The sequence below is a fragment of the Microtus pennsylvanicus genome, chromosome 3 (genome assembly GCF_037038515.1).
Source record: "Microtus pennsylvanicus isolate mMicPen1 chromosome 3, mMicPen1.hap1, whole genome shotgun sequence".
Taxonomy (NCBI): Eukaryota; Metazoa; Chordata; class Mammalia; order Rodentia; family Cricetidae; genus Microtus; species Microtus pennsylvanicus.
In genome coordinates, this window is record NC_134581.1 from 100115532 (window position 1) to 100170015 (window position 54484).

The 54484-nt window shown below is 38.0% G+C and overlaps 1 protein-coding gene and 1 pseudogene across 1 annotated transcript; both read left to right on the top strand.

Annotated features, from left to right (window-relative positions):
• The first annotated feature begins 4244 nt into the window (after positions 1–4244).
• LOC142846355 (ETS domain-containing protein Elk-1-like) lies at positions 4245–41458 on the top strand. Its single transcript, XM_075966761.1, has 5 exons — positions 4245–4483; positions 17002–17034; positions 18674–18710; positions 25041–25167; positions 39999–41458. Exons 1-4 carry the CDS (start codon positions 4274–4276, stop codon positions 25142–25144), a joined length of 384 nt encoding a protein of 127 aa, XP_075822876.1. The 5' UTR covers positions 4245–4273; the 3' UTR covers positions 25145–25167; positions 39999–41458.
• On the top strand, positions 40089–41458 carry LOC142846832 (olfactory receptor 7D4-like; annotated as a pseudogene).
• Positions 41459–54484: the final 13026 nt, after the last annotated feature.

Below are 54484 nucleotides of genomic sequence, written 5' to 3' on the forward strand. Positions count from 1 at the left end.
GAGGTCCTGAGTTCAATTCCCAGCAACCACATGGTGACTCCCAACCATCTGTAATGAGATCTGGTGCCCTCTTCTGGCCTGCAAACGTACACACAGACAGAATATTGTATACATAATAAATAAACAAATAAATAAATATTTAAAAAAAAGAAAGAAGAGGTAGTGAAGTTGCCTGTCTTCGCCACTAGGAGTCACAGTGGACTCTGGGCCTCTGAACTAAGTCCGTCTTGGGTATATTTTAGTCTTTTAAAACTCTGAGGAGGGGACTCTGGTCCACTGTTCTTTGGCACTGTAATTTGGATAGCTGCCTAACACTGTGCCTGCTAAATGAACCTTGAACTAGTTCAGACATATGAGACAATCATACTGTAATTTCATTCAGATTAAAGAATAAAGCTATAGATATAAATCATAAGTTCTTCAAAACCTTAGAAGGTTTATTCTTAACCTAACAATCCCAGCCAGGTGGACAGATGGTTAATGGAGACCCATCAGGGACTAGACAGTTCAGGGTTAGCTCCAGTTTGCTTACGGAAAGAGCAGTAATGGGGTGACAGGAAACATCCTTCCTCTTCAGGGCATGCCTAAAAGGAGTAATCATTTCAAGTAATATTTTGATTTGTTTTGTTCTTCCTTTTATGGAAAATAGATTTTTTTTTCTCAAATAATATACATTCTGTTTATGGTTTCCCCTCCTTCTTACTCCCACTAATTCCTTCCCACTTCCCCTCCCATCCAGATCCACCCTCTTTCTGTATCTCATAAGAAAACAAACAGAACTAGCGTGGTGGTACACACCTTTAATCCCAACACTCAGAGGCAGAGGCGGTACACCTCTGTGAGTTCAAGGCCAGCCTAGCCTACAGAGAAAACTCCAGGGCATTGAAGATAATAAACAGAGAATCCCTGTCTCAAAAAAATAAAAACAAAATGAAAACAAACAGGAAGCCGGGCATTGGTGGCATATGCCTTTAATACTAGCACTCAGGAGGCAGAGGTCAGCGTGGTCTACAGAGGAAGTTCAAGGACAGCTAGGGCTACACAGAAAAACCCTATCTCCAAAAAAAAAAAAAGAAAAGAAAAGAAACAGGCTTCTAAGGGTTGATAATTATAACAAAACAAAAACTAACACATTGCAACTGGGCAAAACAAACAGAAAGAAATAGCCCAAGAGAAGACCCAAGAAACAGGGACTCATTTGTTTAAATACTAAGGAATCCCATAAAAACATTGAACTGGAAGGTGTAGTATATACTCAAAGGACCTGATGTACACCTGGTGCAGGTTAAATGCTCAGATCCTTTGAAGCTGGTCATGGTGACCCATCCCTGTAAGTTCAGTCACAGGGAGGTGGAAACAGGAAAATCAGGAGTTCAAGATCATCCTCCGTATGGCAAGTTTTAGGCTAGCATAGACTGTATGAGACCTTGTCTCTAAACATAAACAAACACTTAGATCCCTGGAATATACTTGGTTCAAATGCAGGAACTGTCTTTCACCTACAGCAGTGTAGCATAGTGAAGTCACTTGGACATCTCTTACCTCAGTATATAAATTAGGTGTGATATTACAATAAGAATATGTCCTTAAACAAAAGGAAAAATGCCTACTTTCCAGAGTCGGGATGAGAAATAAGTGACTCAGTGCCTATAAAAATAACAGCCCATGCCTTTATCCAAAACCCCAGAGAGCAGATGTATTTCAGAATTGTGAATTTTTCAGTTTGGAAAGGTAGCAGCGTGCACATGTGATACGTTACATCATATCTTCAGCAGCTCTGTCACCAGCTGCTTTTAGATCCCTGCAGCAGAATGCATGAACATTCACACTAAGCAGGATCAATAAAAACCAGAATGGGCCTTGCTTTCTTTCAAATCATGTTTTGTTGCCAAAAGCATTACAACAGTTCTTGGAGCTTTTTGGATTTAGAGATAGCAGGAAAAGGACTTTTGAACAAATTAGGAAATTCTTTTTTTTTTTTTTTTTTGAGACAGGGTTTCTCTGTGGTTTTGGAGCCTGTTCTGGAACTAGCTCTTGTAGACCAGGCTGGTCTCGAACTCACAGAGATCCGCCTACCTCTGCCTCCTGAGTGCTGGGGTTAAAGGCGTGTGCCACCACCGCCCAGCTAGAAAATTCTTAAAGCTTTTACCCCAAGTAGGTTATATTTAATTCACACAATGATAATGGTGCACAGTGTCTGTTTTATAGATGGGTATGTCACTGTCCGTATTTCACAAATGAAAAAAAAAATTGAGGTACAGAGAGGTTAATGAATCTGGCCAGGATCACACAGCTAATAACTGGCAGAACAAGGATTCAAAACATAGAAGTCTAGCATTGGACTGAGGCTGATTGTCCAGTAGACCAGCCTTTCTGATTAGAGCAGTGCCTAACATAATAGTTTACATGTTTGTTTAAAGAAAGACATGGGTTTATAGTGAAGCTCTGTGATAAAAACGTGTTTAACATGCATGAGGCCCTGGAGTTGGTCTCTAGCACTTCAGAAAGAAGAAGCAGCCATGTATTCTTGATATGTATAATCTCAGCACTCAGGAGATGGAGGCAATAGTGTCAAGAGTTTAAACCGAGGCTAGAGAGATGGCTCAGAGGTTAAGAGCACTGGCTGCTCTTCCAGAGGTCCTGAGTTCAATTCCCAGCAACCACATGGTGGCTCATGACCATCTGTAATGAGATCCAGTGGTGTCTTCTGGCCTACATGCACATAGAACACTGTATATGTAGTAAATAAATAAATCTTTTTTTTTTTAAGTCTAAACCATTGAGGGACAGAAAAGTGTAGGTATTCAGTTTGAGAAGGCTTCATAAACCTAACTTGAACTTTGAGTGGTTTTTTTTTTTTTGGAAGATGACTATGCAATACAGGAAAGGAGCCCCATATGCAGTGAACAGTGTTTACAAGGGCCTAGCAAAAGGCACACCCTCAAAAAGTTAATGGGGTAGAAGACTGTAAGAGTCAAGTCAAGGACATTTCACTAGTTTTCTAGTACTGCTATATAAATTATCTCCAACTTGGGCTGGAGAGATGGCTCAGTGGTTAGGAGCATTGTCTGCTCTTCCAAAGGTCCTGAGTTCAATTCCCGGCAACCACATGGTGGCTCACAACCATCTGTAAAGAGGTCTGGTGCCCTCTTCTGGCCTGCAGACATGCACACAGACAGAATATTATATACATAATAAATAAATAAATATAAAAAAAATTATCTCCAACTTATGCACATCTCTAATCCCAGTACTCAGCAAGCTGAGACAGAAGTTCAAGACCAGCCTGAGCTACTTTTAATAAGACACTGTCTTTTTAAAATAACTACACATTTATCATGTGATAGTTCTGTAGCTCAGAAATCCAACACTGTTCTCACCAGGCTAACATTATTATTGTCTTGGCGGGACTTTAGTCCTTTTTTAGAGAATTGTTGCCTGTTCATTCAGGTTGTCCTTTGAGTTGTGATATTGAAATTTCCTTACTGGCTGTAGGTGGAGAGTCATTCCCGATTCGTGAACCTGCCCAACTTCTTTGTCTTGGAGCCTTCTCCAGATTCAGGGATGGCAGGAAAAATCCCTGCATGTTTGAAATCTACTGCCTCTCCTGCCATTCTGCCTCTAATGTTTCAGCCTTATTTTTCTGCTCTTAAAAGAGCTCATACAGTGAAGTTGATCTCAAATAAAACCAGAATGCTTGCTGTGTCTTAAGGTCTGTAATCTTAATTTCATTCAAAATTCCGTTTTGCTATGTAGCATAACACAGTCAGACTCTAACTAGGATATGGAACTCTTTGGGACTCAGGTTGTATTATCCTGTCTTCCCTCTAGCTCCTAATGATACATATTTGTCATGGTTGAGCTGATGGCTCAGTGGTAAAGAGTGCTGGCTGTTCTCTCAGAGAACCAGAGCTCAATTCCTAGAACCCATGTTGGGCAGCTCATAAATGGCTGTAACTCTAGCTCCAGGGGATCCATTGCCCTCTTCTGGTCTCCCTTGGCACCCATACACATGTTCACATACACACAGACATACATAAATATATATATATATATATATATATGTATATATATATACATAAATATTTCTTTTAACTCGCTTTCGTCCCACGTGAAATGCAAGAGGCATCCAAAGCTGTATAAGGGAGTTTAGGAGACGGTTTAGGGAATAGTTGTGGGATTTGGCAACAGAGGTGGAGACAAGGTAACAAGAAAGAAATCCCATTTGCTGTCCTCCTGGTACCTCTGGAAGGGTGTGAGCACTTCCCTAGTGATGGACCCATCTGTGACGCTGTGGCAGTTTCTGCTGCAGCTTTTGAGAGAACAAGGTAATGGCCACATCATCTCTTGGACCTCACGGGATGTTGGTGAATTTAAGTTAGTGGATGCAGAGGAGGTGGCCCGTCTATGGGGGCTGCGCAAGAACAAGACCAACATGAATTACGACAAGCTCAGCCAGGCATTGCGGTACTACTATGACAAGGTATGGCCTCAGAAACCAAGACTGGAAACCCTTGAAACCAGAAAACTATTTTCTGATTTTTTTTCCCTTTTGAGGCAGGGTCTCCCAGTGTAGTATAGATTTGTCTGAAACTTACTGCATAGCCTAAGCTGGCCTCAAATTCACTGTCCTCCTGCCTCCTACCCCCCAATTCCTGGAATTATACTTCTGGCCTAGAAATTTCATTTTCTGTCCCAGTTACTGTAGCTATAACTTTGAAAACAATATTAAAACTTATCAAATTCTGACCTATCCTCTAGTTTCCCGCAGGCTTTGAGATAATTGTGTTTTCTGGAACCCTCAGACTAATTGTGGGTTCCCCTGGTTACTTTATATATAATCTTCTCTCACTATAAAACAATCCATATTCTTTTTTTTATGTATTTTTTTATTGATAAAAGGAGAATAAAGAAAAGAAAGAAAAAAAAAACAAATTTCCACCTCCTCCCAGCCTCCCATTTCCCTCCCCCTCCTCCCATTCTTCTCCCCCTCCTCCCACCCCTCTCCCGTTCCCCCCACTTTTCTCCCCCTCCCTCTCCAGTCCAAAGAGCAGTCAGGGTTCCCTGCCCTGTGGTAAGTCCTAGGTCCTCCCCCCTCCGTCCATATCTAGGAAGGTGAACATCCAAACTGGCTAGGCTCCCACCAAGCCAGCACATTGCGTTGGATCAAAACCGCGTGCCATTGTCCTTGGCGTCTCATCAGACCTCATTGTTCGTCATGTTCAGAGAGTCCAGTTTTATCCCATGCTTTTTTTGGTAACAGTCCAGCTGGCCTTGGTGAGCTCCCAGTAGATCAGCTCCACTGTCTCAGTGGGTGGGTGCACCCCTCGTGGTCCCGACTTCTTTGCTCATGTTCTCCCTCCTTCTGCTCCTCCTTGGGACCTTGGGAGCTCTATCCAGTGTTCCAGTGTGGGTCTCTGTCTCTATCTCCATCCGTCGCCAGATGAAAGTTCTAGGATGATATGCATGATATTCGTCAGTATTGCTCTAGGATAGGGTCATTTCAGGTTCCCTATCCTCAGCTGCCCAAGGAACTAACTGGGGGCCTCAGCTTGGGCACCTGGGATCCCCTCTAGGGTCAAGTCTCCTGCCCATCCTAAAGTGGGTCCTTTAACTAAGAAATGGGGTTCCGTGCTCCCCTATCCAACCTTCCTTTATCCCAATCCTCCTGTTTCCCCAAGTCCCCCCTCCTTTCCTTCTACCTTTTCTCTCCCCATCTCCCCTTACCCCCATCGCACCCCACCCCCAACATCCCACTTTTCTCCCCGGCAATTTTGTATACTTCCCTTATCCAAGAGGATAACTATATGTTTTTCCTTGGGTTCACCTTCTTACTTAGCTTCTTTAGATTCGCCTATTGTAGACTCCGTGGTCCCTATTTATGGCTAGAAACCAATTATGAGTGAGTACATCCCATGTTCATCTTTTTGGGTCTGGGATACCTCACTCAGGATAGTGTTTTCTATTTCCATCCATTTGCATGCAAAATTCGAGAAGTCATTGTTTTTTACCGCAGCGTAGTACTCTAATGTGTATATATTCCATACTTTCTTCATCCATTCTTCCATTGAAGGGCATCTAGGTTGTTTCCAGGTTCTGGCTATTACAAATAATACTGCTATGAACATAGTTGAACAAATGCTTTTGACATATGATAGAGCATCTCTTGGGTAAATTCCCAAGAGTGGTATTGCTGGGTCGAGGGGTAGGTTGATCCCGAATTTCCTGAGAAACCGAAACACTGACTTCCACAGTGGTTGCACAAGATTGCATTCCCACCAGCAATGGATGAGTGTACCCCTTCCTCCACAGCCTCTCCAGCAAAGGCTATCCTTGGTGTTTTTGACTTTAGCCATTCTGACAGGTGTAAGATGATATCTCAAAGTTGTTTTGATTTGCATTTCCCTGATCGCTAAGGAGGTTGAACATGACCTTAAGTGTCTTTTGGCTATTTGAACTTCTTCTGTTGAGAATTCTCTGTTCAGTTCAGTGCCCCATTTTTTAATTGGGTTAATTAGCCTTTTAAAGTCTAGTTTCTTGAGTTCTCTATATATTTTGGAGATCAGACCTTTGTCTGTTGTGGGGTTGGTGAAGATCTTCTCCCAGTCAGTAGGTTGCCTTTGTGTCTTAGTGACAGTGTCCTTTGCTTTACAGAAGCTTCTCAGTTTTAGTAGGTCCCATTTATTCAATGTTGCCCTTAATGTCTGTGCTTCTGGGGTTATACCTAAGAAGCGATCACCTGTGCCCATCTGTTGTAGGGTATTTCCCACTTTCTCTTCTATCAGGTTCAGTGTTATCGGGCTGATATTGAGGTCTTTAATCCATTTGGACTTGAGTTTTGTGCACGGTGATAGATATGGGTCTATTTTCATTCTTCTACAGGTTGACATCCAGTTTTGCCAGCACCATTTGTTGAAGATGCTTTCTTTCTTCCATTGTATACGTTTAGCTCCTTTATCGAATATGAGGTGTTCATAGGTTTGTGGGATTAAATCCGGGTCTTCTATACGATTCCATTGGTCGACTTCTCTGTTTTTATGCCAGTACCACCCTGTTTTCATTACTGTAGCTCTGTAATAGAGTTTGAAGTCAGGGATGGTAATGCCTCCAGACAATCCTTTATTGTATAGGATTGTTTTGGCTATCCTGGGTTTTTTGTTTTTCCATATAAAGTTGATTATTGTCCTCTCCAGATCTGTGAAGAATTTTGATGGGATCTTGATGGGGATTGCATTGAATCTATAAATTGCCTTTGGTAGAATTGCCATTTTTACTATGTTGATCCTCCCAATCCAAGAGCAAGGGATGTCCATCCATTTTTTGGTATCCTCCTCAATTTCTTTCTTCAATGCCTTAAAGTTCTTATCAAATAGATCTTTCACTTCCTTGGTTAGATTTACCCCAAGATATTTTATGCTGTTTGTGGCTATCGTGAATGGAGAAGCTTCTCTGATTTCCCTCTCTGCTTCCATATCCTTTGTGTATAAGAGGGCGACTGATTTTTTGGAGTTGATCTTGTATCCTGCCACATTACTAAAGCTGTTTATCAGCTGTAAAAGTTCTTTGGTGGAGTTTTGGGGGTCGCTTATGTACACTATCATATCATCTGCGAATAACGAAAGTTTCACTTCTTCCTTTCCAATTCAAATCCCCTTGATCCCATTATGTTGTCTTATTGCTATTGCTAGAACTTCCAGCACTATATTGAAGAGGTATGGTGAAAGTGGACAGCCTTGTCGTGTTCCTGAGTTAAGCGGATGGCTTTGAGTTTCTCTCCGTTTAATTTGATGTTAGCTGTCGGTTTGCTGTATATAGCTTTTATTATATTTAGGTATGACCCTTGTATCCCTAATATCTCCAAGACTTTTAACATAAATGGATGTTGAATTTTGTCAAATGCTTTTTCAGCATCTAATGAAATGATCATATGGTTTTTTTCTTTCAGTTTGTTTATATGCTGGATTACATTGATAGATTTTCGTATGTTGAACCAGCCCTGCATCTCAGGAATGAAGCCCACTTGATCATAATGTATAATTTTTCGGATGTGTTCTTGGATTCGGTTTGCCAGTATTTTGTTGAGGATTTTTGCGTCGATATTCATGAGTGAGATCGGCCTGTAATTCTCTTTCCTGGTTGAGTCTTTGTGTGGTTTTGGTATCAGAATAACTGTAGCTTCATAAAAGGAATTTGGTAGTGACCCTTCTGTTTCTATATTGTGGAATACATTGAGGAGAATAGGAATTAGGTCTTCTTGGAAGTTCTGGTAGAATTCCGCATTGAACCCATCTGGCCCTGGGCTTTTTTTGGTAGGGAGGTTTTTGATAACAGCTTCTAATTCTTCGTGACTTACAGGTCTGTTTAGATTGTTCACCTGGTCCTGGTTTAATTTTGGTAAATGGTATTTATCTAAAAAAGTGTCCATTTCTTTTACATTTTCCAGTTTAGTGGCATACAGGCTTTTGTAGTAAGATCTAATGACTCTCTGAATTTCCTCTGTGTTTGTGGTTATGTCCCCCTTTTCATTCCTGATCTTATTAATTTGCGTGTTCTCTCTCTGCCGTTTGATTAGTTTGGATAGGGGTTTATCAATCTTGTTGATTTTCTCCAGGAACCAGCTTTTTGTTTCATTGATTCTTTGGACTGTTTTCTGTGTTTCTATTTTGTTGATTTCAGCCCTCAGTTTGATTATTTCCAATCTTCTACTCCTCCTAGGTGAGTCTGCTTCTTTTTTTTCTAGAGCTTTCAGGTGGGCTGTTAAGTCTTCAATATGTGCTTTCTCTGTTTTCTTTAAGTGGGCACTTAGTGCGATGAACTTTCCTCTTAGCACTGCTTTCATAGTGTCCCATAAGTTTGAGTATGTTGTTTCTTTATTTTCATTGAATTCAAGGAAGACTTTAATTTCTTTCTTTATTTCTTCCTTAATCCAGGTATGGTTCAGTAGTTGACTGTTCAGTTTCCATGAGTTTGTAGGCTTTCTGGGGGTAGCATTGTTGTTGAATTCTAACTTTAATCCATGGTGATCTGATAAGACGCAGGTGGTTACTAATATTTTTTTGTAACTGTGTAAGTTAGCTTTGCTACCGAGTATGTGGTCAATTTTCGAGAAGGTTCCATGCGCTGCAGAGAAGAAGGTATATTCTTTCCTGTTCGGGTGGAATAATCTATAGATGTCTGTTAAGTCCATTTGCTTCATTACCTCCATTAATTCTTTAATTTCTCTGTTAGGTTTCTGTTTGATTGACCTGTCCATTGGTGAGAGAGGAGTGTTGAAGTCTCCTACTATTAGTGTGTGTGGTTTGATGGCTGCCTTGAGTTTTAGTAATGTTTCTTTTACATACGTGGGTGCTTTTATATTAGGGGCGTAGATATTCAGAATTGAGACTTCATCCTGATGAATTGTTCCTGTTATGAGTATAAAATGTCCCTCTCCATCTCTTCTGATTGATTTAAGTTTGAAGTCCACTTTGTTAGAAATTAGTATGGCCACACCTGCTTGTTTCTTAGGTCCATTTGCTTGATAGGCCTTTTCCCAGCCCTTTACTCTGAGTAGGTGCCTGTCTTTGTGGTTGAGGTGTGTTTCTTGTAGACAGCAGAATGTTGGATCCTGTTTTCGAATCCAATCCCTTAGTCTGTGCCTTTTTATAGGTGAGTTGAGCCCATTGACATTAAGTGATATTAATGACCAGTGGTTGTTAACTCCGGTCACTTTTTTAGTAGTAGGGTTTGTGTGTTTCCCTTCTTTGAGATGCGCTGGTGAAAGGTCTCTAGATGACTGAGTTATTGTGGGCATTGTTGGACTCCTTGGTTAGTGATTTTCCTTCTATAATTTTCTGTAAGGCTGGATTTGTGGCTACGTATTGTTTAAATTTGTTTTTATCCTGGAAAATTTTGTTTTCTCCATTTATAGTGAACGAAAGCTTGGCTGGATATAGTAGTCTGGGCTTGCATCCATGATCTCTTAGTTTTTGCAGTACATCTATCCAGGACCTTCTGGCTTTCATGGTTTCCATAGAGAAGTCAGGTGTAAGTCTGATAGGTTTACCTTTATAAGTAACTTGGCCTTTTTCCTTTGCAGCTCTTAATATTCTTTCTTTATTCTGTATATTTTGTGTTTTGATTATTATATGGCGAGGGGATGTTTTCTTTTGATCCAGCCTATTTGGTGTTCTGTATTCTTCTTGAACCTTCATAGGTACCTCTTTCTTCAGGTTGGGAAAGTTTTCTTCTATAATTTTATTAAGTATATTTTCTGTACCGTTGAGCTGCACTTCTTCTCCTTCTTCTATTCCAATTATTCTTAGGTTTGGTCTTTTTATTGTGTCCCAAATTTCCTGAATGTTTTGTGATGAGAATTTGTTGGTTTTGCTGTTTTCTTTGATCAGTGTGTTTATTTTCTCTATGGTATCTTCAGTGTCTGATATTCTCTCTTCTATCTCTTGTAATCTGTTGTTAGTACCTGTCTCTGTCGTTCCTGTTCGTTTACCCAGATTTTCCATCTCCATTCTTCCCTCGGTTTGTGCTTTCTTCAATGCTTCCATTTCATTCTTCATGTCTTGAACCGCTTCCCTAACCTGTTTGATTGCTTTTTCTTGTTTCTCTCGGTTTTCTTGCGTGTCTTTGAGCGATTTATTCATTTCCTCTACCTTTTTGTTTGTAATCTCTAATTGTTTATGGCAGTTTTTCACCTCCTGTTTAAGGTCCTCTATTATTTTCATATAGTTAACTTTTGAGTCGATTTCTTCTATTTCTTCAGGAGTAGGGTGTACAATTCTTCTTATTTCGGGATCCCTGGTTTCTGGTGGTGTCATGTTGCCTTTCAGGTTGTTGGAGGAATTCTTGTATTGGCGCCTTCCCATCTCTTCCTTCAAATGGAGCCAGGAGAGGCCTGGTCTCTTGGTCCAGTCTTTGCTGTGATTGACTCTCTGGGTATATCTCTTCAGTGTAGAAGTAGGAACCGTTCCCGCCCCTGGATAGCACACACTCACCCGTCCTGATGGGGTTCCTCAGCAACTAAACAGGGCCGCCAGTAGCCCAATGATCCAGGGCCAACAGGATGAATGGAGCAAGGGGGGGATGGTATCCAGGAGCGCGCAGGAAGCCTGGCGCCAGAGCTGAAGGTGCCCGGCTCCCTTACAGGGGACCCTGAGGTCTGCCCGGTAGGCAGGCACTCACCGCTCTGGGTGGGTCGCCTTAGTTTAGGAGCTTAAAACTGTACTTGAGCACTGGTCCTAGCATACAACAGGGCAGGGTTGGGGAGGGGTGCAGGGGGGGCTGGATCGTGGGAAAGAGAGACAGCCCTGCAGAAGGAGCTGGGGGAGGGGGTTTGTGCTCTCTTCCGGGACAGTCCGCCCCTGGATAGCACACACTCACCCGTCCTGATGAGATTCCTCAGCAACTAAGCAGGGCCGCCAGTAGCCCAATGATCCAGGGCCAACAGGATGAATGGAGCAAGGGGGGGATGGTATCCAGGAGCGCGCAGGAAGCCTGGCGCCAGAGCTGAAGGTGCCCGGCTCCCTTACAGGGGACCCTGAGGTCTGCCCGGTAGGCAGGCACTCACCGCTCTGGGTGGGTCGCCTTAGTTTAGGAGCTTAAAACTGTACTTGAGCACTGGTCCTAGCATACAGCAGGGCAGGGTTGGGGAGGGGTGCAGGGGGGGCTGGATCGTGGGAAAGAGAGACAGCCCTGCAGAAGGAGCTGGGGGAGGGGGTTTGTGCTCTCTTCCGGGACAGTCCGCCCCTGGATAGCACACACTCACCCGTCCTGATGAGATTCCTCAGCAACTAAGCAGGGCCGCCTGTAGCCCAATGATCCAGGGCCAACAGGATGAATAGAGCAAGGGGGGGATGGTATCCAGGAGCGCGCAGGAAGCCTGGCGCCAGAGCTGAAGGTGCCCGGCTCCCTTACAGGGGACCCTGAGGTCTGCCCGGTAGGCAGGCACTCACCGCTCTGGGTGGGTCGCCTTAGTTTAGGAGCTTAAAACTGTACTTGAGCACTGGTCCTAGCATACAGCAGGGCAGGGTTGGGGAGGGGTGCAGGGGGGGCTCACAATCCATATTCTTATCCCTAGACTCAAAATCATCCTGACGTTATAATACTAACATTCCTTACTTCACTTTCTAGAAACCCCAATATCTTTAATCAATTGTTTTATTTTCTCCTATTCCTTTATTTTGTTTTTATTTTTGAAGCAGGTCTCTTGGTGTTACTGAGGATGGCCTCAAACTCTCATTCCTCTTGTCTTAGTCTCCAGAGTGCTAGGCTTCCAGGTCTTTGCCTTCAACTAAATGCTCCAGAATAACGTGTAGTGCCAGCTCCAAGCCCACTCCTCTTAGATTCCTAGACCAGCACCACAGTGTCTATATCACTGCTGCAGTTCAAGTTTTACATTTTCTCATCTTACATTCTCAGACTCCCAGATCTGCATAATATTTCCTCTCTTCCATATTTATACTAATAATTTCCTATTTCTTCAGTATAAACCTTCAAAACAATATTAATAATTATCCCTTTTCATTCATCTTCTGAAAAATATAAGGATACTCTGAAATACTTGACCAGCATTAAGACTTCCACCAAAATACCTAGCGTCCCCAGATTCCTCCAAAAAAAAAAATAGTAATTCTCACCTGTGCTATGTGTCCTTGAAAGTTTATGGCATATATTCCAGTTTCATACATTACCCTTTCGGTTCAAACCTCTAAAGCAGTGTTAATGACTACCTCATTCTGATCCTCTCTGAGACCACCAGGACATCCCTGGAACCCTCCAAACCATATGTATCTTTCTTAGGGTTTCTATTGCTGTGACAAAAACCTCTGACCAAAGAGCAAGCTGGGGAGGACAGGGTTTTTATTATTATTATTATTACTAATTTATTTTTTAAAAGGCCAATCCAAATTCCCACTCCCTCCCCTCCTCCCATTCCCTACACCCCTCCTACCCCATCCCTACCCCCTAATCCTCAGAGAGGGTAAGGCACTTTGTTTTGTGGAAGGTCCAAGGCCCTCCCTACTACATCTAGGCTGAGCAAGGTATCCATCCAAAGAGAATAGGATTCCCAAAAAGCCAGTACATACAGTAGAGACAAATCCCAGTACCCTCAGTCTGCACCACCCATGCAACTGTCAACCACATTCAGAGGGACTACTTTTTTCCTATGCTTGTTCCTTCCCAGTCCAGCTAGAGCTGGTGAGCTCCCATTTGTAACATGGAGGGTCCTGTTTGTTTGGGTTTCTGTCCTGCCTGGTAATCCACAACTGTTTAGCCCCAAAGAAAATCACACGTAGGTCTCCATAAATTATAAGCTGATTGGCCCATTAGCTCTAGCCTCTCACTGGCTAACTCTCACATCTTGATTAACCCATTTTTTTGATCTATGTTAGCCATGTGGCTCAGTACCTTTTTTCAGTGGGCAGAACACATCCTGCTGCTTCGGTGGTCTGGGCAGGAGTGGGAGGAATCAACTTCCTCCTTCCCAGAATTCTCCTGTTCTCATTACATCATTTCTACTTGCTGTCTGGTTTTCCTGCCTATACTTTCTGCCTGGCCAATCAGTGTTTATTTTAAACATGATTGACAGATTACAGATAATTCCCCCGCACCACTTCCCCCTCTTTTTTTTTTTTTAAAAAAAGGAAAGTATCCATAGTCCATTTTTTGGGAATGTGGGCGTAGTATTCCAGGCTACTTCCAGCTGGTTGGGGGTGCTGATAATCTTATGGGGACCTAAAGAAAATTTAGAGTTATGATCAAGTCCTGACTGAAGTATCCTGTGAGTCTTGATCATCTCAGGCAGCAGTCTTGAACCTGTTCTGGATGAAGAACTCAGGCATCTGGGCCATCTATTTATGCCAGAGATTTTTCAGGTGGTCTTCCTTGATCAAATTGGATTTTTCTTAACTCTGAATAAATCCACAGCCTTTCATTTTCTGTGGAAACAAAAGCAAAATCTCTTCTCCAAAGTAACATAACTTTGACTTCAATTTTGAAGTCAAGGTATTTTCAAAATACCTATCTTAAATTAATTCTGCAGCATTTATAAACAAATATCTTTTAGCAGCTGTTGCTCCTTCCTCAGCATTCAAACAATTTAAAGAGAGCATAATAGCATACAGTATCAAGATTCTCTGTGTATTTTCCATCTTTACATGGCTTTATTTTAACCTCTATTGCTTTTATTTTTACTTTTACTTTTTGAGACAGGTTCTCTGTATATCTTTGTCCTGGAATAACTCTGTAGACCAGGCTGTCCTTGAACTTACAGAGATCTGTCTGTCTCTGCCTCCCAGGCAAATCCTACCAGCGTGCGCCACCACAACCGGCTACTCTCTTTCTTTCTTTCTTTCTTTCTTTCTTTCTTTCTTTCTTTCTTTCTTTCTTTCTTTCCAGAACTTTAACCTTTAGCCTGTATATATTTTTTAACACACTATAAACCATTTAGAGGTTTTCTTCCTCTTTGGATCTCTCTTTACTGTATATCTCTCTTTTTCTGATCACATGGGTCTTTAATTTGCTAAGAAATATGGAGAAGTTTTTTGCCACAACTCTATGGCATTCCAAGGTCCTTGCCAGAAAGCAAGCTGCAACAGTGTGTGCATAAACAACACTCAAAAGCTCCTATGACATTTCAAGATCCTTGCCAGGAAGCAAACTGCAACAGTGTGTCCATACCTCCATAGTCGGGATGGCCTGCTTGAAAGAGTCAGAGTTTTCCCTGGCAGGACAGCCCAGAAAGCCAGCATTTTAAAACAGTGCAGCTTTTTTTCCTGCTACAGCTAAAAACCAAAATGCTTTATTCTAGTCTTTCCTAAGCTTTCTCAGCCTTTCTGTGGATGCAATTATCCATGTGGGCACCATTTGTAACATGAGGGCCGGGCTTGCTTGTTGGGGTTTTCTGTCCCACCTGGTTCCCCACTGCCAGCAAGCCCCAAAGAAAATCACACAGAGATCTCTATAAGTTATAAATCTTATTGGCCCATTTGCTTAGGCTACTTATTAGTTCTGGTAGCTTATATTAACCCATTATTCTGGTCTATTTTTGCCATATGGCTCAGTAACTTTTTCAGCTGGCAAATCACATCCTGCTTCCTCAGTGGTCTGGACAGGAGTGGGAGGAATCAACTTCCTCCTTCCCAGAATTCTCCTGTTCTCATTGCATCATTTCTACTTGCTGTCTAGTTTTCCTGCCTGTACTTTCTGCCTGGCCAATCAGAATTTATTTAAAACATGATTGACAGATTACAGACAATTCTCCCACAGACTACACTGAACCTGATAGAAAAGAAAGTGAGATGTAGACTGCAACATATGAGCACAGGAGACCACTTCCTAATATAACCCCAGTAGCACAGACACTGAGAGCAACAATAAATAAATGGGAACTCCTGAAACTGAGAAGCTTCTGTAAATCAAAGGACACAGTCAATTAGACCAAAAGGCAGCCTACTGAATAGGAAAAGATGTTCACCAACCCCACATCAGACAAAGGACTGATCTCCAAAATATATAAAGAATTCAAGAAATTAAACATTAAAATCCTAAATAGCCCAATTAAAAATGGTGTACTGAAATAAGCAGAGAATTCTCAACAGAAGAATTTCAAATGGACAAAAGATATTTAAGAAAATGTTCAACTTCCTTAGCTATCAGGGAAATGCAAATCAAAACAACCCTGAGATACCATCTTACTCTTGTTAGAATGGCTAAATTTAAAAACACTAATGATAGTTTATGGTGGAGAGGATGTGGAGTAAGGGGAACTCTCCATTGCTGGTGGTATTGCAAACTTGTACAACCACTTTGCAAATCAGTATGTTGGTTTCTCAGAAAATTGGGAATGAACCTACCTCAGGTTCATTCCACTCTTGTGAATATACTGAAAAGATGCTCAATCATGCTACAAAAGCATTTGTTCAACTATGTTCATAGCAACATTATTTGTAATAGCCAGAATCTAGAAACAACCTAGATGCCCCTCAACTGAAGAATTACTCAGTGGTAAAAAACAATGAGAGCTTGAATTTTTCATGCAAATGGATGGAATTAGAAAACAGTATCCTGAGTGAGACCCCCAAAATGAATATGGTATATATTCTCTCATAAGTGGATACTAGGGTGGGAAGGTGTGTGACGGGTTGGGAGGAGGGAAGGGGAGGGAGTGGGAATTTGGATTGGTATATTTTTAAAAATTCTTATAAATTAAAAAAGTAAGTTAATACAAAAAGAAACTTCGAATTGTATAAATTCCTTTTCCAATAAAGCTTACCTGTCCTAGGTATTTTGATAAAATACTACAAAATGGACTAACTCCAGGGCAATATGCCTTTAGTAATATTTCTTCATTCTGGTAAACTCTTACAACCCTTTCTCTGATGGCCTCTGTGAGAATCACTTGTTTCTACATATATCATCTTCAAACCTTCTAAGAAAAAAATATATATTAAAGAGGTTTACTTTGATATAACTATTCCAAGAACACAGTAAAAAGATCCCTATTGCTACAACTACACATGAAGAAGAAAGTAAAATTTCCATCTATTTCCTTTGGAGAAAATAATCCTTCTAATAAAGGACACCATGAAGAAGTTATATATAGTTTTATCTTCTAAAACTGCAGAAAGTTTATACCCTTGAATTTTCATTGTGAGTACACAAGCTAAAAGAGCTAAAACCTGGCAAGCAGAAGTGACTCAACAGTTAGAAAGCCCTTCCAGCTCCTCTAGAGGACTGAAGATTTGTTCTCAGTACTCACATCAGGGGGCTCACAAAAGCTTTTAACTCCTACACAGGGGAAACTACACCATTTTCTGGTCTCTGGGTATCTGCACACAACTGGCTTGTGCACAAAAATAAAAACATATATTCAAAAATTTCAAAATTAAGAAAAAACCAGATTATAGTTCTGTCAAATGTTGTTAGTGAAATAAAATTTTGATATTCTACATGTTTCAGATAGTTTCTTCATTTTTCCATTTTCTGATTTTGTGTCTTATGATTTAGTTTCTGAGAAAATTATCAGCTGAATATTCTCAGGTAAGTGTATTTTCAAATATACCTGAATGTATAAACATTTAACATTGTCTTCTGACTTAGGTAAACATTTATTGTTTTTATTGCCTGCACAAAATATTTTTTATACTTGATTCTAAGGTAATATTAATTGATAAAATACAAACGATGAAATAAATTTTTATCTTTTTATTTGATACACAAAAATTTTATTATGCAATATTTCAAAATATATATTATTGTAATTTGCATGTATCCAGTATCTACTACCTTCCCTCATTCTTTTTTCCCAAAGCTTCTGCTGACCCATTTCCACACAATCTTGTCCTATCTTCATTTAAATTTAGTGTTACATATAGAAGAATTAATGGCATTTTGCTTTTATTATTTCCGATTACCATTTATCTTACAACCCTGTCTCAGCATCCCAAGTAAGGTCCTCGTATCATAGATAGGCATATTGTGCCACACTTAGTTACAATTATTTTTTCTTTTTTACAAATAATTATTTTACAGTGGTAACTCTATATATTTTTCATTTTCCCCTCCTTCGCTTCCTCCCTTCTTCCCTCCCTCCCTCCCTCCCTCTCTCTCTCTCTTTCTTTTTTCCTCTTCTTTTCTTTTTTTAAAATTTATTTATTTATTTTACAATATTCTGTCTGTGTGTATGTCTGCAGGCCAGAAGAGGGCACCAGACTTCATTACAGATAGTTGTGAGCCACCATGTGGTTGCTGGGAATTGAACTTAGGACCTTTGGAAGAGCAGGCAATGCTCTTAACCACTGAGCCATCTCTCCAGCCCCTCCTCTTCTTTTCTTTGGTAAATTCTGATGGTAGATCCCAAATTCTTGCACATGCTAAACATGAATATGGATTATGTAGTTACATCTATTCCTTACCTTGCGTCATATTCTTTAAATTCTACAGGGTCTCAAGGGAAGATCTAAGATTAAATTCACCTTTTTGGTTTGCTATAATCTAGTAAAATATTCTATTTCTTAGATATATATCTAATCCAAACTTTCATCATAGGTTTGTTATATTTTTGGATCAAATTGAACCCACTTATGTACATTTGAAGACCATAGGACCACACTGGAAGCAAAGCTTTGTCTGGAACTATAGTTTGACCTTCTTAAGATATCTTAAGATATTTTCTATTCATTCATTTTTATGGTGATTGCATTTTCTCTAAAATCATCTACCTTTAGTTGGCCTTCTTATAACATCCTAAGATCTTTTCAATTCAAATTTTTTCTTAGGACAATTGTATTTCCTTTAAAGTAAGTTATCTTAATTTTAAAATTGAATGTTTCTTTCTCCTAACATGTCAAAACATGATTTAATTCCTCAGTGAAACTTAGTAATATGTTCAGTCAATATGGAAAAATTATTTCAAGTTTCCAAGATATTTAATTTTGATAAAAATTCAAGTGAGAATGAACAGAAAATATCTCACATGAGTAATTCAATTATAAAACAGGTGTATTGATTAGATCTAGTGAACACTAACAGGTCATGACACCCCAAAATACTTTCAATTCACTTGAGATAAACACAATTTGAAGTAAAGATTGTTGAAATAAAATTTTTCATAAAAGAAGTTATCTTTATTTGTATATTTGTATAAATTTGTATGATGTCCATTTTTATTCCTACCCAGAATATAGGAAAAGTTCCACTGATGAACAAAATTTCAGGTATTCTTCATTGATAAGATATTACATATTGCAAACTTTTAAATATTAACACCTAGCTCTCATGGATTCTTTTTTTCTGTTTGCCTTCCCTCATTTTCTAGCCCATAGAATCTTAAATATTTTAAAGTTCTGAAATTGACCCCTTAAGACTTTTTATTCTACTTAGGTGTTAAGCTGCTCTACAACCCTAATGCTTTTATATTGTTTTGTTCATATTTATATCTTGTAATTATTATCATTGTGTCTGTCTGGGTATGTTCATGAAGGAATATGACTCTACCACATAGGAAAGTGATGGAAAAAAATCATGACCTTCAGGTCGGCCTCAGTGTTATAGTGAGAACTTTGTCAAACAAACATACAAAGGCAAATGAATAATAAAATATACTCCTATAAGGACAAGAATAAAATTGTCTTGGTTAAGGGTGCAATGCAATTCTACCATTGAAGACTTGCTTGGAAGGCATGCAGCATGAGATTTTATCATAAATCCATCAAAGAACAATATAAAAATAATAACAGTAGAATAAAAAGTTTGTTAAGAATCCAGATCCAACTGAAGCTTCAAATGATGATATTTTTGCTGAGTGAAATGATACTTTCCATTCTTAATATTTGACTCAATTTAATTTCTCTTGTCATCTGTTTAGTCACAGGCTCATTATCATGATTTTCAGATATAACCATGATACTCATGGTTATGACAACTGTAGTCAACTCAGAAGACTAAACTGAATTGTTATAATATGCCTAATGTCACACTAGTAACACATGACACATGAGATTCAAAATTATACTTTGTTTAATTAATTTGATTGAAATTCAATTGTTAGCTAACTTAAATTATTTGATTAAATTAGTTGAATTAATTAAAATTTAAGGTCTAAACAAAGAACTTAGTCATTTTCTCAAATTCATGGTTTAAATTGATGTTTGACATGTATTCTTAAATTTTCAAGTATACTAGAACATTTTTAGTTTGGTGGTGGTTGTTTGTGAAAATATGTGTAGATCAGAGGTAAATTTTGCTTACTCTGTATCTTACTCTGTATCTTACTCTGTATCTTACCTCTCACTGGTCCTGAATATTACTTAGGCTACATTGTCTGGCTAGTCATGACCTAAGATCTGCCTTTATCTATCTACCAAGTTCTGAGGTTACAAATACTCCTAACAATACCAGATTTTTGATATGGAAACTGATAATTGAATTCTGGACCTCATGCATGTGCAAAAAAATGTTCATTCCTCTGAGTCATATCTTCACATCACTCTAACAGTTTTCTGTTCCCTCAGTTATGGAACCCAATGCTGTGATTTTACAGTTCCCCTAAAGTTGAAGTGTTTTATTTTGGGGGGGGGGGTTAAGAATAAATGACACAATAAACAATGGAGGTAAAATTAAGAAGTGTGGACATTATTGCCAGGATATGGTGATGCACACCTTTAATCCCAGCACTGGGGAGGCAGAGGCAGGTGGATCTCTTTGAGTTCAAGGCCAACCTGGTCTACAAAAGCTAGTTCCAGGACAGACTCCAAAGCTAAAGAGAAACCCTGTCTTGAAAAAAAAGCGTGGACAAGATTTGGTATGAGTTCTTCTGTATTAGGACTCTTTGGTAGCCTCCCACATTAGAGCCATCCTTATTATAGCTCAGAAGTCAAGGGCACCTATAGCCCTTATGTGGTACATAAGTGACATAGAGGAAAAAATAGTGGCTATAGGATTTGCCTGAGAATACAGGGAGTAGAAATTTTGGATTGCACTGATAAAATAGACAACTCATAGATATACAAGGCATGAAGACTGACAATTTATATTGAACTTGCTATCACCATCTTGTACTTCAAGTAATGGTAAAAGTTGTATAAAACAGCCTTGAAAACATACATACAAGTAATATATTTTCTAAAAAGTAATATATAGGAATATGTATATATGTATACATATAAGCAGGCAATAACAGCAAAAATTGACATCATTAATTTGAGGAATAATGTAGAGGGTTTTATGTGACAGGGTTTGGAAGTAATAAAAGCACGGGAGAAATATAAGTAAATGAAAGTCTCAAAAATTACAAAATTGCAAAAAGTATATAAATATATACTTCTAATCTCAAATTAACATGATGACAATGCATATATGCTTCATAGGGAAATATTGAACACATATAAAGGCACAGGCTCAATGAAAATACATAGATCTACATTTGAAAGCCCTGGGTAAAAATTTCTCTATTCATTCATTTTTGCCTTTTCTTTTCCAATAATGTCTGTCTATGTAGTTCAGTTTGGCCTTGAATTTGTTCTATATCTGAGGATTCTAGACTGACCTCAAACTCAAAATCATCTCAGCTTGCTAAAAGGCTGGAATGGCATGTGTGCCACAATACTCTACTCACTGGTTCTTGATATCTGGTTCCTATGATCATTTTCATCCTTATATTCATGACCAACTTCATGATATTTTTAATCAGTAGCAGAAATTTTATAGAGGCATCTATTTCATATTCTGGTTAAAGAGATTCTTCCAAACTTTAGAGTCCAGAAGGGTAGAAAAGAAAATAGTATATAAGAATTCTCATATTAACTAATAAACTTATTAATAAGCGGCTTTATTAATAAATAAACGTTATAGTACTTTCAGATAGAACTTTGCTTATTAATGCATTTACTTCTTTGATTACTCTACATATCTTTCTGATACCAACAATCAAAATGTTTTTGTTGTATATTGCATAGAATACCACTTACTAGGTTGTATTGTATTTCCACATGAGAATGACCAGCAGTGACTTATACACTGTTGCAGTCTTCCTGGATGTGTGATGAAGGTCCAGATTCTGTGTTAGGGCTGGTAGAAAGACAGTCAATCATAACACTTCCCATGCATCAGATGAATTTGGGAGGAGGAGGGAGCATATGTATGTATAAGGTATTCCAGATCAGATATGTTAAAATCTGGATCTGGGACACAGTGTATATTTATGAGTCTCATAAGGCTCAATGCACAGAGCCAATAATTAAGCGAAGTGTACCTTCCATGCTATCCAAATCTCTAAGGATCTATTAATATTAATATAGAAAAGAAAGGGCAAAAATGAATATACCAGGAAAGGTATAACTCTTATTAGCTCAGGAAGAGGCTCAATTTTACTCTTCTGATCTCCAAGTTGTAGGAGAACTTACAAAATTAAAACACATGGTTTTAATTAAATGATGCAGTATGAGATTTGATTTTTTATTGAATGATTAATATAATTTTCAGATAATTAAGTTTTTCATATAAAGAATCTGATACAATTTCCATTTTCTCAGTTGATATATCTGAGAAGAAATTGGTTTGATAAATTCCATAATTGTGTATTAGTTTTCAATTTTATGTTATGAAGTTCTGTGTTTTTTTCATTATTTTGTATGACATTTCAGGTTCCTTTCTTTCAAATCATGTATGTTTATATTTTAGGCAGTGATTTATTTTTTCTATTCTTTTTGTGATTATAACGTAATTATATATTTTCTCACTTTTATGTCCTCCCTCCAAATGCTTTCCTGTACCCCTTTTTGTGTTGACAAATTCATAGCCTCTTTTTACATTAATATTTACTATGTTAAAGATGTAAATACACATATATTTCTAAATATAATCTACTAATGGAAGCCTGAATAATCTGCATAAATATTTCATGGTGTCTTGGATATGTCAGAATTCAAAATTTAGATCAAGGCTATACCCATCACAATCATTGCCTAGAAGAATTACAAACTAATTTGCATGACTATTATATAGATTTGTTTTCAGTACTAGAAGGAAAACTGCAACCCAAGGAAGTTGGTTACATCCACAAAACCACAGACAATAGATGATCTCATAGCAGCAAATCCCAAAGTATGGAAAAACACACAAAATAACATCACCACCAATGAAAACTAAAATAACAGGAGACAGCAATCACCAGTTATTCATATCTCTTAATATAAATGGACTCAACTCACATATAAAGAGGCACAGACTAACAGATTGGGTACAAAACCAGAATTCATTCTTCTGCTGCTTACAAGAAACATACCTCAACCTCAAAGACAGACATCACCTCAGAATAAAAGGTCGGGAAAAAATTTTCCAATCAAATGAACCTAAGAAACAAGCTGGTATAGCTATACTAATATCTAACAAAATAGACTTCAAACTAAACTCAATCAAAGAGACAAAGAAGGACATTTTATATTAGTCACAAGAAAAATCCACTAAGAGTAAATCTCAATATTGAACATCTATGTCCCAAATACAGGGGCACCCTCATATGTAAAAGAAACACTTGAAAAGCCTAAATCACACATTAATCCCCACACAATGATAGTGGGAGATTTCAACACTCCACTTTCACCACTGGACAGGTCTGTCAGTCAAAAAACTAATAAAGAAATAAAGGAATTTGTAGACTGAGGTTTCTGTCCTGCCTAGTTCCCGCAGTCATTAAGTCCCCAAAAAATCACACTGAGGTCTACGTTAGTTATAAACTGACTGGCCTAGTAGTTCAGACTTCTTATTAACTCTTAAAACTTACATTATCCCATTATTCTTATCTATGTTAGCCACGTGGCTTGGTACCTTATTTACCAAGGCAGTCATATCTTGCTTCTGTGTCTGGATCACGACTGCAGACTGTGTCTCCTTCTTCCCAGCATTCTTGTTGCCTACCTCTACTTCCTGCCTGGATGCCCCATCTATACTTCTTGCCTGGTTACTGGCCAATCAGCATTTATTTAAAATATAAGTGATGGTACAGGCCATTGATCCACATCAAGAATTAACAGATTTTATGACTCAAATGGACTTAACAGACATCTATAGAACATTTCATCCAAACATAAAAGAATGTACATTCTTCTAAGCACTAAAAGAACTGTCCAAAAATTGACCACATACTAGGTAACAAAGAGGACCTCAACAGATATAAAAATATTGGAATAACCCCATATATCTTATCAAATCACCATGGCTTAAAATTAAAATTCAACAGCAATGCTAATTCCAGAAGGCCCACAAATACCTGGAAACTCTGAGATTACATCTTATACCTGTAAGAATGGCCAAGATAAAAAGCACTGATGACAACTTATACTGGAGAGGATGTGGGGTAAGGGGAACACGCCTTCATTGCTGATGGGATTGCAATTGGTACAGACCCTTTGGATATCAGTATGGCTATTTCTTAGAAAATTAGGAAACAACCTACCTCAAGATCCAGAAATACCACTTTTGGGTATATGTCAAAAGGATGTTCAATTGTACCACAAGGACATGTGCTCAACTATGTCACAGCCAGAATCTGGAAACAACCTATATGCCCCTTGACTGAAGAATGGGTAATTAAAATGTGGTACATTTACATAATGGAGTACTACACAGCAGAAAAAAATAATGACATCTTGAAATTTACAGGCAAATGGATGGATCTAGAAAACATAATATTGAGTGAGGTAACCAAGAACCAGATAGACAAATATCATATGTACTGACTCATAAGTGTCCTTTAGACACAAGGCAAAGAAAACTGGCCTACAATTCAAAATCCCAGAGAGCCTAGGCAACAATGAGGACCATAAGAAAGACATACTTGGATCTACATGGAAAGTAGATAAAGACAACATCTCCTGAGTAAATTGTGAGCATGGGGACCATGGGAGAGGGTTGAAGGGAGGGTAGAGAAAGATAGGTGACCAGAGAAAGTGCATAACTCAATAAAATCAATAATAAAAAGCAAAGATTCATTTTCTTAAGATTTAAATAATTCTTTTGGTTTCCTGAGATGGAGATGGTTGGCAAGAAAATGCTGAGTGTTTCATTCTAACATTGCTTGACAAGACACTAATATTTACTGGAAGTCAGTCATTACATTAAAGTCATACTTAGTGAGATTGGAATATACCAGTTTATGAAAAATTAGGCAAGAACCATTGGAATGTCTTTGAAACTTACCACCATACACTATGTAATATCTCAGGTATAAATCAGAAACATTGCCAATTAAAAATTTTGATAGGTATGTTCTTTGTGTCTTAAGGCATTCTATAATCATTTTCAACATCATATTCTCAGCCAATTTATTTAGAGAAGAATTGGGCCATGGAATAATTTATTCTGTTTTGAGTCTTCTTGGGCTCTTTCATGTTAGCTTCTAATTTCTCTTCCACTATGTCCTTCAGCAATGTCAAGAAAACAAAACTATTGTCTACTCAGCCCTAGCATATTCTGAATGCTATTAAAACCATGACTCATCTTACTTCCATTATATTTACTTTGTATTTTTCCCCTTTCTTCCTCATCAGGGTCTCATTATGTAGAAAGAGCTGGTTTCAACTTGAGATCCTTCTGCCTCAGTCTCATGGGTACTGAAATTTCAGATGTGAGCCACCTTACCTGGTGTCTTTAATAATCTTCATGTTGACCTCTTCAGTAAGTTTTTATTGAAATGTCTTTAGTATATACAGTGTGATAATAGTCAATAGAAATTATCTTTTATTGCATATTTAAACTCTTTTCTTTTGAGTTGCTCTTAAATATAATTCAATGTGTGAACAATTGATAGGTTTTCATTTACTGACATGAAGATAATCAGATATCAATTAGTTTCAACATGGGAAAAATGGATGATAACTATCTGGGTGCAGAAAATTGTAGAGAGAGAATTTTGAGGGATACCAACTGGCAGGAATGTATACACACTGAAAAAGGAAAGATGAAAATTGAGACATTTTAATCATTATGCAATAGGAACACATGATACTGAAACTCAATTTTGCTGAGAACTGGGATCAGATACTATATGGCTGCTAAATTTAATCTGGAGAAAATGTAGGAGAGAAAAAAATTAGGTGTGCCAGTGACTTGTCTTGTGTTTTTAACATTTTCTTATATTATTGTATGGGAAAACATTCCCATAACTATCCTCTATCCACTCAAGAGAAACAAAAGATTCAGTATCTTCTACTGTGTGCTTTTTAAATGTCAGATTTGGGCAATTTCTACTTTTTCACCCTCCCTGGTTCCCTTTTGTTTTGCTTTTTAAAACAACGAAGAGCTCATTTTGTTAGTTCTGGAGGCATTTAATTTTTCAGATACTATTAAAGGGACATGGGACCATCTTACTGGAGATTCAATTTTTTAAAAAGATTTATTTATTATGTATACAACATTCCTTCCATGTATGCTTGCATACCAGAAGAGGGCACCAGATCTCATTATAGATGGCCGTGAGCCACCATGTGGTTGCTGGGAATTGAACTCAGGACCTCTGGAAGAGCAGTCAGTACTCTTAACCTCTGAGCCATCTCTTCAGCCCCCTGGAGATTCAATTTGACAGCAAAAATAAAGCTATACATTTTTTTCTTCCAGTTTATAAAACAAAATATAAAGACTATATGCCCTGTTCTAAATACATGAAAAACTCTCTGAAAAATAACTATATACACTCAGGAAATAATGAAAGGCTGTTCACTGATAACACACATTGGTCTTCAGTTAATCCCATGAATTGTAGACATTATTAATTTACACATGTAGGCATTAATTCACATACGTAAGGAATCTGAGAGAAGCAAAATGGTGAAAAAGCAAGTGGGCATTATATGGCAGACAACAGGGTAGGAGTTGCAGGTGATGCAGAATGCTCCTGTTGACTAGATACCCTTAAATGAGGTAGTGACAATTGGGTGCATATTAAGGGAGGTCCTAGTATACAAAAACCCACCTTATGAGATTCCTGTGGAATGCTGACTTTGGGCTTCTGTTTACTTGGTCAGAGTCCTTCTGTTTAGGACATTGTCTCCAGCACTGCTATTTTGGGGGTTCCACGTTTGACCTAAAAATATTTACCCAGGATTATGCATCCCACAGCACCAGAGATTTAAGAAAGGTAAATTAGAACAGGAAGAATAATCCAAATGACCTATTTAGCAATAAAAATCCCAAGATGCAGATGCTTGTTCACCAAGATTGACCAGCTGCTGGATTCCATTCCCAGCCATTAGGCCTCAATTCTATGGCAAATTTCACAAAATACCACAGTATGACAACTATCCATTAGGCTCATTTCTCTACTAGGGAACATGCCTCTAAAGAATAATTCAAGAGTGCAACACGGGGTGACAACCACCATTAAGTCCTGGGCTTCCCTAAGGCCTGCCATAAAGGTTTCTTCTTAAGCAAAGTGTAATTCTGTCAGGTGGGCATGATGACCTCAGATAATAACTACTGAAAATTGAACAGCATTAGTTAACTAAAATAATTCTAAAAATATGCAACATATTTGTTGTATACTTTACCACATGTTGTAACTGGCTCAATGGAGTTGCAGTCTCTTTTCTCTGTTTCCATGGTTCAAAGTATAACCTGGGTCCATGACCTTAAAGAGATTTAAGGATAACAGTGTTTGTGGAATGCGAGAGCCTAAGGTAGATCTCTTAAGCACAGTAATTTAAGTTTAAAACATAATTTAGGATGTCTAATTATTCAAAGCCTCCCAACACTGGAAGCTTAGAGGATGAACCGAGCTGGAGCTTTTGAATTTCATGACTGAGGAACTCTTTTCACAGATATGCATTCCTGATTGAAACATAATCCAGAAGTTAACCATCACAGAGTATGAGTACCTTATAAGGTAGTTCATATGTGCTACTTTCATATTGAGAGCACCAGATAAATGAAAATGAGAGCATGATCACTACTAGGTTTGATTGAGGGAAAGATTTTATTGTAGATATGAGCCACGGGCATCTGGAAGGGTTCAGACTGAACCAGACCATGATAGGCTTTGTACCATATACATTACACACATCTGATCCCATATGGGTCTTCCAGGTTCTCTGGCACAAGATAATGCAGAAATTTATTGATTATTGATTGGAAATGTGTTGAAGGCCTCAAAATTTCATAAGAAACATGTCAATAGCAAAGGTTTAGAGAAAGAGTTTTCTATTACATGGCAACTAGCTAAGGAGATTATAAAGAGATTTTCTACTTGCTCTTTCTATAACCAAACACCACTACCTGCAGAGATTAACCCAAAGGAATTAAATCTGGCAGATGGAAGTGTTCCACTTTGCAGATTTTGGAAAATTAAAATATGTACACCACATCATTGACACTTATTCAGGTTTTTAATGGGTAACTGCTTTGAGCTCAGAAAAGGCTGATTCAGTAATCACACATTTATTAAAAGTTAATGGCCATTATGGGTATACCTGCATGAATAAAGACAGATAATGGTTTAGCATATGTCTCTAAGGAAATGAAACAGTTTTTTTGCTTATCATAATATAAAACATATTATAGGTATAACAAACAATCCTACAGGTCAGGAAGTTATAGAAAGTTCAAATCAAACTATAAAGAATATGTTAAACAAACATAAAGGGATGGAAAATACCCCAGAAATAGATTACATAATGCTTCATTGACCTTGAATTTTCTTAATGCTAATGAGAAAGGGACAACATCAACAGAGAGACATTTGATAATAGAAAAGTCTTATGAATTAAATTAGCCTGTGTATATCAAGAATGTGTTGACCTTACAATGCAAGTCAGGAGACTTGCTATGTTTGAGAAGGGATTTTGCTCTTGTTTCAACAAGAGAAAAAAAGCTATAGATACAATCAAAATTAATAAAAATTCAGTTTGAAAAAGAAATCTTGTAAGAAAGAGAAATGATGACTCATCCACAGAGTGACAACCAATCAGGTATTAAGGAAACTTCATAAGTGTTGGGAGCAGGGTTCTGTTAATGTCTTTGCAGGAAAATACTCATCTTAAAAAAAAATCAAGAGACTGCAGACATCTGGATGCCTAAAGAGGAAAAGATGATTGTCTAGATAGGGTCACTAAGCAAAGAGAATTATCATCTGAGGGTAAGAATCTCTGAATATTAAATAGAAAAATAGTCATGACTCACTTAAAAATCAAAGCTGTGTTTGGAGTTGGGCAATGCCTCTGTCCATCTCTAAATCCAATATTGTTAAAATAAAAATTCAGAGTTTCTGTCTCATGTCAGGAGCCATGGTATGGGACAGAAAGAAGAAAGAGATTTAGAAAAATATTTTACTCTTTTTCATACCTATTTTTGTTTCTATTGTGCCTTTCATTGAATATATGTCTGTATAAATAATGTTTAAGTTTTCCATAATGAACAATGAATTTTCCTGCAGTAATCTCTGAAGTTTCCAGGTAGAAGATGGAGCTCCATAACAACTCCACATAGCTGATATGACGTCATGATGCTGATAGCACCACTATAACACCTGTTTTGGGTACCAGCTGCTCAAAATGGTTCCAACTTGGTTAGTTGAAATGGTGCACTTTTTACAATGTTCTGGCCAGAAGTCCAAATAAGAACCTCAGAAAAACTCTACCAAATACTCAGAGACTATTTGCAATTATACTAGACAATAATCTTGAAACTTAACCATCATTTTACTTTCACAAGATCTCATAGAAAGAACATCACCCCAGGACAGCTGGAAGTAATTCTAGAAGACAATGGCCCCTCTACCAACAAAGTTTGTCCCCAGGGTTAGGGGCATCATTTAAGAGTTAATTATAACTGTTATAGGGTTTGGCCTTGGGGGGAAATTAAGTAAGCTCAGGAATCTCTGAAAAAAAGGAGGGGAATTGGATAGGATAATAGATAAGTGTGGACTTACACTAATAATAATAGTAATTGAATGAATATTTGTGAGCTATTATTTATAGGCAATTTACATTAGTATAGATTCTTCTATTTTATACAAACTTAAATTGTATTAAATATTTTCATCTACAATATTTGTATACCTAGGCAAAGTTATTTTGTTATATTATATGCATGCGTGCTTCTACCTCTGCTTAAGACATTTTTTATATTGATACAAGATTAGGATATATTTGTCATATTGCAATATATATTTTTACCTCTGATCAAGATACTTATACATTGTTTACATCTTGAAGTCATTGTCCTCATTCGTTGCACAGTCATTTAAAGATTGTTTAATATTCTAATATGAAGTCTTAGTCTTTAAGTTATATAGGTATTAAGAATTATAGGTTAATAGTCATCCATGTTTGTCATACTTATAGTTAATCAGGTTCTTTAGATACACAGAAATTGTATTATGCATAGATAGGTAATTTTCAACCACTTAAAAGAGCTGTAGAATATTGCATTTAAATAACTAGGGGTCTGTTGACATGAGACACAATTGCTTCGGGTAGCACCAATCTATTTCCTGAGAAAATGTTGAGCACCAAAGACACTTCACTTGGAGCTTTTTTTTTTTCTTGGCAAAATTGGCCTTTGGGTAAGGAACTGTCCATGCATTGATCACCAAAAAAATGTACAGTGTTTGGAAAGGACAAGTAGGATACAAGAAAAAAGACTGTCAAATCTTGTCAAGACAGGGTAAGATGGTTTTGAAATTTTTCCTGAATCTGAAAATGGTCTGTCAGTTACTCTAGGCCTTAGCCAAAGTTGGTTGCTCCAACTTTGGAAATGAGATTTGGGGTGATTGCCCAGTAGCCAGTTGTCTCTGTCATTTGTTGCACATTTGGGAAGTTGCTTGATTGCACTTCCTTCTTACTCAAGTAATATCATTTCTCTTCGTGGGTCTTCGATGGGGTTGAAGACCAGATAGTTGTAGTTACTTTCCTCTCATGACTTGGCCAAGTTAATTATAATACAAGACTTAAACTCCTTAGACTAGGATAATTATTGAAACATTTAGCACATGTTTCCTGCTTGATACTATTTGTGCTGGTTGTAATTCTAATTTTTATACCTAATATTTGTTTTTATTGTATATAATTTTGTATTAGGCTGAGAACTCTCTTATTTAAACTACAGGCAGTAGTCTTTAAGTTACTTGGGCATGGCCTCTTATACTATAAATGCTGATGTAAATGTATGGTCACCCTCTCTTCTGACTGTGGGATTCGGTTGCTGTTTCTCATTCTAGCAGAGGACTGATCTGTGAGTCTTCCCTTAAATAAATAACCCTTTATTATACTCAATTCTGAGCTTGTGTGAGATTTCTTTTAAGCATCCTTCTTCAACAGCACACAGAGGGTAATCGCATATTATTTCACAGATAAATGTATGGAACTAGAAAAAAAATATCCTGATTGTGGTAACTCAGATCAAGAACAGCAAATGTGATATGTAATTATTTATTTGTAGATGTTACCAGTTAAGTAATTAATAAGAAAGCTACACGTCATATACCCAAAGAGATTACTTATAGAGTAACAGACTAGATGAAAATGATTGAATATGTAGTTATGGATGAATGGTGTTGGGGGCTGGAATGGAAGGATCAAATCAGGAGAGGCATTAAAGAGAATAATGAGGAAGATAATGTGACAAGGGGACTCTAAAATTAGGGGCCATTTGAGGGGTAGTTTGGTAACCTAATACAGTACAAGCTCCCTAAAATGTGTGTGTGTGTGTGTGTGTGTGTGTGTGTGTGTGTGTGTGTGTATATGGACAATATAAATCAAATCACAAGATAATGGAGGAGAAAGAATCCCAACTATTCATCTTTTATTTCCAAATGAATTTTCCAGTACTGGAAATGGGTTTTATCTAGGTGAATTTTTAGCCAAATTGGCCTCATGGGATCAACCAAGCTATCCAGGCTTTTGTTAAAGCTAAAAGTTCCTCTCAACAAATTAACAGCAAGGCCTATTGCTGAAGACAACACCCACATAACTCATTAAACAGGGATAAGTCAAGCTGATACCTACCTGGAATCTTTACCCATATGGGCTGATGTTCTTAGTAGTGGAAACTACTCTGTAGGTTATTAAGGAGAAAGTAAATACTAACTCAATAACAAATTCTTTGATGTACAATGGTGTCCTCATTGTCATGAAAATCCCTAAACTAATAAAACATTTTAAATGCTACATTATGTAGGTCTTTGAAAGGTTTGAAGACCATCTATCTATGTAAAATATATCTCTATATGATCAGACAGCATACCTATCTTATCTAAAATTTTGATTGTTATAAATGACTAACCACTAACCTATATTTTCTGATTATCCTATATAGTTCATAATAATAGCTTTCAAAACTAGAAGTTTACCTTAAATTTTCAAATGAACTTTATAGGTACAATAACTTAAACAAAAGTAGAAGCATATATACAATGTTTTGTTGTAATAGGAAGGAGTGGGCTGTTTGTTGTCCCAGATGCCCCGCTAGCTTACACTGAAATAATCACATAGAAACTGTATTCATTTAAATACTGGCTGGCCCATTAGTTCTAGCCTTTTATTGGCTAACTCTCACATCTTGATTTAACCCATTTCTAATAATCTTTATGTCACCATGAGGTCATATATATATATATATATATATATATATATATATATATATATACAGTGTAACAAAATTGATTTTGAATTTGTACTCCTATACCAAAATCCATGCCTGTGCAAAATATCTGAAATTAATAGTTGTCTTTTTATCCTATATTCCCCTAAATATAACAAACATTTATGGCCCACAAAATAATCAACTACTACCCACACAGCCTTTTCTCTTGGGAATGTGGATGGTATGTTCTCTAGATTGCTTCCTCCTGAATGTAGGCAAAGTATTTTTAGAGTCTCAAAAAGATAATTTGAGATAATGGCCAAATCCTTGGAAGACTGGTTATAACCTTTTTGATAGATAACACACATGTCAAGTTTCAGGAGATCTCCGTGATCAAACCATATCCAAATTAACTTGGAACTAATCAATAGTCTCTTGTTTCCTGTGATGACAAAAGCAAAACCTCTTCTCCAAAGAATTTTTTATTTCCATGTGACAAATACATTTTAACTTTTTAAAAGGTAAAGGATTCTTAAAATATCTAGACTGATTTATTTTGACAGTCCCTCTTTCAATTCCAGGTCTCTTAACAGATGTCCTTTGCTTTTTCACAATCAAAAAATTCAAAACCAATACAATACAGTACAGGATCCAGACTTCTTGTGTGTTTTCCATTTTTACATTATCTTTTCCTTTTATGTTACTTTTACTGTCACTTTAAAGAATTTACTATTTTTAATCTATTTCTATGACTGCCTATACTGATTTTCTTTCTTTCTTAAGCCTATGCACATTGTAAAACACACAGAATCCTGTTTAGAGGTTTTTTTCCCATCTGGACCTCTTTTAGTACTTATCTTTACCCCCCCCCCCCTTTGACTGTTAATCTATACCTGGATCCTCTGTGTATCATATACGCAGGCTCCACTCACTCTTGGGTCCACTTGTGGAGACCAAGCCCAAAGCTTGTGCCCTGGTTGGAGGTATGTGACCAAGAACTGCACTAAATCTTCCTAGCTGTGGACACCAGTACTTGCATTGCCTCAAGTGGTTTTGACTTAGGTTGCCATTTCTAGTTTCTATTTAGCACTTCAGACTGAACATTAGCACCTTTAAAGAGGTGTGGCTTTTTATTTTTTCAGTTTTCTTAGGTTCTAGATGAATATTTGAGCTCCATGCATTGGGCACCAAAATATTATGTGCTGTTTTATTCTTTTGACTTTCTGAGGATCTGTCACCCAATTCCCAAATAAATCACATACAGAGGTTTATTTTTAGTTATAGACATGCAGCTTTAGCTCAGCTTGCTTTTTATCTGCTTTCCTTAACTTAAATCATCTTGACTACCTTTTGCCTCTGGACTTTTATATTTGTCTATTTCTGTATACCTTTCTTTATTTTCTTTCTCTATAGCTTGCTATATGTATCTGGGTGGCTGGCCCCTGTTGTCATCCTCTCCCTGTTCTCTTTCTCTTTTTACTCTTCCTTGTTTTTCCTTCTATTTATAGTCTCTGCCTGGCAGCCCTGATTATCCTTCCGCCTGCCTTGCTATTGGCCAGTCAGCTCTTTATTAGGATCATTAGGTGTTTTAGGCAAAAATTCATGTCTTCACAGTTAATCAAATACAGCATGAACAAAAGATGCACACCTGAAAATAATATTTCTGGACAAATGTGTGGGATACTCATAATAACATAAACAAAATTGTGCATTCCTTCTCTTGTGTTTTTTAGAGAACTCTTTAGGATCTGGACACAGACCAAAGCTTGATCCAAAAGGGTCTTTTAAACAAAATCCAAAAGGGGGTTTGAAAACAAAAGCAAAACCTCTTCTCCAAAGAATTGTTTATTTCCATTTGGCATTGTGTTGTAGCTAGCATTGTAGAGAATCCATAGATGATATGGATGAAATATTTTTAATCTAGAGGGCACAGACAAAAAGCAAATTAATTTATAAAGAGAAGGCCTAATTTAACAGGACTGTGCCTCTGGAGAAGATGAATATTCTATGTGTCTCAGTCTACTCCCATAGGGGAAACTGGGAAGAATAAATCACTTCCTTCACCCCCAAGAAGGAAACTATAGAAACACATTATCAAAACAGCAATTTATTTAATGAGAGGTGAGATAAGTAACTCTCCAAGTAATAACTCTGTAACTTTTACCCCAGATAATAACCCTTGCCAGTTATCAGTTTCAGAAAGGACCTATTTTGAATCTGCACTGCTGGGCATATAATAATAATATCCATTGTTGGAAAGGAATGATAGTAAAACTCCAGTTTTCAGAATTTCCATAGGGGTATCAGAACTTTGAAAGGAAGGTGATGAGGTGGAGGTAAGAAGGTCATCAGATCTTACACATGTGTAGTTTCGGTGGATAGTTAGAAGTACTGAGGTAGATTGAGAGCAAGGCTCTCCCAGATCCATTTTGTCCTACTGCCCTGTTTCCATCTTTAGATCTCATTTTCTTTCATTTCCTTCTTTGCCTCCCCAGTGCTGGGATTAAAGGTGTTTGCCACCACACCTTGAATTCAGAGGTCTGTCTGTCTGTCTCTGCCTCCCAAGCTTTGGGATTAAAGGCGTGTGCCACCACACCTTAAACTCAGAGAGGTCTGTCTGCCTCTGCTTCCCAGGCATTGGGATTAAAGTTGTATACTACCACACCCAACTACTCTCTTTTTTTTTATTTTAAGGACGTTAACCTTTAGCCCGTGTAGGCCCATATTTCGGTACGGCATAAAGGCCATTAGCCCGGTCTGAGCTGATCACGTAGCTCTGCAGACAAACTGTCTCTACCTTAACAACACCCAGAATGTGCTGCTCCTAGCTTCTTTTGTTAGAAATGTAGATCTCCTGAGGAGAGGTGTTGACTGAAACTGGTAAGGATGTTTGGTGCTTCCCTTCCTTTGTAATTTGGAGGATGTCTTATAGAGATGCTAATTCATGGCCAACTTGACTGATGCAGAGGTGACTTGGGCCTAGGCACCCAGTTGCCTAGGTAATGCCCTAAAGTGTCCCGTCCACCCCCCCCCTCAATTGATGTGGATATATAAAATGTTTGGAGAATAAAAGAGATCTGGCCTTTCCAAGATGATTGTGTAAGTTGTGTCTGATTATTCCTCGCGACTCTGTTCCAGCTGAGTTAGGAAATCTGTGTTGGATCCACACGGGCTCTGCCAAGCCTGCATATATTTTTAACACACTGTAAACCATTTAGAGGTTTTCTTCATCTTTGCATCTCTCTTTACTGTATATCTCTCTTTTTCTTACCACATGAGTCTTCAATTTACCAAGCAATATGGGTAGGATTAAAGCAGTGGCTTTGATGGCTGGATCCAGCCCATTCCTTAGCTTTCTGCGATTCCTGCCTAATGGCAGATGTACCAGCTGTAGTCATGTTTATTGCCACAACTCTACGGCATTTCAAGCTGCAACAGTGTGTCCACAAACAACACACAAATGCTCTCTCTGTAGTTGGACCTCCTGCCTCAAAGAGTCAGAATTAACACTGGCAGGATGGCCCAGAAAGCCAGCATTTTAAAACAGCATGGCTTTTTTCCTGCTACAGCTGAAAACCAAAAAGCATGCGGTCAGCTTTTTTTTCAACACCATCTAAGTGTTTTGTGGCAGGAACTCTTAAAGAGCTGCAGGGTTTTGCAGCTAAAGCTGAGTCAGGAAGCCTCTCTTAAATGAGAGTGCTTGTTTGCCTCTAGCAAGCAGAGCAGACTACAGAAATTGCTGCTACTAAGAAAACATGCTTTACTCTATCTATCCTTTCCCAAGCTTTCTCAGGCTTTCTGTGGATGCAGTTATCCACATGGGTGCCATTCTGTAACATGAGGGTTGGGCTGCTTGTTGGGGTTTCTGTCCCACCCAGTCCCCCAGCCATTTAGTCCCAGAGAAAATCACACAGAAAGTCTATATTAATGATAAACTGATTGGCCCATTAGCTCGGCCTTTGTATTATCTCTTATAACTTATGTTAGCCCATTATTCTAGTCTATGTTAGCCACATGGCTAGGTACCTTTCTCAGCGGGGCAGGTCACATCTTGCTTCTTCCATGATCTGTGCAGGACTGGTGAATGGGCTTCCTCTTTCCCAGAATTCTCCTGTTCTCATCACCCCGCATCTACTTCCTGTCTGGTTGACCCACCTATACTTCCTGCCTGGCCAATCAGCATTTATTTAAAACATGATTGACAGAATAGAAACAATTCTTCCATACCACCATCTAAAATTCACATCTTTGTTTCTGAACTACTTTACAAACTATCCCCAGTAAGGATACTACTGCATGCATAGCCCCAAATCTTTAAAGGAACAATGGAAATCAAATGGCCATTCTTGTTTATTGTGAGCAACAGTGTAGAATCTAGCACAAAATATAGAGAAAGTATGTGGAGATAGCTCAATGATGGAGCTCTTGTCCTGGGTTTCATCTCCAGCACTGTAATATCAAACAAGAAAGGTGAAAGGACAGAATTTTTCCAGATAATGGAGGACTCCAGGAGAAGACATTAGGTAAGTACTGATTATGAAATTGCTTAGGATATTACTAGGATTGTAAGATATTGAGTAGAATTTTTTAAAAATATTTATTTATTTATTATGTATACAATATTCTGTCTGTATGCCTGAAGGCCAGAAGAGGGTGCCAGACCTCTTTACAGATGGTTGTGAGCCACCATGTGGTTGCTGGGAATTGAACTCAGGACCTTTGGAAGAGCAGGCAATGCTCTTAACAACTGAGCCATCTCTCCAGCCCGAGTAGATTTTTTTTTAAATCACTTTATAAAGTACTTTTATGTGTGGCTTTTTTTTTACTTTTTTGTTTACTAATTTTAGTTTTCTTCTATTATCCCCTCTCTTCCTTCATTTCACTATCTCCACTACCACTTAAGCCTTTTCACTTTCTGTATTTCTCTGTTCTGTTTTCATATTAAATGCATTTTATTAACCTCACTACTCCACTCCCTTAAGAACCCTTTATTTATCCTCTTATGGGTTCCTTTCTAGTTTCCTGGCCTCTATGCAAATGCAACCATACAATAGACAGAGAGAGAGAGAGAGAGAGAGAGAGAAAGAGAGAGAGAGGATTCACATAATAGAACATAAAGGACATGCACTATGTACTTTTTGGGATTTGGTTATTGGTTATGTAACAATATTTTTCACATTCCGGCTGTTTTTTAATATTTTCATGGTTAATAAAATTCCATCATGCAAATGTACCACATTTTCTTTATCCTTTCATCAGCTGATTAATGCTGAGTTTGTCTCTATTTATTGGATATTAAGAATACAGTGGCAATAAGCACTGATGTACAAAAATCTCTGTGGTAGAATACAGGGACCTTTGGGTATATGTAAGAACAGTGGAGCTGAGCTATACTGTACTTCTTCTGAACTGGTTTCCACAGTGACTCCTTGAGATTACATTACCAGTGAAGAAGGGTTTTGCTCATCTCATATCCTTGTCAACATTTGTTTTCTTGTTGATAGCCATTTTCACTGGGGAAGAGATGGAATCTCAAAACAATCTTAATTTGCATGTTAATAAAACTGATATAGTATCCTTCACCTTGAACAGCTACTTTTCCTAACACAGTTAAGATTGCTAAAATGGATCACATATCTTGACCAGAACTACTGAACACAAGTCAAAGACTATATTTGTGTCACTCAAATCTCCAGAAAGACAGGAAGGACCTGTGTACTTTTTCCTTTTTGAAACAGTGTCTATGAGTCTCAGATGGCCTCAGCCTTGCTATTCCCCCATCTTAGCTTCCCAAGTGCTGCTTTACAATTGTGTGGTATGTGCATTTGTCTTTTTCTATGCATAGTCTTATTGTATTTCTGGCATGCACTGGTAAGTCCAATAATTGTGAGTTAAGAAAACGATGAGGATATGGAAATGGCACTATACACATCAACATATATCCAAAGACTTTCTCAATCAAGAGAATTTATCTCCAAGGAGGTAGAAACTAAGACCATGCACTTTAGAAAGGGCATTCCAACTCAAAGGAAGAAATCTTATGTAATGCATGGATAAAATAGAAGACAGAATATTAAAGTTAATAAATTCCATTATGAGCCAGAACATTGTATCTAAACACAAATTTAAATGCAGTAAATTGAGATAAAGCTATAGTAAGCTGTCATTACCTTTATGTCCAACTAAAAATATTAATGATAAATGGTGTCTCCCTTTTTGGCTAAGAGATTGTTCATGTTACTTTTTAATTTCTATGGAGGTAAAGATTGAACTCAACATCATACACATGCTGAGTACCCACTACCACTGACCTCTATATTCAGCCCAACTGAATGGTTTGGTGAACAGCCTCTAGTTCAACTTGGAGTTTTCTTCTGAACTATCTATCATTCAGTGAACAGACATTTATAGAATAAGTATTCTTATAGTTATTCCTCTGTATCTACAGACAATGTAATTCCCTTAGGATGACTTTAAATCTGTGGCTGTCAAAACTCTTCTATGAAGTGGTATAGCTTTTGTGTAGAACCTCCATACTCTCTTCTGTATTAAATTACTTTTAGATAATATATATTATAGTAATATAATATAAACATTATTATAGCTTTACTGTGATTTTGAGAAACTATAAGAAGAAATATATATCATACATGAAGAGATTATTATATATTAATATATATATATATGGCTTTTTCCTTTTCTTTTTGTTTTTGTTGTAGATATAATTTTTCCACACAGCCCAGACTGCCTCAAGTTTAAGATCCTTCTGCTTCATTCACCTGAGTACTGCAATTAGAGAAATGTATTTCCATACCTTGCCTGTTTTCCTTATCTTTTTCTAAATGTTTTTATTTTTGTTTTATTTTGTATCTCTCTTCAAGTTGTTGAAGATGAAAACTAAGCCATCTGCATACTAGGGAACTGAGATACTTTTGATGTGTGACCTATTGAATACATGAAGTGCAGGACTTATTGTCCAATATTGTCTGAAGTATAGGAAATATGTAATGAAAATGAAATTGAAAAATCACTTCAATATAGCGAATATAAAAGCAATTAGAAAAGTTTTTTCAATATAAGGAAATTGAAGAAAATGTAAATATGCAGGGAAAATATAAGTGTATGATTGAGTTTTTGAATTGATATTTGGGATTAAGACATATGATAAAGCTAGAAGGCTAGAGAGGATTGAGAAAGCTAATGTAGCCATAGTGAGATTTCCTTTAAAAATTTTCAAACTATCCTTTGTATCAAAGAGAGCAGGATAGTCTGAGAAAATGTCTTTGAATTCTACAAGCTATCAATGCTTATCTAAACATTTCCCTGGGTCTGTAAAATGAAATTATGACAAGGCACAGGGGAGATGTCCATAAAAACAGATTCCTTTTTTAGAAATTTTGAGAGGATATCAATTACTATCAGCTGGGAAAGATGCAATGGAAAAGGCATGATGTGGGATTTCCCTTTGTATGCTAGGAATGTGTTTTACTACCATTTGTTAATAAAAGAAGCTGCTTCAGCCTATAGCATGGCAGAATATAGTCAGGATGGAAGAGATATAGAGAGTAGGCAGAGTCAAAGAGAGATGCCATGTAGCTGCTGAAGGAAACAGACATCCAGGAACCTTAACGGTAAGCCAAGAGCCTCGCGGTAAAATATAAATTAATAGAAATGGGTTAATTTAAGAGTTAGTTCACAAAAAGCCTAAGTTAATAGGCCAAGAAGTATTGCAATTAATATAGTTTCTGTGTAATTATTTTGGGTCTGGGCAGTCGTGAAATGAACAAGCAGTCTCCGCCCCAAAGACACTGTAGGCAGTGGTGGTGGAAACAGCAGATTTGGGCAGTAAACCATATAAAATATTTGGAATAAAATACAATTCTCCATGAATGATTTTGAAACTCATTATTGTAACTATGCTTGCTTTTTTCCAGGGAGAAACTGTAAATTATCTGAAACCAGAGAACTTAACAGCCACTTCAAATTTCATCGTTTTGTGACTTTCAAAAGAAGATGATTTCTAACCACTTCTATTTGGACTGTTTCTGTTAATTTGCTTGGTCTGCATCATAGGAAACCTGTTTATCATCCTGGCCATTGGCTCTGACTTCTACCTCTGGACTCCAATGTATTTCTTCCTTTGTAACCTATCACAGACATTTGTTTCATCTCCACCATAGTTCTCAAGATGTTAGTGAACATTGTCCATCACCTATGAAGTCTGCCTCACCCAGATGTATTTTTTCATGTTTTTTTTTCTGGATTGGATAGTTTGTTACTGACAGTAATGTTCTAAGACCGGTGTGTGGCCATATGTCACCCCTTGTGCTACATAAACCCTCTCCTTTGTGGTTTTCTGCTTCTGCTATCTTGGCTAATCTGTCTGACCTATTCATTGTTACAAACATTAATGTCTTTGAGGGTGTGTTTCTGCAAGAAAACAGAAATTCATCACTACTTCTGTGAACCTGCTCAGATTCTCAAGCTTGCTTGCTCAGATACCCATGCCAATGATGTCTTGCTCTACCATGTAACAGGTTTGCTAGGTATTCTTTTCTCTTACTCTAAATCATCAACTCCATAGTGTGCCTTTTATCTAAAGGGGGGAAATATAAAGCCTTTTTTACTTGTGGGTCCCATCTTTCAGTAGTCTCATTGTTCTATGGTACAGGCCTTGGTGTCTACCTCACTTCTCAAACATCCTATACCTCCAGAGAGTGTTCGGTTACCTCAGTGATGTATTCTGTGGTATTTCTCATGTTGAACCCCTTTATCTACAGCCTGAGGAATAGGGACCTGAGTCAGGCTTTTAGAAGACATTTTTATAGCATTGGAGAGAGATCCCAGTATGATAATAGAATAATGGATACATTAATCTAGGGTATAATAAGTAGTGTATTCCTTAAAAAGTTACATTCTTCTGAAGTCTTAAGATACAAAAAAGAAATACTACTCATGAAATGAGTCCACAGCCAAAGATAATCATGGAAACAACTAAAATTAATCATGGGTCACCAGTAACTATACTTACTATGCAAACATTTTCAAGGATATATATTTGTTAGGATGGGAGAATCAAGTAGAAAACACAGCAAGTAAGAGAAATGAGATGTATACATACCCATCATTGACTCAGTGTCTCTAAGTCATTGTTGTCTTCTGCACAATGCTTGCTGGGCACTGTTTTTCTTAGGCCTCTGTCTGGAAAATAATTTTACTAAGAATGTCTCAAAATAACTTCTATTTTTTCCTACAAAATGTAATTACTGAGCCTTGCTATGGTTAATATTATTATTAGTCATGATGGTGTAGCTCAGTGGCAGAACTCTTGTTTACTGTGCAAGAAACATGGGCTTGATATCCAATTTCTCAAAATAAAAGAGCAAATGGCAGTATAATTTTGTTTTAATCAAAATTCTGGGGCTAGGATATAGTTAGTGGTAGATCCAGTGCAAGCCTCTCTCTCTCTCTCTCTCTCTCTCTCTCTCTCTCTCTCTCTCTCTCTCTCTCTCTCTCTCTGTCTGTCTGTCTTACACACACACACACACACACACAATTCACAAATTCTCACTTCTCACATATACGATATATTATATACATATATATCAACATATTATAATAGGTATGAAAGTACAGAGTGCCTACTAATGAGAAAGTGGAACAGAAAAATCAGGAATTCAAAGTCAGCCTGAAGTTCACAGTGGTGAATAAAGCATAGAAAATAATTTGCTCAATATTGTTCTTGCTTAGGTATACTTTCTCAAATCTTCACATTTAGTTCCTTTTCACAAACATGAAATAAAAGTTGAGTTGCACTTATGAACTTACAACAGCTATGATTACCTACAAAAGATCAAGCCAGTCAACATTCCAGCATAGATGGGGGAGGGATTTGTGAGGCCACACTTCAAAGTGAAGAGTTATTGTGAGTTTATGGCAAATAGTGGTGGGGGCAGTGTTCATCTTTCCTTGGTGGTTTGGGAATTGGTAGGTCATTTATTCCTAGATTGCCCACACCCACAGCATGTATGTAGCACTAAGTGAAGACAATTGGGTTAAAAAAAAAACCCTGAATATGTGTGGGAGACATGTAGAGGAGGATTTGGTAATGGGAATGAGAGAAGTTGAGAGTGGTCTAATCAGGATATAATTTATAAATGTATGGAACTGTCAACTAAATATCTTAGAAAACATAAAAGTAGCTCCATACAAGAATTCTATATCAAAGAACTGATAGGACAAAGCATCTTTTATATATCTTTAAATTTATAGGGAAATGCTCTGGAACTTAGATGCTGTGGTAGCTGGAATGTAATTGCTGCCCTCCCCCGTAAGCTCATAGGGCATTATTAGGATGTGGCTTTGTTGGAGCATGTGTGGTCTGGTTGGAGGAAGTGTGTCACCATGGGATGGGATTTAAGGTCTCACGTGCTCAAGATACCACCCAGTGTTACAGACCGCTTCCTGTTGCCTTCTGATCAAGATGTAGCCAGCACCATGTCTGCCTCCATGGTCCCTGACATGATGATAATGGACTGAACTTCTGAACTGTAATAGGCCACCTCAATTAAATGTTTTCCTTTATAAGATTTGTCGTGGTCATGGTGTCTCTTTGCAACAATAGAAACCTTAAGACAGATCCCAAAACTGAAGCCTACCCGGAGTTGGCTTGAGGAATGCTGAGCCACCCACTTGGTGAGAAGTGGGTATAGACTTGGGCAAATTCAAAAGTTTTACTTGTAATTTTATCATTTATTAGATAAATTCCTGTCTCTCAGCAATAATTATTGGATTGAATAGAGAATCAGCATTATGTGTCTGATACATATATCCTTGATAAGTGGCAGGTGTTTTTGTGAACATTTTGTTTATTTAACCTTCTATTCATGTCAATAAGAGTCAGGTCAAATGACAGACCCTGTATTCTTGAAAGCTGTGCCCAGACACATTATCAAAGAAGCACCCAAGAGTAAGACAGAAACTGAGTGACCCTTAGGAAAAAAGGTTTATTCAGTAAAATAAAATCTCACCCTTCATACACAGATCTCTTGGCATTGGCAAGTGTCTGAAATTAGGTGTAAAAAGATGTTCACCCTCATGTGCACAGACTGTTCACCTTGATCTCTTCTGTTCTAGAAATTATTGCTCTACTACAGTATTTATGAATGAGGACACTACAGGTATTTGAGGTCTGGTAACTGTCATCCTCCCCCCCCGTGGCACAGCCTTCCCTGAGTATTCTCTGATATTTAGGTATTTAACATAGTTTATAGTCCCAATTCATTTTATGACATTAACAGGTGCTCTTTTCTCATTAAATCATGGCTACTCACCCAAAATGCCTCTAGCGTAGTCTCAGAGCACAATCTCTTTTGGTAGGAACTACTGATCTATCATGAATCAGAAGTTAGAAAATGGTACAAGCAATAAAAATAAAGTCAAGGGGTGTCCAAACAACTAAACCCCAAACAAGATACACTAAGATACTGGCCTCTAATCATGAATTCTTGCCTGGAGAAGAACTGAGATTTAGAAGCAATACCAAAGTTTTTTTTTTTAATTTTTTATTGAGAAAAAGAAAAAAAAAGTTTCTGCCACCTCCCAGCATCCCATTTCCCTCCCCCTCCTCCCAACCTTCTCTCCTCCCCCTACTCCGATCACCCTCCCTCTCCAGTCCAAAGAGCAGTCAGGGTTCCCTGCCCTGTGGAAAGTCCAGGGTCCTCCCCACTCCGTCCATGTCTAGGAAGGTGAACATCCAAACTGGCTAGGCTCCCACAAAGCCAGAACATGAAGTAGGATCAAAACCCAGTGCCATTGTCCTTGGCTTCTCATCAGCCCTCATTGTTCGCCATGTTCAGATGTCCGGTTTTATCCCATGCTTTTTCAGTCACAGTCCAGCTGGCCTTGGTGAGCTCCCAGTAGATCAGCTCCACTGTCTCAATGGGTGGGTGCACCTCTCGTGGTCCTGACTTCCTTGCTCATGTTCTCCCTCCTTCTTCTCCTCATTGGGACCTTGGGAGCTCAGACCAGTGTTCCAGTGTGGGTCTCTGTCTCTATCTCCATCCATCACCAGATGAAGGTTCTATGGTGATATGCAAGATATTCGTCAGTATTGCTATAGGATAGGGTCATTTCAGGTTCCCTATCAACAGCTGCCCAAGAAACTAACTGGGGACATCACCTTGGGCTCCTGGGAGCCACTCTAGGTTCAAAGCTCTTACAAACCCTAAGGTGGCTCCCTTAACTAAGGCATGTGCTTCCCTGCTACCCTATCCAACCTTCCTTTATCCCAATCATCAGTTTCCCCAAGTTCCCCCCATCCTCCCCTTCTCACTTTTCTCTCCCCATCTGCCCTTACCCCCATCCCACCCCACCCCCAAGATCCCAATTTTTTTCCCCGGATATTTTGTGTATTTCCCATAGCCAGGAGGATAACTATATGTTTTTCTTTGGGTTCACCTTCTTACTTAGCTTCTTTAGGATCACATATTATAGACTCCATGACCTTTATTTATGGCTAGAAACCAATTATGAGTGAGTACATCCCATGTTCATCTTTTTGGGTCTGGGTTACCTCACTCAGGATAGTGTTTTCTATTTCCATCCATTTGCATGCAAAATTCAAGAAGTCATTGTTTTTTACCTCAGCATAGTACTCTAATGTATATATATATTCCACACTTTCTTTATCAGTTCTTCCATTGAAAGACATCTAGGTTGTTTCCAGGTTCTGGCTATTCCAAATAATGCTCTATGAACATAGTTGAACAAATGCTTTTGTCATATGATCGGGCATCTCTTGGGTATATTCCCAAGAGTGGTATTGCTGGGTCCAGGGGTAGGTTGATCCCGAATTTCCTGAGAAACCACCACACTGATTTCCAAAGTGGTTGCACAAGTTTGCATTCCCACCAGCAATGGATGAGGGTACCTCTTCCTGCACAACCTCTCCAGTAAAGGCTATCATTGGTGTTTTTGATTTTAGTCATTCTGACAGGTGTAAGATGATATCTCAAAGTTGTTTTGATTTGCATTTCCCTGATTGCTAAGGAGGTTGAGCATGACCTTAAGTGTCTTTTGGCCATTTGAACTTCTTCTGTTGAGAATTCTCTGTTCAGTTCAGTGCCCCATTTTTTAATTGGGTTAATTAGCATTTTAAAGTCTAGTTTCTTGAGTTCTCTATATATTTTGGAGAACAGACCTTTGTCTGTTGCGGGGTTGGTGAAGATCTTCTCCCAGTCAGTAGGTTGCCTTTTTGTCTTAGTGACAGTGTCCTTTGCTTTACAGAAGCTTTTCAGCCTCAGAAGGTCCCATTTATTCAATGTTGCCCTTAATGTCTGTGTTGCTGGGGTTATACATAGGAAGCGATCTCCTGTGCCCATCTGATGTAGGGTACTTCCAACTTTCTCTTCTATCTGGTTCAGTGTGTTCGGACTCATATTGAGGTCTTTGATCCATTTGGACTTGAGTTTTGTGCATGGTGATATATGTGGATCTATTTTCATTCTTCTACAGATTGACATCCAGTTTTGGCAGCACCATTTGTTGAAGATACTTTCTTTCTTCTATTGTATACTTTTGGCTCCTTTATCGAAAATGAGGTGTTCATAGGTTTGTGGGTTAAAAGCCGGGTCTTCTATACGATTCCATTGGTCGACTTCTCTGTTTTAATGCCAGTACCACACTGTTTTCATTACTGTAGCTCTGTAATAGAGTTTGAAGTCAGGGATGGTAATGCCTCCAGAAGATCCTTTATTGTATAGGATTGTTTTGGCTATCCTGAGTTTTTTGTTTTTCCATATAAAGTTGATTATTGTCCTCTCAAGATCTGTGAAGAATTTTGATGGGACCTTGATGGGGAGTGCATTGAATCTATAAATTGCCTTTGGTAGAATTGCCATTTTTACTATGTTGATCCTCCCAATCCAAGAGCAGGGGAGGTCCTTCCATTTTCTGGTATCCTCTTCAATTTCTTTCTTCAATGCCTTAAAGTTCTTGTCAAATAGTTCTTTCACTTCCTTGGTTAGGGTTACCCCAAGATATTTTATGCTGTTTGTGGCTATCGTGAAAGGTGAAGCGTTTCTGATTTCCCTCTCTACTTTCATATCCTTTGTGTATAAAAGGGCGACTGATTTTTTTGGAGTTGATCTTGTATCCTAAAGGTGTTTACCAGCTGTAAAAGTTCTTTGGTGGAGTTTTTGGGGTCGCTTATGTACACTATCATATCATCTTCAAATAACGAAAGTTTAACTTTATCTTTTCCAATTCGAATCCTCTTGATTTCCTTATGTTGTCTTATTGCTATTGCTAGTACTTCAAGCACTATATTGAAGAGGTATGGAGAGAGTGGACAGCCTTGCCGCGTTCCTGATTTTAGTGGGATGGCTGTGAGTTTCTCTCCATTTAATTTGATGTTAGCTGTTGGCTTGCTGTAAATAGCTTTTATTATATTTAGGTATAACCCGTGTATCCCTAATCTCTCCAAGACTTTTATCATAAAGGGATGTTGAATTTTGTCAAATGCTTTTTCTGCATCCAATGAAATGATCATATTTTTTTTTTTAGTTTGTGTATATGATGGATTACATTGATAGATTTTCATATGTTAAACCAGCCCTGCATCTCTGGGATGAAGCCTACTTGATCATAATGGATAATTTTTCTAATGTGTTCTTTGATTCGGTTTGCCAGTATTTTGTTGAATATTTTTGCATCAATGTTCATGAGTGAGATTGGCTTGTAATTCTCTATCTTGGTTGAGTCTTTGTGTGGTTTTGGTATCAGAGTAAGTGTAGATGCATAAAACGAATTTGGTAATGACTCTTCTGTTTCTATATTGTGAAATACATTAAGGAGTATAGGTATTAGGTCTTCTTGGAAGTTCTGGTAGAATTCCACATTGAAACCATCTGGTCCTGGGCTTTTTTTGGTAGGGAGGTTTTTGATAATAGCTTCTAATTCTTCGCGACTAACAGGTCTATTTAGATTGTTCACCTGGTCCTGTTTTAACTTTGGTATACAGTATTTATCTAAAAAAGTTTTCCATTTCTTTTACATTTTCCAGTTTTGTGGCATACAGGCTTTTGTAGTAAGATCTAATGATTCTCTGAATTTCCTCTGTGTCTGTGGTTATGTCCCCCTTTTCATTTCTGATCTTATTAATTTGCATATTCTCTGCCGTTTGCTTAGTTTGATTAGGGGTTTATCAATCTTGTTGATTTTCTCCAGGAACCAGCTTTTTGTTTCATTGATTCTTTGGATTGTTTTCTGTTTCTATTTTGTTGATTTCAGCCCTCAGTTTGATTATTCCCAGTCTTCTACTCCTCCTAGGTGAGTCTGCTTCTTTTTTTTTCTAGAGCTTTCAGGTGGTCTGTTAAGTCTCCAATATGTGCTTTCTCTGTTTTCTTTAAGTGGGCACTTAGTGTTATGAACTTTTCTCTTAGGACTGATTTCATAGTGTCCCATACGTTTGAGTATGTTGTTTCTTTATTTTCATTGAATTCCAGGAAGACTTTAATTTCTTTCTTTATTTCTTCCTTAATTCAGGTATGGTTCAGTAGTTGACTGTTCAGTTTCCATGAGTATGTAGGCATTCTGGGGGTAGCATTTTTGTTGAATTCTAACTTTAATCAATGGTGATCTGATAAGACACAGGTGGTTATTAATATTTTTTTATAACTGTGGAAGTTTGCTTTGTTACCAAGTATGTGGTCAATTTTTGAGAAGGTTCCATGATTTGCAGAGAAGAAGATATATTCTTTCCTATTTGGGTGGAATATTCTATAGATGTCTGTTAAGTCCAATTGATTCATTACCTCCATTAATTCTCTAATTTCTCTGTTAGGTTTCTGTCTGATTGACCTGTCCATGGTGAGAGAGGAGTGTTGAAGTCTCCTACTATTCGTGTGTGCGGTTTGATGGCTCCCTTGAGTTTTAATAATGTTTCTTTTACGTACGTGGGTACTTTTATATTAGGGGCATAGATATTCAGGATTGAGACTTCATCCTGATGAATTGTTCCTGTTATGAGTATAAAATGTCCCTCTCCATCTCTTCTGATTGATTTAAGTTTGAAGTCAACTTTGTTAGAAATTAGTATGGCCACACCTGCTTCTTAGGTCCATTTGCTTGATAAACTTTTTCCCATCCCTTTACTCTGAGTAGGTGCCTTTCTTTGTGGTTAAGGTGTGTTTCTTGTAAACAGCAGAATGTTGGATCCCGTTTTTGTATCCAATCTCTAAGCCTGTGCCTTTTTATAGGTGAGTTGAGTCCATTGACATTAAGTGATATTAATGACCAGTGGTTGTTAACTCTGGTCATTTTTTTAGTAGTAGAGTTTGTGTGTTTCCCTTCTTTGAGTTGTGCTGGTGAAGTGTTCTAGATGTTTGAGTTATTGTGGTCATTGTTGGACTCCTTGGTTAGTGATTTTTCTTCTGTTACTTTGTGTAAGGCTAGATTTGTGGCTACGTATTGTTTAAATTTGTTTTTATCCTGGAAAATTTTGTTTTCTCCTTTTATAGTGAATGAAAGCTTTGCTGGGTATAGTAGTCTGGCCTTGCATCCATGTTCTCTTAGTTTCTGCAGTACATCTATCCAGCACCTTCTGGCTTTCATTGTTTCCATAGAGAAGTCAGGTGTAAGTCTGATAGGTTTACCTTTATAAGTAACTTGGCCTTTTTCCTTTGCGGCTCTTAATATTCTTTCTTTATTCTGTATGCTTTGTGTTTTGATTATTATATGGCGAGGGGATTTTATTTTTTGATCCAGCCTATTCGGTGTTCTGTATGCTTCTTGAACCTTCATAGGTATATCTTTCTTTAGGTTGGGAAAGTTTTCTTCTATAATTTTATTAAATATATTTTCTGGACCTTTGAGGTGCACTTCTCCTTCTTCTACTCCTATAATTCTTAGGTTTGGTCTTTTTATTGTGTCCCATATTTCCTGAATGTTTTGTGATGAGAGTTTGTTACACTTGCTGTTTTCTTTGATCAGTGCATTTATTTTCTCTATGCTATCTTCAGAATCTGAGATTCTTTCTTCTATCTCTTGTATTCTGCAGGTTATGCTTGTTTCTGTAGTCTCTATTCCTTTACCTAGATTTTCTATGTCCAGCCGGCCCTCTGTTTGTGTTTTCTTCTTTGCTTCCATTTAAGTTTTCAAGTCTTGAACTGTTTCCATTATCTGTTTGATTGTTTTTCCTTGGTTTTTTAGGGTATCATTAACTGATTTATTCAATTCTTCAAACTTTCTGTTATACTTCTCATCCATTTCTATAAGGGCATTTTTTACACGTTGTTTAAGGGCATCAATCACTTTCATAAAGTCAATTTTGTTCTACTTCTTCTTGATTAAGCTGTTCATGTCGTCCTGTTGTGAGGTCACTGGTTTCTGGTGGTTTCATGTTGTTTTTCAGATTGTTGGGTGAATTCTTGCATTGGTGCCTGCCCATCTCTTCCTCCGAATGCTCCCCATATGGATCTTCTTTTACAGGATCAGGTCTCCTTGCCTACTGATGTACCTTTCTAATGATGGCACTCCCCAATGATGGCTCTCCTGGTGAGAGATCAGATCTCCTGCTGGTTGTGTAGCTTGTAAACAAAGCGCCTACCTTGCTTGCTTCAGGCAGGCTGTTGAAACAATGGAGCTCCCACCCACTAGGTTGCCCTTGGGATTTGGTCCAGTGCCCCAAAGGGGGAAGGGAGGCAGAAGGGGGGAGGGTTCTGGATGCAAGCTGGGTGGGATAGGAAGAGAGAGGCAGTATGCTGGGAGTATAGGCCCAGCAGGAAGCTCAGGAAGTATAGGGAGGATGAGTAATGTCTGAGTTCCCTGTCCCGGGCTGCTGCCGAGGGTCCAAAACTCACCCCAATGATGGCTCTCCTGGTGACGAGATCAGATCTCCGTGCTAGTTGGGTAGCTCGTAAACAAAGCACCTACCTTGCTTGCTGCAGGCAAGCTACTGCAATGCCAAAGTTTTATAAAATTAGTATGCCTTCCCAGTGAGAAATCACTTCAAGAACTTAATTGAGAAAGGAAATATACTTTAATAGTAACATGTGAGTGGTTCTGGCTAATACATAAAAGGAAACCACCTTTGAAGAGAAAAAATTACCAGCATATATAGGTCTTACTGCTCTTTTCAAATAATTAGTACTACCTACAGGCATCCTGCCCACCTGGCAGAATTATTCCATTCCTGAATCAGGGTATAATGGCAGACCGAGACTTAATGATGCTGCCATCCTGCACTGTCCTCTTCATCTGCCCCTTACAGGAATGTTCTATGATTTGGGGATGGCTGGAAGTCAGGCTTGCCTCTTTCTCTTAGGATAACAGATATTAACTGGAGGTCAGTGTTAGCGAACAAACATTAGGTGAATTAGGTGAGACTTTTTTTTTTTTTTTAGCATTTCCAAGCTTTAATTATGGTACAAACTTTTCAAATACTTTCTTAAAAGCATGGTAAGTACGGAGGGTACATATCGTCCAGTCATATGAGGGCATCCTTTGGCTAAATTCTACTTTTTAAAACAGAATTTCATAATCAAGATTCTTTCCCCTTTATTGAAGAATTGTTCTGCTTCAGATATAAAGGTAAATCAAGAATATTCACAAAGATCTTTTATATTCCTTCAGGCAGGAATTAGTAATGCTGAGGTCTCAATGGCTTCACAAAGAATTTAAATCTTACGAAAGAAGGTGCCATGGTCTCCTAGACAATTTTATATACCTGCTTAGAATCACAAGCCAAGTTTTCTTCTACCTATTTCTAGAATGAACTTTGTGGCAGTCTCAAAATTCTGAACTCCAATTAAGTGTTTGTGCAGATCTGCTCAACTTACCTGTGCACTAAACCAGAGCATCATGTGAATCTATTGAGGGAAATGAGAAAGAAGGATAGTAAAGTAGTGTGCTGAGGTTCACCTTTGATTACTCACAGGAAAACATGGTTTGAGGCATTCCCTAACAGCAGTCACCACAGAAGCATGATCTGTTTGTACTCAAGCAAATGATTGGTTGACCAGGGAACAATGGGGAGGGATAATAGGCAAATCACAAAACTTTTTTGACAGTATCCTGATGGTAGTAATGATTTTATGGGATTAGAGATCTTAAAACTTACCAAATTATACACTTTAAATATATGCTATTTCTTATATGCCAAAGATATGTCAGTAAAACTATTACTCACTCTCACTTGGACTTTCATAATGGAAGTAAAATGGCTTTTGGTACACTGCAAGAATAGCCGCCACAGGGCTGGGGATAGAGTGCTTACTGCAGGCTTGAAACTTTGGGTTAGATCTCCAGCATTGTGTGCATAATGTCATGGGTTTGTCACCCTAGCTCTTGGGAGGTAGAGGCAGAAGAATTAGAAGTTCAAGAACATTCTCTTCTCTGCTATAGTTTGATGCCAGGCACAGCTAGAAGAGATCTGGTTAAAAATAATAATAAAAAATTCCCTGCATCTACAGCACTTGTATTAAACTGAGTAGGTTCCATCCTGGTGTCAGTCATGTGAGTGGAAGGCTCTAATGGGTGTAAACAAACTGACAGAGCAGATATCTGAAGAGCAGTGTGCTTGTGATCTTCTGTAGCCCTACATCACAATGCTAAGTAACCTGAGTTTTCAGTAGCACACCGCTATGCGGTGCAAGTTCTCCACCTCACTCCAAGTTTACCATATAGTCTCTTATTCCCTATTTACTTCTATAATGTGATTTCTTTAAAGCCTTCCTATATTTCTGCATTTAAGATTAGCATACTTATTCATTTTTTCTATTTTTGGTTGTTCTTTTTTCCCCTCAGTACTAGTGGCTGAACCCAGGGTCTCATGCATACTAGGCAGTACTTTATACATGTATTCACTATGTGTTTCTCTTTAATTTTAATTAGCCATGTACACACAATGTTGGCATCACTTCTCCATGTGTCTGAGAGCCCTAAGTTCAACTCCCCTTTTGGTCTCCTGGATCCTTCCTAGCCTTTTACTCAGTTAAAGATAAGGAAATGCTTTATTGACCTTTGATTCCCCAAAGCTAATTGTCAAAAATTAAACTGATATTCAATGTATGTTCATACTAAACTCCCAAGAGAAAGTTCAACTTGATCAGAAGTTGGACTAATGTTACACAAGACAGGGTCATGCTGGAGAAATCTCAGGAATAAAAACAAAAAAGCCAGGAAGACTAGTTTAGCCTTCAATTAGAAATTCCCTTCAGAGGAAACACGTAAGGTACTTTGTTCTGGGAACTAGCAGGGAAGGGCATTGAAATGTAAGAGCCCTGGGGTACTTAAGTGCCTAAGAGAACTCATTAGCTCTGTCTGCCCTAACTGATGTGAGGGAGGGAGCAATTGGGCACTCGGGAGAAGTAGTACTACACTCCCAAGTCTCCTAATTAAACAAATGGCCTAGTTTTTCTCAAGGCTGAGAAAGTGTTTCCTTCCCTTAGGTAAAGCCTCTGGGATAGACATCTTTCTCCTCTAACATTAGGCAAGAACCTGTAAGTAACTAATGAGCTTAGGTAAACTTTTGACTGAGGCCCGCTAAATATTCAGCGCGTTCATTGAGGGAGATACAACTGTTCACCCTGTAGCTACATGTACTCAAGGCCTGTAATAGACCATGAGTGGGAGAGGGCAGCAGGGACTCCTAATAAAAGACAGGACTCAGAGCTGTGTCAAAACACTTGTTCCCCACACACTAGCCCAAATGCACCACTAGTTGGAGGATGTGAAGGTCAACTGTGAGCATTGCTGCCCTTTCATTTCCATCTGGTTGATTGTGTCCCCATCTCTTACTCTGTAGATGGTGGATCTTGCAGGGATCTGGGATAGAGACCAGATAAGTCACAAAAGACCTCATTTGTCATTCTTTCCTATCATCTAGTTAAAAAAAAAAAGATAGATCATGTTAGTGGAGACTGTTATAAAAAGTCCAAGGTGAGAAACTGTCTATGAAAGTAGGTTTGTCTATATATTTTATATGCCCACTAACTGAATTGATTTCAAAACTGACCTTCATCTGAAAGCAAGACAGTTAGCAATGTGCAACTAAAACATCCCACACTGCTTAAAAAGAAGAATGCTGTGTGTGTGTGTGTGTGTGTGTGTGTGTGTGTGTGTTGGGAGGGGGAGGGGTAAAGATTAAGAGAGGTGAAAACACTTATGAAAGAAGCGCTGGGCTGGGATGTCACTTGATAGTTCAGTATTTACCTAGTATTTACCCTAGGCTCCTTCTCTAGAAACAGTTAAAAAGTAGAGATCCAGGTGCTTTAAAAAACAGCAAGGAAAATCAAGTTTCGACATGGTCCAGCAACCTACTTTCAATTCCTACAATACTAGAATGAAGCAAATGCAATACCACAAAAACAAGTAGGATTGCTCTGCCATAGCAAAATAAATACATATGCAATTATCCAGTAGGCACGACAAACCCTCTTCCTACTTTCTTTATTCTAAGGGACTAGGAAGCTGAAGTGCACTTATCTCCTGAGAAGTTTTATGAAAATTGTTTCCTGAAATGGTCAGGCAGCTAAGAATATCTACTATCCACAGCAGAGGTTTAACATACTAGGCCTATCTATGTAAACCCTTACATTGTCTTTCCTCTGAGCATTTATCATTATATAGCTAAATATATCAGCTTGTATTATGAATCCAAAAACCTAGTGTAGACTCATATGCACACGACTTTGTTATTACTGCCTAGGAAGGGCCCAGGAATACCTGAAAAGGGCAGATGCTATGACCAACATAGTTATTTATAGGAGATTGTAAATATAACAATCTATAGTTATTCATGTTCACTATACAAAATGGGACAGTATCTGTACAGAACATATGCAATTCTTCCATATATTTAAGTCACATGTAGATGATATATGTTGAGGGAAATTAGCTAGGTTCCCATGATTGTCATATGAAAAGTAATTGTTCTCTCAGTGACTTAAAAAAGTGATACAGGCAAATATATTATTTGTTATGATATAGTCTCTGAGTAAAGGAAACAAAATTTTGTTATCAAATTAAAAATCCTTAGGTTTTCTGCTACAAACACATGTAAATACCAGGTGTTGTGGTGCATAGCTATAATTCTAGTACCAGATAAAAGTAGAGGAGTTTTTCAGGGTCACCCTCAGCTACATACTGATTTTGAGACCAGCCTGAGATACATAAGATGCTGTCTCAAGACTTCAAATGCCCTTCAAAAAATGAAAATGATTGGGAGTCTACAGTTCAATATATTCACATCCAAGCTCATGATATTTAGATGCTATTCCCCTAAGGTTTTCTACAAATGAGAAAGGCAGTATATACAGACTTTTTTTTTTCATACAGACCTCCCAAGTATAACCCTAAGAAATAAAGACCCATGTGTCTTCTTGACTACACTATTTCAAATCTCACGTTCTATCTTAGG

Coding starts and splice junctions, on each gene's coding strand:
- LOC142846355 (XM_075966761.1), top strand. CDS start 4,274: ATGGACCCATCTGTGACGCTGTGGCAGTTTCTGCTGCAGCTTTTGAGA. Junction 4,484..17,001: donor TGCGGTACTACTATGACAAG/GTATGGCCTCAG, acceptor CTTATGATTTAG/TTTCTGAGAAAATTATCAGC. Junction 17,035..18,673: donor TATCAGCTGAATATTCTCAG/GTAAGTGTATTT, acceptor ATTCCTACCCAG/AATATAGGAAAAGTTCCACT.